At 35.1% G+C, this 64109-nt stretch overlaps 1 protein-coding gene and 3 long non-coding RNA genes across 29 annotated transcripts; 1 reads left to right on the plus strand and 3 right to left on the minus strand.

The window, feature by feature from the left end:
• Window positions 1–438: 438 nt before the first annotated feature.
• On the minus strand, window positions 439–1830 carry LOC110912144. Its single transcript, XR_002577736.2, has 2 exons — window positions 1216–1830; window positions 439–1024 (listed from the first exon to the last, which is right to left on the minus strand). It is a non-coding gene; the product is annotated as an uncharacterized LOC110912144 (long non-coding RNA).
• Window positions 1831–3985: 2155 nt separating this feature from the next.
• Window positions 3986–7846, minus strand: LOC110912145. 25 transcript variants are annotated; one of them, XR_004882487.1, is made up of 10 exons: window positions 7514–7843; window positions 7353–7400; window positions 6929–7229; window positions 6554–6722; window positions 5969–6082; window positions 5844–5892; window positions 5479–5729; window positions 5104–5322; window positions 4897–4975; window positions 3986–4723 (listed from the first exon to the last, which is right to left on the minus strand). It is a non-coding gene; the product is annotated as an uncharacterized LOC110912145 (long non-coding RNA). The 25 variants fall into 25 exon arrangements; XR_004882476.1 differs by having other exon boundaries at window positions 5969–6042; window positions 6955–7229; window positions 7514–7841; XR_004882478.1 differs by having other exon boundaries at window positions 5479–5703; window positions 5786–5892; window positions 5969–6042; window positions 6955–7229; window positions 7514–7841.
• Window positions 7847–15310: 7464 nt separating this feature from the next.
• Window positions 15311–23709, plus strand: LOC110912147. Its single transcript, XR_002577746.2, has 2 exons — window positions 15311–15504; window positions 23286–23709. It is a non-coding gene; the product is annotated as an uncharacterized LOC110912147 (long non-coding RNA).
• On the minus strand, window positions 21393–25178 carry LOC110912146 (NAC domain-containing protein 7). Of its 2 annotated transcripts, XM_022156817.2 has the most exons (4): window positions 24893–25178; window positions 23293–23475; window positions 22795–23069; window positions 21393–22359 (listed from the first exon to the last, which is right to left on the minus strand). In XM_022156817.2, the coding sequence occupies exons 2-4, from the start codon at window positions 23450–23452 to the stop codon at window positions 21781–21783; spliced, it is 1014 nt and encodes a 337-aa protein (XP_022012509.1). In that variant the 5' UTR covers window positions 23453–23475; window positions 24893–25178; the 3' UTR covers window positions 21393–21780. The 2 variants fall into 2 exon arrangements, with proteins under 2 accessions (XP_022012509.1, XP_022012508.1); XM_022156816.2 differs by lacking the exon at window positions 24893–25178 and having other exon boundaries at window positions 23293–23776.
• Window positions 25179–64109: the final 38931 nt, after the last annotated feature.

Raw genomic sequence — 64109 nt, forward strand, 5'->3', positions numbered from 1 at the left:
GTATACGGTTTACATTAAAAAGTTTACGGTTTACATTAAATTTTACGTTTTACGTTAAAATTGTTACGTTTTAATTTTTACGTTCTACAATTTGCGTAAGTTTTACGTTTTACGTAAAATTTTTAAGTTTTACGTTTTGCAATTTGAGTAAGTTTTACGTTTTACGTAAAATTTCTAAAGTTTTACGTTTTAATTTTTACGTTCCACAATTTGCGTAAGTTTTACGGGTTAAAATTTTTTTTACGGCAAAAACTTTTTTACGCCAAACATTATTTTACGGAAACATTTTTTTTACGCCAAACATTTTTTTACAGACCCGTTTAAAAACTTTTTTTACGCCAAACATTTTTTTACGTCCGGCCCCGATATGTGAAAAAACAATATCATAAACATTTTAACCTGCAGATCCAAAATTACTAACATCTCACAAATCACAAAAAAAAAAAAAACAGTTATCAAATTCAATTAAACAAACACCATCCCAAATGGGTTTCCAACAAAGATCAAAATTATATGAACTTGAAACCAAGTAATTTAGAAAACCCATAACAAACTTGGTCTAGTTCTTTTACATTCGAATCAAAAATTCAAAATATGTAAAAGATTAAAAGTTAAAAACCACCAAGAACACTAGCTTACCAATTGAACAATCCAAACTCTTAAGAGGCTTCAGAAGAACACCTTCACCAATTGACAAAACCAAATCCTTGAGTGACCACCCACTTGAAACCCATCACCAATTGAAAATCGACCACCACATGAAACCCATCAAAACTTAAACTTACACCCCATTCTTTTCTCCTAAATCAGTGACCACCCACTTGAAACCCATCACCACTTGAAAATTGACCACCACATGAAACCCATCACCACAGAGAACGAACAAAACCGCAACAAAACTTAAACTTCCTCTAATGCTTCAGCTTGATCAAAACTAATTTAAAGGTGACCATTGTTATGCCATGTTTTCCAGTATCATAATCTTGCTTGATTTCCAGTACCTAATTTGATCCCTCCAAAATGCCTAAGAATTAACAAATATATCAAAAAAATATATGTTAGTATATGCTAACATCATAGATCATACACTATCAAAATGAAATATAACCAAATGTAGCAGAAGAACAAGTCCACTGTTTTCTCAGTTAAAGTGACAAGCATATTATTTTTTATAAGGAAGATGATAGAAACGAACATGAGATAATTTTTACTAACCGAAACCTAAAGTCGTCGGACTCTACCAAACAACCACTGCCATCCACCACCCACCGTCGAACCAAGAACATAAAATTCTTTACCATTTTCAATCATAACTGAAAGGTTCTTCAAACACATAAAACCTCGCCATCAACTCTTGAGTCCACGGTTTTGTTCGTTTTTACACATGAAAATCGCCACCATCGCCGTCTCCGCCACCGTCAGATTTGGCTCCGGGTCCGTCGCCGAATTCGTATAATTCGGTTTTCTCCGTTTTGATGTCGTTAGGGTTTCAGATGAAGTGATTCGGTTAAATTTTCACCACCGCCGCTGACCAACTCCCACCAACCACCTCCCCACCACCGTCTTCCGTCGCCAACCAACCACCTTCCACCACCGTCCTCCGCTGCCGAGCAAGCACCTCCCACCACCGTCTGGTTATTTTTTTTTTGAAGATGATAGTTTGAGATCTGGTTATTTTTTTTTGAAGATGATAGTTTGAGATCTGGTTATTTTTTTGTTTTGAAGATTTTTTGTTTTGAAGATGTGAGTTTGAGAGAGAGAGAGAGAGAGAGAGAGAGAGAGAGAGAGAGAGAGAGAGAGAGAGAGAGAGAGAGGAGATAAGATTCAAAAGTGTGATGTGATAAAAAAAAGTCTGTAGACTTTAATGAGGCAGACAGAGTGACAGAGGTGACATTTTGAGTAAATGACGAAAATACCCTTAAATGTATAAAATAATAGTGCATAAGTGGCAAAGTCTGACTGGTGGAAAGTGGTTCTCGCGGTTCTTACAACTGGGAGTGGTTTTTATTTTAGCGGCTCCCTATATATATAGATATATATATATCTTTGGATTGTAAAGATTTAAGCCAGGTAAATACTCTTAACCTATTTTCCCTATATGGGCTTGGGATACGGAAAATTATTACCGCTTGGTCGGGTATGGGATCAATGACCTGTTATGTGTCCAAAATTTGAATAACCCGTTTTAATTCGTATTGTTTGATAACTTAAATATTGGAGGTTAATGCGACCGTGTCCTGGATATCCTCGGCTCATTAATTGCAAATGGCCACGGCCTAAGCACGAGGTGTAGGCATACACCCGACAGATGCTAATGCTATGATAAAATATTTTCTTACCCTTTTATGGGTTAAAGTGGGGTGTCGGTTAATCATGTCTCGGAGTTTAGTTCCGGGCCCCATGTGTATTGACAAGCATGTAATACTGATAACAAAAGATATAGTTTGTCCCAAGTTATGTATGAAAATTGATATACCAAATCTATATCTATACTATATAATAAAAGAAACCAAGGAGTGAACACATGTCATTCATTGAAGCCATCTATTTTTTAGTTTTTTCGTCTCTCTCCTAATTAATTATAGATAATTAATATTAATTAAAAGATAATTATAGTATTAAATTTAATATAAATTTAAACAATTCATATAGAAGATAATATAATATTTTGAAATATTTACTGGATTTGAAAATTATTTATCTTGAAATTAACAAAAGACGTACACAAAATATAAATTAATATAATGTAAATGATTTATTTATTTTAGTAGTCCCGCGAATTTCGCGGTGTTCAGAAATGATATGTTTTTTATTTTTTGAAAAACGTTTATATTAATCATCAAGAAACTGTACGAATGGACTTATTATGGAAATATGAAGTTGAAGATTAAAATACAACGAAGAATCGTACTATATATCTAAAATAACCGAAAAGATAAGTAAATGAAGGAAATACGTTTTTCTGTTTTGAAATATAAATTGAAAGCCCATTACTCTAATACTTCTAGTTGTTGGAGCTTCGTAACCAATAACCTCAAATTCGTTTTTGACCAATTGAAAAAACAATCATCGCCTAACGAAATATATTCGGCTTCAATTATATCATGCCATCCAATAACACTGTACCTATCGTAAACAAAATATATGAAAATTTTTTATTAGTAATATACTGAAATATATTGAAAAATAAAGTAAAATAAAAGTAATCAATGACATGAGTAATCAATTGACAAACCTTGTTTGACCATCAATAGAATATACGAAGATTCTTAACCCAAGTATTTTCTTCAACAACTTTAATCTTTATTTCGAAAAACTCATATAAACCACCTAAGTCAGTAATTAATTTGGAAGGATTTACATTTGATAACAACATTAACATTTGTAGATGAATGTAAAGAATTGCTACCCAATCTATAGGTAAGCGATTTTGCAAGTAGAAAGGTAGACTAAAAGAAAAAGAAAAACGGTTTTAAAGAAAACACTATAAAGTAGATGACTGTAAAGAATTGCTACCCCAATCTATAGGTAAGCGATTGCCATTTGGAATTGGAACGATCAAATTAGCGTAGGCTTTACACTTAAATAAGAAAACACCATTGTTATTAGTAGAGATTTCTATAATGCCATACTTTTTTTCCACATGCGCATCAGATCAAACTCCATCCCCTCATACGTGCTTTCTAAAATCAAGAATACATTATGGGTATCTTTAAAAAATGAGAAGAAATAAATAAAATAATCTTGTAACTAATAACATGAGTAGTACAACTTCAAGCCAGATTCATATTCCATTATTGTTTCTTCCAATTTCCAAATGACAGTGTATTAAACTACACTAAAAAGTGTTCTCAATTTTCAACAACCAAAGTATCAGAGAGAAACAATGTTTGTGCATACCATGGGGTAGAGCAAGCCATTTGTTTGCCCAAGGCTGAAGTGTCCAGAGACTATTCGAATTTCCTCCAATTTTTATATAAGCTACTTCAACTAAGGCATATCAATTATATAAGCATCAGGTTTCTCCAAATATACTTCAGGAAGTACAAAAAAGAAAAAAGAAACACCACCACTACTATTATAGACATTCCAAAGTAGAAAAAAAATTTGTTTTTTCTAGCAATAAATCATTAATAAAAACTACAGTTTGAGGCAGAGAAATTATTGATAACATTCGCTAGTCAAAGCTGCTTTTGCGCCACCTTTGATTCGAGTTTTAGAAACACACACTGTCACCATTCTTCTATGCATTGGATGACAAAGCCGCCTCACAGCCACCAGCGGTGGTGATAATAACATAGGAGAGATAGTCTAAGGGGTTGGATTCACATTGTAGATTGCAGACTTCGATGATCAGTCTACCGCTCCTGTGAAGCAAGCAACACCCCAGCTCCGCCTTTACTATTAGGTTCGCCAACTTGCAAGTCGATAAAAACTCCAATGTGTTGTATATCATAACAAATGATGCCTACATATTCTAGCAGATTACAGCCCAAAATGCCTACAACAATGATGTCTATATTTTTTTAGGGTTAATACCATAAAACTTGATATACCATCGTGTGTCACTGGATCTGAAATACAAAAAATAAGTAACTCTAAATAACCAAAACTCGCTCTTAGCACGAACTTCAAAGGTGGCCCAAAGGTTCATACAATAAATCTCTGGTTTCTTAGCTGACTCCGTAGGTACACCTCTACCAACAACCTGAAACTGATGGAACTGCACCAAATACAACAGGAGCACAACTAACATTTATCATTTTAGAAAAAAAAACCCTAACTTAAATAACCAATTTGGAAAAAATAAAAATATTCTATATTACTCGACCTATAAACCACAAATACATTAAATTTTCATAGAAGAATTTAAAGAACTGATCAAAGCATACAAACCTCATAGCTCTTTTTCCGGCGCGAACTCTCGATTTGTCTTCAACGGCGACAAAGGTGTGCTTGAGTCGCTAACGAAGTACTTTAGGGAATAAAGATTAGTATATAAATGGATACATACGTCAATACAATACGACATCATGAATGCCAGTTCATGAACCTCTTGGAAAATAATTGTTAACTAAGAAACACATTAATTAGTGGGTTTACCGCGACATACAATGGGCAGGAAGAGTGGGGATTGAACAAGCCAATTACACAACCCGGGTCCATTAGATCCTTCTGTGGCAGTTAAGTTTTAAAGATGATTATCTTCAGGGATGAATTCTTGTTCTCTCTCTTCATTTTCATCAAGATTTTGTTGCACGTGTGGATAGAGTCCAGGCCTTGACCACTATTTTCATCGGACTGTGATTCTCGTGGTGAGGCCTGAGATAATTCAATAACCAAATACTGATTTAGTGTTTCTAAAAAGTTCATTACTCGAACTGCATACATCAATGCGTTTGGCGAATCCGCCATTTGCAGCAAAGGTCAATCAAATTTATATATTTTAGTTAATTTTTACCACAGAAAAAAACAAACCTGAGTCATTTGGGGCGAAAACCATTGCAATATTGTGTGAATTCATCTTCTTGAGATGCTCGTGTTAGATAGCATCAGCGTTCAGATTGATGGCCCAATCGAGCAGGGCGGTTTTCGTTGGCGACTGAAGACGACAAAGGGCAATGCGGCCATCCTCTGGTTGACACTGAATTACTTGCTCAGGTGAAAGCGAATCCAACATCCCACTTAGCAGTTGGCCGTTCTCTAAACCATGGCTATATTATCATCAACTTAATCATAAAATTAAAAAATTAAATGCAATATTAATACAACAATCATCATACACCTTGATAACACTATCAATTGACATCATTGGCTGAAGTTAACATAAGAGGAAAAGAAACCCTATCAGCAGCCACTTGTAAAATGACATGATCTCCCCACTAACCTATTCTGTAAATGCAAGCATTCAGTAACAAAAACGCAAATGTTATAAGTTGTATATAGATGTGCAGCTCTTTGCTCTAACCTTTTTGTTGATATTTTATACATTCTTTGAATACTAATGTAATCGCTTCAACTAATCAGCACACTCGACCACATCTAACAGCAAACCAATCAACAACTGTGAAAACTAAATCCCCTATTTTTGGTTAAAGAATCAGCATCACCATCATTATTATATTATCACTGAAGAAATGGAAATTATTATAATTAAAAACCGAAGATAGACAGTATGGTACTCGGTTTTGAACTTATTTTAAATCACCTTTTTTTTTTAATTTTGTATGGTACTGGTTTGAGACTTTTAACGGTACCATTCCAAACCAGTACCAACTGAACATATACGATATGGTATTCATTTTTAGTTTTAACTAAATTTAACTATTGGTATTATACAATACGGTACCGTTTCGGTAGGTACAATTCATTCTGACCTAACACTTATAAATGAAAAAGCTTAGAAATAAGTAAAAGCATGAACAAAAAATGTACCACTCCGTGTTTTAGTAAAAATTGATGGCACAATTGAACACTTGATTGAGAATCAAACAACAATTACCTATAACTAATGGATCAAAACAAATAAAAATATGTAAAGACTACTTCTCACCAGATGAAGAAGACTTCCACTATTCCTTATTCTCAGTTACAGTGATTCAGTGATTCCTGTAGCATCTCCTTGCACTGTTCTCGTCCGCGACATTCATTTTCACTTACTGGTTCCCTCCTCCAATGCCATGTCAAAGCTCGAACTTTGTCATGTGATGATACTCTCATGGCTACATAAGATAAAAATACTTTTAAATAAAAAAAAACTGTTTGGTCTAGTAAAATAGCCTTTAACCCAAGCATGCCTATTCAACGTGGTTCTATAACTATTTAAGTCATCACAAAACCATGAATAAAAAAAAATAACTTTTGGTTAAAACCCCAAATTTGTATTAAGAACCCATATATTTTTGAACCTAAAGACATTACAACATACCTTATAATCAAAGTATAGCTAATAACCTGAGATTTTTCTACAGCTTTTGTGAGACAACTCTTCCAGTCGTGCTCCATGAATCAAAGTAAACCCTAGAAAAATTATCGACTTTCTCCACCGCCATCTGTATATCATTTTAGATGAAGACATGTAACCCTCAATGAATGCGTTGTCTTTCTCCACGGCAATTAATTCAGCTATGGTTGAAGTAAAATAGAGTCCAGCTGAGACGTCAAACCATCGGAAAATCGGAAAGTTCGCCCTGTTCAACACCATCTTCAAGCCAACCCTAATGGGTGAACTTTAGCAGCCGGAATCAAAATATTGAAGCAAAAACAATCAGATTTCGTCTAATACAACAAACCACAGTTCATAATTTCTTAAAGTAAACAAAACCCAATTCGAAATCAATCAAATAGAACACCTTTAGAGCCGGAGAAGAGAGAAAGATGTATGAATGGAAGACAGAAACCTTAGATGTGATGTGAATGAAAGTTGTATAGGAGATATACGAATCAAAAACAAAATTTCGTTATTAAATCTAACAAAATAAAAAAAACATTGGATTATTAGATGGAATCATACCTTGAAGAGGAAGATGAGAACCGATGGTCTAGCTGAAGGAGGCGGCTAGGGTTTCTCCAGAGAGAATGCGAATGAGGGAGTCGAAGATTGAAGATTGATGTGAAGTCGGATTTCAGATGAGATATACAAAACAAAAGAAATTATTAGTTATAAAATCTAAAATATCAAGAACGATACTTGATCCATTGACAAAATCTAACCTTTATGACGAAGATCAGAGTCGGATTCATAGAGGAACGAATGAGAGGCAGAGAACGATTCATCGATAACGCAGAAACCCTAAACGTGATTGATTGATGATGGAGGAAACAAACACTAATAATCTCAAATCTCAAAAGAGTATGAGAGAAGAATCCTTGCGTTATATATGATTGGAACAAAATTGACCCGAATTACTAATTCGGATCCCGCGTGGTTTCACATAGGGAAATGAAGGGATTAGAAAAATGGCGGGAAAATGAGGTTTGGAGGCCCTAGGAGGTGGACATGTGTCCCCTAATTAAGGCTTTTATTAGGTTGTATAGATTAAACTAAAGTAGTTAAGGGTAGAACCTATTTCGAAAAATGTTTATAAGGGGTAAACAAAAACATTAATCAATGTTTATTGGTTATATACTTTTATTTTCGTGTTCAACTCTCAACTCAAATACGATGTTCACTATGTTTACGTGACATTTATAAGAACCATCACGGCAATCACCTCATCCATCATATATCGTGTATATCCGTTAGTTTTTTTAAAGATATAATTTTTTATTAGATTCATTCAACCCGTGTAATAAACGAGGTTTTTTAAAGATATAATGTAATTATTATTTCCTATACAAAATTACAATTATGTAACTCGTGTAATACACCAGGTTTTTTAAAAAAATATAACTTTTTTATTATATGGTATATAAAATTAGATTTATTCAATCGTATAATACACAGGGTTTATAAAGATATAACAAGATATAACTTTTTATTGATTGGTATATCAAATTACATGTGCTCAACCCATATAATACATGAGGTTCTTAAAAATTTAACTTTTTCATTATTTAATATATAAAATTAAATTTACTTAATCCGTACAATACACGGGTTCTTAAAGATATATAACTTTTTATTATTTAATATATAAAATTACATTTATTAAACCCATGTAATAAACGAGTTTTTAAAGAAATATTTTTTATAATATTTGGTATATAAAATTACATTTATTCAACCCGTGCAATAAACGAGGTTTTTAAAGATATATTTTTTTATTATTTTGTATATAAAATTACATTTATTCAATCCGTGTATTACACGTGGTTCTAACCTAGTCTATACTATATAATAAAAGAAACCAACGGGATGACACATGTCATTCATTGAAGCCATTTATTTTTTATAGATAACTAATATCAATTAAAAGATAATTATAAAATTAAATTTAATATAAATTTAAACAATTTGTATAGGAGATAATATAACATTTTAAAATATTATGTAAATGATTTATTTATTTTATTAAACTAAAGTAGTTAAGGGTAGAATCTATTTCAAAAATGATTATAAGAGGTAAATAAAAATATTAATCAATGTTTATTGGTTCTATACTTTTATTTTCATATTCAACTCTCAACTAAAATACGGTAATCACTATGTTTACGTGACATTTATAAGAACCATCACCTCAATCACCCCATCCATCGTATATCGAGTATATCCGTTAGTTTTTTTTAAGATATAAATTTTTATTAGATTCATTCAACCCGTGTAATAAACGAGGTTTTTTTATAGATATAACATTTTTATTTTTTACTATACAAAATTACATTTGTTCAACTCGTGTAATACACTGCGTTTTTAAAAATATAACTTTTTTTATTATGTAATATATAAAATTAGATTTATTCAATCCATATAATACATAGGGTTTATAAAGATATAACTTTTTATTGTTTGGTATATAAAATTACATTTGCTCAATCCGTATAACACATGAGGTTCTTAAAAATGTATCTTTTTTCATTATTTAATATATAAAATTAAATTTACTTAACCCGTACAATATACGGGATTCTTAAAATTACAACTTTTTTATTATTTAATATATAAAATTACATTTATTCAACCCATGTAATAAACGAGATTTTTAAATATATATTATTTTATTATTTGGTATATAAAATTATATTTATTCAACCCGTCTAAAAAACGAAATTTTAAAGATATATATTTTATTATTTGATATATAAAATTATATTTATTCAACCCGTGTAATACACGGGGTTCTAACCTAGTGGTATATAAAACGATTTTGGAATATTTTCAAAATGTGTCGGTTAATTGTATTTACCAGTGAAAACTGACGTATCTTCAAAAGACTAAGCGCAGGTTGCAAAGTACGTAAATAGGCTGGAAGCTGCCCGGTAATTGCTTAGTGGAATTTGCAACTCCATGCAAGAAGCCTAATGGTCTTTTATGTAATCATTTGTTATCTGATCCGCCTGTGGATCTTTTATACACTTTGGTCTGTATATTATTTTGAACTTTCGGACAATTGTATTTTGTAATAATTATTTTATACTTCCAAGACTTTCGCTGTTTTATTGTGAATATCTATATCAATTTGTCACGTATAAACTCCAAGTCCGGGCCCACCGAGAAATCAGGGTGTGAAAGTTACCGTCGACTAATTAAGTGTACATGTGTGCTAACACTTAATTGTTGGGGTCCTAAACTCTGATGCGATTTACAGACGATGGGAGAAGTTAAGCTCTATCTGGTTCCCTGACGTGTTGAGGGAAGCACACGAGAAAGTGGTGACGGACCGAAGGAGGGGTCATTGGGCATCTAGACTTGGTATTCGAGATTATCCATCCATGCAATTTGGCATGGAACAGGGAGCACACATGCATTAATTTTAAATCTAGTTTGCATGGCCGGCCCGGGGGTGGACAGGGGGAGGATTACCGGCCAGGGTCCGATATTTTAAAGGGCACGTTATTTTATAAAAAAAACCCGATATGTATATGTTAAATATTTTTTTAATAAGGTATACCCATACAAACACTAACATAGGCCCACTTACAAAACTATTCTTATGGTTTATATTAGTTATTAGCCAATTGACATTAGGTTTAGACTTTTAATGAGCTCAATACCCAATTTCGTTAAGGCCTAAGGACACGTTTTTTCGAGCTCGAACAGGTTACAAGAATTCTTAGGGCCGGCCCTTACTAGTTTGATACTCGTTTTTTTACAACCTGTACACACTCGTTAGCAAACTCTGATAAATTATTGACGCATAATTACATAACGATAACCATCTCGAGCAATCTACTGATTCTAGTCTCACGGTATTATGTTACTTACTACCAAATGTATCATCGACAAATTTTATAATTGTAATTTCTTCTTTCCTTTATGTTTGTTTTCATCCATGGATGATCTTTCCATAATTCGTACTTCGTTTTTATTAGTGGATATAAAATTTAATTATATGCAAGGTAATCATAAGTTAGATATAAAATTTAATTACACGCAAGATAATCATAAGTTAGTTTCTTGATTTACAAAAATAGCGATATGATAAGCAGTAGACTACATGGTATGGTGATGGACCATCCTTGGAGGATGATCCGCTACGTAGGCGACACATCATAGTCCTCCCAAGGATGGATCATCCTCCAAAACTAGGGGGCATGGGAGGATGGTCCTAGTCATCATCCTCCACCACTTTTATATTTTTTTTATTTTTTTTAATCTTCAACTTTTTTTAAACATTTAACAAATAAAGTAATAAAATATTTTCATTAATATTAAAAAACATTACATAAACATAAAAAAAAAATTAAACTTTAAAAAAATAAACTAAAAAAAAACATAAACTTAAAAACCTAAAGTAAAAAAAAAAAACTTAAAAATATCCTAACATATTAAAATAAGCTACTAGTCGTCGTCTTCCATGTGGTGGGCGGGTTCGTTTTGAGCGTTGTTCCAAATATACTCCACCAAGTCCGCTTGTAGGTGTGATGTGTGTACTCGTTACGTAGAGCGAAGGCGTTCAAATCTTGTTGTTCCTCACTAACTGGAACAGAATTTCCAGTAGACGCGTTTTCGTCGTAACCGCATATCGCTCTCCCTTCGTCTTCAATGATCATGTTATGAAGGATGATACAAGCGTACATAATGTGTCGTAACCTCCTTGGTGTTTGCGAACGTGCTGGAATAGAAATGATGTGCCATTTTTTTTGTAGAACACCAAAAGCCCGTTCAATATCTTTTCTTGCGCCCTCTTGAAACTTTGCAAACTTTTTCCTTTTGTCGTCGGTCGGGTGCGGGACAGTTTTAACAATTGTCGAGTACGTTGGGTATATCCCATCGGCTAGGTAGTAACCTCGCCTGTACTCCATCCCTGAAACCGTAAAGCTAGTGTCTGGACCTGTACCCGCCACTACATCATCAAAAATCTGTGACTGGTATATGATGTTGAGGTCGTTGAGTGAACCAGGTAGACCAAAAAAAGCATGCCATATCCAGAGATCCTGTGACGCAACAGCCTCTAGAATGATAGTCGGATGTCCCTGATCTCCCCTAGTATACTAACCTTGCCATGCAACCGGGCAGTTCTGCCACTGCCAGTGCATGCAATCAATGCTCCCGAGCATTCCTGGGAAACCATGTCTCTGTTCGTGTGCTTGATATAATTTTTGAACGTCGTTTGCGTTCGGTTTCCGCAGGTATCGCTTGCTATACAATTTGACAACCCATTGGCAAAACTTGTACAAACATCGACGTGCGGTTCTTTCAGACATCCTAATGTACTCGTCTAATGCATCTGGTGCGTAACCGTACGCAAGTTGGCGAATGGCCGACGTACATTTTTGTAAATTACTGAAACCCCTTTGCCCCCTAGCATCGTTTCGCAATGTAAAAAACGGATCAGACTGGGCCATGTCGCCTGCAATACGTAAGAACAGTTGACGACTCATGCGGAAACGACGTCGAAAAATCTCGGCTGGGTACACGGGTTCGTCGGCAAAATAATCGGCTACTAGTTTATCGTGGCCGGCTATAAATTTAGAACAAAACATAAATGAAATTAATTAAAACATACATTTTAAAATCTACATAAAACATAAGGAAAAAAAAATTAAAATACCTTCTTGGTCTCGGTTATATTTTGCTCGTCTGGTTAGCGGTTGGGACGACCCTTCAGCGGCCGCCATGAACACCTGAGCCGCGTTCATAATCATGTTGTGCATAATAACATCCTCTTCCGAAGATGATGAATACCACTCGGACGAAGACGATGAAGACATAGAAGAAATTGAAGAAATGGAAGAAACGGGTGAAGCCATGATAATTTTTTAGCGAGAGATGGGGTGGTAGCGGGTAAAAAATGGTACAAAATATGATGATTTTTTTATAAAAAGGGAAGAGTGGTTTATAAAATGTGAGAGAGATGGGGTGGTAGTGGGTGAAAAGTTGTGAAAATTGGGGTTAAAGATGTGAGTATTTATAAAAATGGAAGTGAAATGAGTGTTTTTTTAAATTATAGCCGTTAGGATTTTTTTTTTATTAATTTCAAACGGTCAAATGTTGGGGGACCCACCATAAACGCATCGTCGCCAACGTCTAGATTCAGACGGAGAGGACGGGGACGGTAGGGGGCGGCACGGTGTTTGGACAGTCGCCGACCCGCGACGGGCCGGGGCCGACCCCCATACCGTGTAGCCGTATAAAACGTTTCTATCTTTTCCTTTTTTATGGTGGAATAAAGCGTGAAGAAAGGATCCACGATGATAAGAAACCACATGGGATTTTGTGACCAAATGATGGTAACTTATTCCACACACAAGCACATTCATAAGAATCTCATCATTCGGTTTTCATTATCTTTCACTCATGTCCATCAATATATATATATATATATATATATATATATATATATATATATATATATATATATTTTTTGAACGAAAAACATAATCAATCCCGAGCACTCTCGGGGTACCCACTGGACAAACGAAAAAACTCCGAGAGTAACCTGAGTCCACCATCAATTCCGGGGAAAACCCGGCAACCCACCCGTCCGTAGGCACGACGTTGAAAATACCGGTAAAACTCGTTTGGCTCAAGGATCCAACTCAAGTTTTCCTGGATCTCGTATCATTGCCCACCAATGCCCCACTCTGCACCAAGTGAGAGTTGAACTTGCATCTCAACAGAAATACAAGCCTTCCACCACTTGATCTAGAGATAATTGGCTCTCTATCAATATATATATCCAAGCATTCACTCCCTTCAATTCATTGTATAATAATTATGCAATTCTAATTTCTCGTTAAATATATATTGTGCTTAATTTCGTAAACCATTTATACTATTTGATTTTACACAAAAGGTCTCAAACGTTTCTTCACAAAGACAAAAAAAAAGTTAGACCAATTATAATGAAACTTAAATTCACCAAAGTAAACCTAATGTTAAGATTTATTTACTTCAGCGAACAATGAGTAAAATTAAAATTAGTTGTGCGAATTTCTCACACAACACAAAACTAAAATAAAATATACGAGTTTTGGTATAATCTAAACAAGTTCAGGTTAGTTTCTGGTCAAACTCATGAGCGCGTTTAGCTAAACATGTCATATTCATGTCAACCGATGGGTTGGTCTATTGACCTATTTAGTTCATTTACGTTTTATTTTCTTTTTTCAAAATGTGTTTATGACATAAATTAATATGGTTACGTACTTCACACTTTAATCAATAACTTGAAAAAGAAATTGACATAAGATTTTATGATTTAGAAGATTATTGTTTTATATACATTTGTATTTTTTTTGTTGTAAAATTGTGATTTTACAAATATTAATTTGCACAAATAATTTAAAAATAATAAATCGGGTTAAACGGGTGTTTTTTTTGTCAACCCACAAATACTCATGTCATTTTTGGGTTTATATATTTTATACGATTTTTGTGATTCGTGTCATGTAAAAAAATATCGGGTTCTTGTCAGGTTGGACTACAAACATAAGTTGTTTAACCCCTTATTATATGTTGTGAAAGTTGTGCAACTTAACAATCTTATCCATGCAATTTACATTAGAGATTATGCTTTAACAAATATTAATATACACTATCAAAGACTGTCAATATGATACTCTTGCTCCATAGGTTAGTCTTTTAGTCTAACAAACCTAGAATTTTAGTCTTTCTTATCTATTTGTATCTTATTGTATTTTATTATATGATACACTCAAAAAAAAAAAAAAAAAAAAAAATTGAAACCTTTACTCTTGCATCTTTTATTCCTCTGAATTGCAATCTTGTGACAAAATCTCTCTTTCCCTTGTTTATTTATTTATTTACTTTTTGTCTGGCTCCGTTTTATAGACCAAACATTAACAACTATATGAAATTACATTATTACTTTCTCTTAAACATGTCAAGAGAAATACAGTGAGATGTTATTGCTCTTCGATGCGGTTGTCAGGAGCCCATTTGAATGATTCGTTGGCCGTTAAAAAAAAATTTTTGGTTGATAGTTTTTTTATTATTTTCATTATGATCACTTGACACTTGCTAGTTGCTATTATTCCTTTTCTTTTTTTTTTTCTCTGCTTCTTTCTTAAGTTTATTATTATTATTGGAATACTTTATACTACTTTTATCCTAGGATCCCTCCCTCTAGTCAACCTGCATCTTTGTGCCCCCCCAAAGACTGCATGAGTGTCCTTGAATTCACAAGACAACTTCAATGAGTACACATGTTGCTTGTTTATATTCAAACTTGGATTTTGAATCCCCCACCATATTTTGACTTCTTCACTTTGACTTCTATACATGCATATATGTCCACTAGTTCTAAATCCACTTTGACTTCCAAATCTTCACAACTAGCTACCAGTCACAAAAGTTCTCTTTCACTCTCTAATTGGCCTAATGGGCTCCAACTCTTGTTCTCTACCTTCGCTGCATTGTTCGCTCGCCATTTAGAGTATGTACGTACTTTCTGTTATATTTCTATTATATTCTCGGTTATTTATTATCCTTTTAAGTTTCTATAGTCATGTTTTCTTGAAGGTTTTAGTTAATCTGTTACGTTTAAGCATAAATAATGTACAAGACTATAGCAAGTTGAGTGCTTGAGTTTGATTACCGAAAACAATAGTAGAGAGCTGATCTATATATGCATGTTTGTGTTCATATTTCTTGAAAACTGCTAACTTGCTAGCCAACATTAATTCCAAGGCTAAATGTTTTATGTTTAAGCTTTTATGATCGATTTGGTACTCAACGTAGATCACCTATGGCTCCACGGGCGGATCCAGGGGGTTTTTGTGGGTTCCCAAAAACTCCATCGGTTTGGAAAAAATAATGGAAACGTTGTATGATTTTAAAAAAATAGTAAGTACATGCATATATATCTACCAAAAGAAATACTCTAGAAAAAAAATTCCTAGATCGACCACTATAGTGATCTGTGATACATGCATATATTAAAGTGCTACACTAGACTCCTTAAAATGATTAAAATGCCTCGTGGCTGTGCGCTCACTCATGTGGGAGAGTATGGTTACTTGAAAGTGATGCCATCTAGCACACTAAGTTTTGCTTGTAGTGTTTGCAGTTTTAAAAAAAAAAACTGATGCTTGTTGTAACCACTATTGTCACTCGATTAGTTATTACCACTCATGTTAGACCGATGTTTGAGCATATGCGCCTACATAAACGCTACAAGTGACCCCAATTACTATCACCAAATATATACCCTTACAAGTCTTGCGAGTCACTAGAGGTGTGTATGCTTCACTACGTACAAGGAAATATTTAGAAGTGCCGGTGAATGTATACCTCTTAGGGTTTACTAACACTTCTACAAGAACGTGTGTCACAAAAGTGTCTATTCCTACTAGGGGGGGCTCAACATTTTTGAAGGATTAAAATGAAATTGGGTCCTTAACCCTCCTCGCTCCTTTAACACTTAACCCGATAATGTTCCATAACGTTTGACACTTAATAGTAAAAAACATCAGCCATTACATGTAAGACCATACAGTGTGGGCGTGGATATCTGGGGTGGAGGCCAGTCCACGCCACAAAACCACCCCGTGCTTGGCGTTTTCCACGGCGTTGTGTGTGGGGCGGGGGATTCTTCACCGGCATGGAGGGCAATTTGGTTGGTGACATGGGGCGAGTTGGATTGACGGTTGGAGGTTTGTGATTGGTTAGTTTTTTTTAAAACACTAGGTGGGGCCATTTTCACGCCCAACACCACCCCGCGCTTTTTTTACCACGCCCTCTTGATTACGTGGCTGACACATGTTTGTTTAACGTTCTCTCTTCATACCAATCCACACCAAATGGTCTAAGACAACCAAAGAGAGGAATACCAAAGAGAGTAATCAATAAAAACAAATTAACAGAACAATCAACAACAATTAACAAATTGCAACAGAACAATCAACAACAATTAACAAATTGCAGAAATTAATCAAGTAATGGCATTAAAATAGTTGATTAATGTGTGGTGGAATTTATGTAATGATACCCATACTATATATATACATGATATCACTTCATTTCTAAATGCAAATCATACCAATACATTTGTTCCTAAAACTGGTCCCACTTTTTACATTAATATTTCATATCAAAATTTCCCTTTTCAATAAACTATATGTATTTTCAATATAGTGTGTGTGTATATATATATATATAATTTTTTATATAACTCAAATTAATTGATTTAATAAATGTTTTTTATCATATATTCCACACAATATGTAAATTAAAGTTTGATAAAATCGATAATTAAACATCACATAAATATATATAAAAAGAGTAAAATTATTTTAATGATATATAAAATTGAAAATACCAATTTGTATATTTTATAAAGAATTCATAGAGTGGAAATTAAATTGAATACAGTTTCTTTAGTTTCAGACTAAAATTTATAGAATTAGTATTACATAAAGCCACAAATTCTTTTAAACCTTAAAATACATTAGGGATTTTGCCTGTGGAGCTTTACAGAGGGCCTTCAAACGGGTTTTAAGGGTATCCGGGGCGTAAGCGGTGAGTGAAATCGGTGACCCCATTCACCTAAGGGGAACACCGCCGCCATCCCTTAGGTGAGGCAATTAGGGGAGTGAAATCGTGGGTTGTTCACCGATGAAGATTGAAGAGAGAGGGTGTGGGGTCCATTTTTTCCACCAATCAATGCTTTTCTTCTTTTTTTTTTTTTTTTAAAAAAAAAACCAATTCACCTAAGAGGGGAGTGCCGCCATCAAAAAGGGGTATTAGGGGAGTGTTAGAGGGGAGTTGACGTGGCATTTTATGGTTGGTTATGTGTAAGAGGGGGGACTCACCTAAGAGGTGAGCACCCCTTACACCCTAAGTGGGAAAAGTGCTTCTATGTGTCCCCACGAATGCGACACATCGACACTTTTTTTATTATTATTATTATCTCCATTGGGCTTTAGAGGCTGTTGTGGGGCTTTATTGAGGTTACATGTGAAATGTGGTATTTTGGCTGCGATGACTAGATATTAAAAAAAACTTCAAAAGTGCCTCACACGTACCCTAAGACCCAGCCGAGCCCCTTGCCCCGCGCCTTTTCAAGCCCAATTGTTATATAGTGTTCGAGCTCATTTTCCACGCCCCTTGATCTACTTGTCCATGAGCGTTGTGGGCTTAAAGCCTCACAACACATGGTCTAAGGTATGATTGGCTCAATCGTTGTAAAAATAAAAATATAGGAATCCGAGAAATAAGGTTGATAATGTAGATGGAAAAGAGAGGAGAATAGATCTGTAAGGAAGGGTGGTGAAGTGTAGAGGGAAAAGATTTCCATCTAAGACTTGAGAAATAGCAACTCATATTAATTCTTTTTCGCCACAAAAACATTCGAGAATTGTGATGGGCATTTTTCCGGTGTTATAAACTCTACTCCTTATTCTTGCTTGAGACCGATCATATGAATTCTAACTCAAAATACAAACACGTTTTGGATCAAACAGACCAATTTAAGTCCAAACAGATGCTATGAATTTATAACATATGATGTGTTATAATTTTTTTTTATTTTGCAAAAACTTTGATCATGTATTAAAACATATAATGGGCGCGCTACAAATTTAAGAAGCGCGACAAATCAGTATCAAGTTCAACTTTGAATTGTAAGGTTTGAGACTTGTTTGACCTCCGAAATCAAAATGATATATATGTAAGCATGAACACTAGTGAAAAAAAAAAAAGAAAAAAAAACCCCTTAAAGCAAACCCAATCCAAAGTAAATCAAATGAATCAAAGAAACCGGCCCTAGAAGAATAGTCCATAATATGATTGTTTGTCTGACAACGGCAAACCAATAATATAAATGAAACATTTTCACTAAGATGAATAGAAATTAGAATTAAGAATTGATTATAATGTGAAGGTAATTTTAAAAATCAAATATTTTATGTCGTTTAATGGCATTGCAACATGGGAAGGGATTAGAGAATCATGAGTTGTAATACGATCTCTTATCTTCTTCATGGAAACAACCTTCTCTAGCATATATTACTCAAACACTCAACGATTGCACGTCTTCAGGGGCGTAGCTCAGTTGATACCCGGGGGTGCACCCGCCCCTCAATGTTTTGGTTAGAAGTGTAAATTTCTGATTTTTCGTCGAAAATTTTAAAATTATAAGGAATCCCCCCCTACACACACATAATTATGTTGCCTAAATATTTATATAATATATGTTACTTCTACCACAATCATTCATTTCTTCGTAGCTCTGTCTATGCCAAATGTAGATTAATTAATTTGGTTTTGTATTAGCTTTGACAAAAATAAAGTCCACCTTTTAGATAGAAATAATTAACATGTGGAGGGTTCAGGTGAGAACAATTTTTTTGTAAGAATAAAAAAGAACAAATTTCAACCAATAAGAATCCTTTATTTTACTTATTTAATTTTTGTATTTAATATTAGTGTAAAGGTATATTGGTAAACTTAGATAGATCATTAATTGTTAGTCTTCCTTTTTAATAGTTAGTAAATTAAATTTGTAACTTATTTTCAAAAAATATTTTTTTTTCAAAGAAGAAAAACAATTAATTTAAAGTGTAGGATAAATTACGATGTGTGTAGGATGAATTACGAGTTGTGTAGAATAAATTTCAATATATTTAGGATAAATTCTCAAAGCGTGTATGATAAATTTTGATGTGTGTAGGCAAAAAAATTAGTGTGAAGGACAATAGTCTTTATAACTAATTAATTAGTCAAAGACAATAATAAATGATATGTAAAAAATACTATTTAATGTTTTACAATTGTACTCTTTGTTTTTTTCTTCTCAATTTAATTTTTCTTCTCAAATGAACCTCCCCTAAGTAACATTTCATTGTTATTATTTTAGTAGATCACTTTTGGGAGACGGCAAGGTCAAATTCGTTTAAAGTATCTTTATAATTTCGTTATATATATCCCTTCAAAGGAAAGGTGTGTTGATAAAAATGTTTGCATATATAATCATCACGCACTATCTCTCTCACACACACAAACCCAACCCTATCTATCTGTGTGTAGGGAAACTTTAGTTATAAGTGTACTATATTTCCTTTTGTATGATGGTAAATATAAATCTAGAAACATAGCACCATATCTATAGTATGAAAAAATGTTAAACTAGTAGTTTTTAGAAAAGGACTTGTAAAATTAGTAAATATTCTTCTGTTTGGTAAAAGTTGTGAGTTCACTATTGGCAACACCGAATTCAAACTTATCAAACCTTCAAGAAATAGTGTTATTTTTTTGAATGACACCAAATAAATCCTAATCTATTCGTTGCTTGAGAATAAACCCAAGATATCCCACTAAATGACAAAAGTCTCTATCATTTGAGCTACTTAAATTTGCCATTCCACAGTTTGTATGGTGAATTCACTTTTTTCAAAAAACACACCTACACTTTTGAAATTTACACCTACACTCCCTATTCTTTAAGCAAGTTAACTACACATTAGCTTCTAAATTTTGTTAATTGACAACTTTGACACTCTAAACTTTTCTACTTAATAACTTGACACTTCATTTTGTTAAATTACTTTTACGACTTTACACCGCAACATGCAACACATTATTATATTTTTTTTATCTATGCTAAACCACATTAATGCTTAAATTACTTTTACGATTTTACACCGCAATGACCAACACATATTCTTTTTTTTTATCTATGTCTAATGACATTAATGTCATGAACGTAACGTGTGTAACGAAGTATAAAAAACATACAATGTCATGTACGGGCATCACACGTTAATGCCATCATCGTACACTGTAATTGCAATGCTTTTATAGGTTACACTGAGTTAGATCGGATACGTTAAAACACACATTTTCATATAATTAACACATCATATAACGTGCTGCCAGCTATAAACAACTAAGACGTCACGCCACAACGCACGGTCTATGACAACAATCTAGTTCTAACACAATATGGCATTAGACAAGGCATGCTCATCCGTTTTAACGGCCTAAAGCTTATTCAGAAATAAGGCCCCTCTTCGTAATTGTTTTTTAGAATCCTAACATGTGAGAATATGCATTCACACATTTTTTGTATAGGAATTTTGGAAAGCATAAAATGCCAATTCCAACAGAGTGAAATTGAGAGATAAGTGAGTTGTGATAAAGAGGAAGATGAATCTAAGTAGTCAAGCCCGGCCAAAAAAAATAAAAAATAAAATAAAATAAAATAAATAATTGAGGGCCTTATATGGATGCTTCAAGTTCCATCTTGTTTCTGTATCAGATATTCTAAAAAGTAAACGAAATTCTCATAAAGTTCAGTAGAATAATTACCAACCAACAGTAGAAGAAAAACATAAACAGCGCATGCATATGGCTGTCTGATTATAGGCAACATAATAAATTCCATTACACAAATATCACATGATGCAGTGATCTCAAGTAATAGTAAGACACATAAAAAATCCCATGCCTACAATACTATTAACTAAACAATCCCTTGATTGTTTTAGTTATGACATACATACACCCCATTTATCATTTACTTAAATGACACTAATTAAGGGCATATCTTCTAACCAGATGTAAACGTACGTTAATAAGGTTACATGAATATATAGCACTTTAGATCTTTATTATGTACAATAACAATTGGAAGTTGAGTCTATACTTTCAATAATAGCTTCGAAAACAAGGTTTTCCTTCTTCAAGCACCCTCACATTTCGTATTCTTGCGTGTTCTAGTGTGTAATGAGCTCAGAATTTGATCCTTCGTGATCATCATGTGGGCGTAATTGGGAATCTTGCATATTCGTGCAATGATTTTCTTTAGTTGGAACATGACCTTGGCTAAGTAGTTGTGATGCAACAAATTGGTCAAGAACTCGCCAATCCGTCACTTGATTGTTTACATTTTGATCTTGATTTTGATGAATATTGTTGCTTTGGTCTTGTGTGAGTGAAGTTGGCTGATAGTTGATACTTTCATTTTGGTTTATGTTAATACCATATATGGGCATGAAAGAGTTGCATGAAGGGAGCAGTTTTGGACTCTCTAAAAGAGGAAGTTGTAGGAAGTGATCAGAGGTAGTGTGGTAATTTTGTAGATGGTCTATTTCTTTCTTGCAAGTCCCATAAAGGTATTGGTAATTATTAGGGTTCACCAAGTGAGATAAAGAATTGTTTTGGTTTGGTGAACTAATCTCTGGCATGAATGACACTTGATGATCTTCATACCAAATTGGTGATTCATGCTCACTTGCTCTCCTCATTGTGGGTAATCTCTTTTTGAACACCCTACATACCACCCACCCTTCTTCCTGTTTTCAAGGCAAAACGAAATTAGTTAAATCTGATAATGTGTGTACATGTATATATTTGGTGATGATCATTACAGAACACTAAGTTACTGTGAGAACTTAAATAACAAACCTAAGTCGTTTAACTGACACATGTGATTACAGGAAAGGCGAACAAATGTTACATTTTTATTATTTTCTTTTATTTATATAAAGATAAATTGAAAAAAAATGTATGTTTTGAATTTGTTCTGTGTATTCTTGTAATATTTAGTGTTTAGAATAAATCTTTTCCATGTATATAACATGATAACTACAAGAATATCATATTAGCACTGAATAGGGAAATAACTGATATAACATAAGGCAGACTATTATGGTGGGCTGTTCATTAAAAGCCTAGCTAACCCAAACAAGAATATATTATATTGGCTGTCAAGATTAACATCTACTTACCTGAGTAGTTGTTGCATTTTCATCTGATTCAAGGCGATACTCGTGCATTATCCAATCTGACTTTTGTCCATTCGGAGCACGACCTTTATAGAAAACCAATGTCTTTCTCATCCCAACCAATTCGTGCTTCGAGTAAATCGCCTTGTCCCTTCCCGTAGCCTTCCAAAATCCGGCTGCTGTAGCCCTATTAGTACGCGTCCCAGTTGGGTATTTTTTATCTTTATGACTAAAGAAATACCATTCGTCTTGCTCTTCTGTACCCAGTCTACATAGCTCTATTTAAACATAAATATAAATTAGTGTGAACATCTAGCTAGCTAGCAAGACAATGCACTAGAATATTAATCTCTTTTAATGCTACATAAAGTTGTACACTATTATAGTTCTTCTAAAGACTGGTTGTCATAAAGTTAAAAAAAATATCTCAAACCCTAGAAAACCAAAAGTTTTAAGTGTGTTAATTGCATAAATGTGGTTCACATTGATTTCAGGCGGTACCTTGAAGATCCCATGGCTCGATTTTGTAAAGATCGACATCTCTGATGACATCGAGGTCAATCCTTCTTGAATTTATCTTTTTCCTAAGGTAGTAATCTACAAGTTCTTCATCAGTGGGATGGAACCGAAAGCCAGGAGGTACATGCGAAAAAGTGTTCATATCTCCTTTCACAGAAACTGAACCTGCAATCCATTTTGGTTTGATAGATAAATTTAGTTTTGGAAGCAAATTTACTATGCACAAAGGCATGTATTTAGTCAGACAACCATGTAAATTTCAGGCTCATGCATCTATGTATCAAGTAGATTAGCTGAAAATGATTATTATTTATCTTTCTTCTATCAATTGTAATGTTGACAAGATGTAGTGAGTATTCTCATTTTGCAATTGAATAAAACTTTGTACATGTAATTAAAGGCAGAGGGTAGAACTATAACTAATAAGTGTGTTCTAAAACTGTTGATGGGGTATGAGCTAACAGTATGCTGAATTGATCAAGGACTTGTGTTGGAATGAATGACAAGTTCAAGATCACTAATATACATGCAATTTTAAGGCTAGATATATAATCATGAGCTCAAGAATACATAAGCGTATGAAAATTCAAGATTGCATGCTATAAAGTGAAAGGTCTTGCATTTGAAATTATCAATCTTGCAAGTAATAAAGATACAATTTTTATCTCCCTAAATACATTTTTTTTTTGAATGGTGATGAAATATTATTATAGCATGCTAGCAAGAAACTAGTAGCATAATGAAGGAGAGTATATGAACAAAACATATACATAAAGAAGTGTGAAAGAGGAATTATATTTGTAAAATGAGAACATATGATATAGATGAATGAATAGCTATACACAATGTCACTTGTATAGTCTTGTGTAATCGATTATTCGATTGCACCACTTATATACGGCAAGACACCTGCATTCGAAGTCGAATCTAAATGAAGCAAGAATACCTTCTAAAGTAGTTCCTCAAATGAAGGAGAAGAAAAACTTTGCCAAATAAATATGTACACTACTAGAAAACTGTCACATTTCAGACAAAACTATTAATTTGGTTCAATTGTGTCTGATATTTACGAGTTATTATTCACAAAAACATAAGCTTAGGTTAGATGAACGGAAACATATGATTCAAAAGGAAAAGAAAAAAGATTTGAGATATAAATCATACTGTGATAGCTAAAATGTACCCATCTAAACTTGTATATATATGTTCAGTTACTGATGAATATATATTATGAATTCTTTTATGATCACAGACATGCATACAGGAAAGCAGATCATTGATCTTTGATGATAAAAAGAAAGAAAATAAAGGAGGAAATAGATGAAGCATGCGATCATAATGGTAGCATGTAATATGGGATGTAATAATTAAAAAAAAAAATCATAATTCTAGTAGACACACACACAAAGGTGGCACTAATTTCTATTTGTATGCTTTTTCTCACACTAGTAATATATATGGATCAATGGATACATAACTATATGTATTATCTTGTTCAAATACACTGCAATGAGCATGTTGTAACATCAACAATTGTGCTATGAACATGAAGAAAGAAACCTATAATGAAGTGAGTTCATACCAAATGGTTTGTTCTTGAATATATAGTAAGTAGTTAAGAACCTCCTTTAGTACAAAAAGGAAGGCTTCTTATAAAGATCTGATCTTGATGAAGAAATGGCTAGGTTTTGGTTTTGATGACGTGGAGTGTGCTAGTTTCTTGGGAATGATAAAAGACAAAAGACAAGAAGAAGATTGAGGTTGTCTGATCTTGGGAATTGAAGCCGATGTGAAGCATTGGATTTAATGGAAGAAGCTAAAAAGGGGAAGATGAAAAAGGACCAATGGGAGACTGGCATGGAATTAGGGTTAAATAGGACAAAACAACAAGAACACCAAGAATGAAGAGAGAGAACCCTAATGATGGGAGATGATGGCTAGGTGTCAACTAAAGGCTAGAGAGAGGAGAAAGGGAGAGAGAGAGAGAGAAAGATAACACACTATAAAAATCATTATAATTTAATTTATATCATACAAGATTTTTTTTTTTCTATTCTTGTATATGGCAAATATGTTTTTGAAAGAAAAAGAATAGAAAATTTATTAAGACATTATAGAAAGAGTAAATTGCCAAAAACGTTTCTGAGGTTTGGACATTTTTGTCAGTTTCATCCAAAACAATTTTTTTGTACCATATTACCCTTCACCTTTGAAATTTTTTGTCATTTTCATCCAAATGTCTAATTTAGATTACCCTTTTTAGTAGATTTATGAATGAAAATGGCAAGAAATCCCCAACCCCAGGGACGATGTTGATAAAAAAGTTACACATTCGGATGAAAATGTCAAATTAGCCAAAAAATGAAGGGCAATATGATACAAAAAAGTTGTTTGAAATGAAACTGACAAATGTGCCTAAACCTCATGGACGATTTTGACAATTTACTCTTATAGAAAAATATGTTTTTCATATACACGATTATGAAAAGGTGAAAACACCAATTATTTTCTTAATAATTGTAAAACAAGGTTTCCAAGGCCGAATACTCCCCGAGTAGTCGCTACAAGGTAAGTTGCCGAGACGACTTTCTTCAACTCCGCCTAATTACTCGGAATCGATCAAACGCGATCAACCTCAGCCAAAATCGGATCTAGTAGGTCAACTTGAGGCGTGTTTGACTTATAAAATAATAAAACATAATTTCTATACCTATCAAATTAAAGAACTAATATAATTTTCACGTATTTTGTATAAATATTTGTAAATTTATTTTATTTGACATATATTTAAATTCTGAAAACTAATTTCTTTATAATTTAACATGTCCGAGTACTCCCCGAGTACTCTCTGCCTAGGGCGAGTACTCTCAACTCTCCGATCAACCGACTAGGGAGCGCCTAGCGACTTTTGCAACCATACTTAATATTACATAATTTAAGACATATTTCCCAACTATATACTTTAAAATATGACGAACTAGAAACTTGTTTGCATTTAATTGATTTCTTCACATTTTAAAATCCTAAAAATAAAAACATGAGAGGAATTTTGTTTTCTAAGGGAAGTTCATCCCTTTACACACTTTTAAACATGTGAAGGAAAAATACATGTAGTTCACACGGTGAAAGGGAGAGGGTGTTGTTTAGTTAATTATTAGTATGATAAAGTATAACTTGCCTTTGTCTTTCATTGTATGCTAAATTAGTGGAGAAGGTTTTTGGCGGTAAACTTATATGATATTGACACCCACCCGCCACTGACTAAGACGCTAACTATGCCTTTCTGCTTCTTTTTCCTTCTTTTATTCACTTTTTATTTATATTATTTTTGTCACAATAAATGACTAATATTCCATTCGTCAATTTCACTTACTTTTGGATTTTATTTAGCTTTGATTTAACAACTTTTGATTATGGTGCACAAAGTTGTTTGTGAGATCTACGAGATAGACTCGATCACTACAAGAATACTGAAGTTTGATTGACAGAATTAGTTCGTCGGAAAATGCCACCGGTAAGTATTTGACGGATCACCGCGTTAAAACCCATTTTAATAAAAAAAAAATAATATTTAACACACCCGTGTGAGATAGAAAAACAATAATATCCTGGTCAGCTTTATTGGTTTAATTCCTGATCACCAGAAATTGGGTTCGCGACCAATCATATATCATTTGCCTTGTCCTTGACACTTTGGCGGCATTTGTAAAATATTTTTATGATTAAAATCAAGGGTTGAGTTATAATACAAAATATTTAAAAATAAGAAGGGTACGAAGCTACCAGAGAGTGACAAGTGTCCTAGGATAAATTAAATGAAAAGGGTGTCATAAAATCGAGCATTTTTTTATCTTTAATATGAGTACCATATTGTTATATTTTTCAGAAAAAAAAAATTCAAAAACCCAGTTGTATATTACACAATGGACATGATGCAAAACACAATGTAAAGTAGATCAAAACCACAATCAATGACAATAGATAAAGACACAATGGACAATACTAAAACACAATGACCATAACGTATAACACAATGGCATAACATATAACACAATAAGTATCAGACTAAATAAAAACACAATTGATGACAACAGATAAAAGACACAACTAATGATAGCAGATAAAAGACACAATGGAGAGCAGACGAAGACACAATGGAAAACAAACTAAAAACACAATACACAACAAACTAAAACACAACGAACAAAGATAATAAAAAAATTGAACAAATTATTAAAACACAATGGACAACATATTAAAACACAATAAATAACATATTAAACACAATGACCTGAACTAATAACACAATTTATAGAAAACCCAGATATAACACCATCTTCATTGTGTCATATATTGTTTTTAGGTTCTTATAAAAATGCAATGGATAGAACCCAAATTAACATTGTGTTATAGGTTTTGATAATAACACAATGGACATGATGTAAAATACAATGTAAAGTAGATCAAAAACACAATCAATGACAACAGATAAAGACACAATGGACAACATACTAAAACACAATGACCATAACGTATAACACAATGGCGATAACATATAACACAATAAGTATCAGACTAAATAAAAACATAATGATGACAACAGATAAAAGACACAATTAATGACAACAGATAAAAGACACAATGGAGAGCAGATGAAGACACAATGGAAAACAAGCTAAAAACACAATACACAACAAACTAAAACACAATGGATAAAGATAATAAAAAAATTGAACAAATTATTAAAACACAATGAATAACATATTAAACACAATGACCTGAACTAATAACACAATTTATAGAAAACCCAGATATAACACCATCTTCATTGTGTCATTTATTGTGTTATAGGTTCTTATAAAAACGCAATGGATAGAACCCAAATTAACATTGTGTTATAGGTTCTGATAATAACACAATGTATAGAAACTCTACTGACCAAAACCCAGTTAAAAAACACAATGACCTGAACCTTTAACATAATGCAAAAAACCCAGTAAAAATGGAATTTTTTATTTTATTTTTATATGATAATATGGTACTCATATTAAAGATAAAAAACGCTGGTTATTATGGTGATTTTTTTAAAAAAAATGTCGTAAGAAAAAGTTATGGACGTTTTAAATCGATGGGGGAATTGGCATGTGCTTTGCATGTGGAGAGAGAAAATCCATAAATATAGGATTCCCTTTATGCCTTTCTATTATCTTTTTTACCCTACAACTAATCTCAACCCTCCAAATCTAAGATCAATGGACTGGAATACTTCTTACCCTTCTTATTTATTTTATCCTTTGTATTTGATCCTAACCCTTAAAATCAATAACTATATATATAAAGATAAGAGTAGTCTTAGGTTAAGTCTAGACTCAGAGTTTCCTAAGGAATCTATGATTGTGATATTCGAGTTTAGACACAAAATGCTAGTGTTTAAATCCCTTAAATTAATGCTCTGATATCAACCTGTCACACCCTAGTTTCTCGGTGAGCCCGGAACTTGGGGTATATGTGTGACGATCAGATAGCAGTTATCACAATGCACAACGGAAGTATAGAGATATCCCAAAGGTAGGATCCAATAAAATGGACTTTAGACCATCTTGAGTCTTTTCATGGAGTCGCAAATTCCATTGTTTAAGACAAGCAATATCCAGCCTATTTCGTTATTCGCCACCTGTAGATTAATATTTAAAAATATGTCAGATTTCGCGGGTAAATACAATTAACCAACACATTTTGAAAATCTTTTCAGAAGTGTTTGGATACCATTTGGTATATCATTTTAAAAATAACTTGGGACACAGTGATATCTCTTGTTACCAGTTTTACATGCTTATCCATACATATGGGGCCCGGAACAAATTTTCAATATATGATTAACCGACACGCCACATTAATCCCTATTGGATATAAATATATATAATGACATGATAACATTAGCGCCTGTCAGGTGCATGCCTACACCCCGCGCTAGTCGTGGCCACTTGCAATTAAGTGAGCCAAGGATATCCAGGACACGGTCGCATTAACCACCAATTGTTTAAGATATCAAGCAAAACGAATCAAAACGGGTTATTTAAATTTTAAACATCATTCGCCCATGATTTAATACCCGACCAAGCGACAAATTTTTCCGTATCCCAAGCTCGTATAGGGAAAATAGGCTAAGAGTATTTACCTGTGCTGGCTGCATTTTCACATTGTATTTGGTTCTCGTAGCACAACCGTATTCAAAGTTTATTAATTCAGGAGCGATTTACTGGAGGCTTCTATAGTCTAGAATGGAATGAAATATTATTCTATAGAATGTTCACGGGTCATTATATATCCTTTGAACTTTGACCGACTACTTAGAATTATACTTGATTTTGCTAAATTAAGCATTGACCGAATAGAATGTGGTTTATACCCAGGGGCGGATGTACCTTATGATAAGGGGTACCCTCCGGCGGTAGTGCAAATTTTGGAAAAATTTGACTTTTTTTCGATTTCGTTACCCCTTTCTTTTAAAATGTTACCCCTATAAAGGTTTTCTAGATCCGCCACTGTTTATACCCGTCCGAGTGCACGGCCTTGTTGGATACGGGTTGTTTAACCAAGCATTCTGATTTACAATGGTTTTGAAATCATTTGACCCGATTTGACTAGTGTATATATTTTATATTACTTAAACTAGTCGTACGCGCATAAACGGTATCGGTTGGTTGAATAGGTCTATGACAAGTCCATTATGCCAAAACATATTTATAATGTTATAACATCAGTTCCATAATCATATTACATGCTCATTTGGTTTTAAAACCATCTTTTGTGCCATAAGGGCATTTTGGGCATTTTTATGGCATAATATGTGGACTTTTCAACAGACCCAACAAATGATATGATCAAATGGTATAACCTCAGAGGGTTACTCCATACAATAATATGATCAAATAACGACCTTAATTCAGGCTCTAAACTCGACTAAACGGGTCAGAGTCGAAGGTCAAAGCAAAAGTCAATTGTTGGAGTTTCGACTAGAAATGAGCTCTAAACAAGAAATGACGAGTTGGACATAATTAAACATGTCCTAATATGTTATATAAACTGATATGATGTCAAAATTTAAGGTTTTGATACTTAGAAGTTCATTTAGCGTAATTTGAAAAGTTTACGTTTTTTGACTTTTTATTTAATATAAATTTGACTCGTCATTTCTTGTCACACCCCGTTCTCCACGTGTCACCGGTGGGCACGGTGTGGGGTACAGTAACGTAGTTGGCATCGTCATAGACAAACAACACAATATAATAATGCACAGCGGAAGTAGAAATAGATACATTTCAACTTTAAAAAAAATGCAATAATAAATATCACAAGTAGTTGAAACGGATCCACAGGCGGATCAAATAAAATAAGATAAATTGTTCAACAGTTTATTGTCGTCCGAGCTTGCGAGACTATTGTGGACGCTCTTTAGGAAACAGCCAACCTAGTACGTATAGTACCTGCACTTAACCTTTTGGGAAAAATACGTCAGTTTACACTGGTAAATACAAATTAACTGACTCATTTTGAAAATGATTGAAAATTGATTTAAATGCACATGGCATAAATATTTTTATAACTTGGGATAATTATGCAAGATAAACTTGTAATGGATTTATATGTTACTCCGCGTTCAGTAGCCCGGGATCTTCTGTCCGGGTTAAAGATTAATAGACACACCACAATATAGAGTTATATACGACGGATGTACGCCTACACCCCGTGCTCTGGTCGTGGCCATCTCGTAAGATAATGCCAAGGATATCCGGGACATGGTCATTAACCCCCCAAAGGCTTCAAGTAATAAAACACATTCAAAACAGGGTCATCTCAATGGATTTAACCACTATACGATTAAATGATTCGATGCCGGACCAAGCGGTATTTTATATACCTTACCCCAAGCCCGTATAGGGAAAATAAGTCAAAATGTATTTACCTGAGTAAGTATGAATCACAATTGGTAAGTGTAGGTAGCTTTTACTGGGCCTCCTATTCTGGAACAAAGGTTTATAATAACCTATTAGATTCCTAACGGGTCTTTATTTAAGCTTTAGCTTAGACCGGTTAGTTTTAAGGACGATACGGTACAAGCGCACGATTAAGCGAAAGACCGGATAGAATGTGATTTAGACCCGACAAGTTTGAATACTTGTATAATATGGGTATACTAAATACATTCTGGATTTTGAGATAAAAATGATAACGTTTGACCCGTTTCGGTCAATTTATGCAAACTAGTTGCATAAACCGAACCGAACGCTAAAAGGGCGTTACGGGTAGCCAAATGAGTCATATGCAAGTTCCCTGAGATAATATGCTTTAAATATGATATAATATCAGCAAGTTATGTCCTATTATGCCCCGAATAATTTTAAACTCAATTTATGCCTTAGAAGGGCATTTTGGTCATTTAAAATGTTATAAAAGAGTTAAATTGGAAATCTGGGTTTCGGGTCTGATTTATACAGTAAATATACTTAGTTTGACATGTTATAACAGTAGGGTATGACCCGTATACAAAACTTATCATTTAAAATCAAACTATGCACCATAGGGGTATTTTAGTAATTTAACAAGGGCTAAAAATGCCAAAACTGGAAATCTGAGTGCAGACATTTATACTTACTGTTATTTTATAAAAATACACCAAATACATCAGTAGGTATAATTCTTATATGTTTAAAATGAGTATAACGCTTACTATGCGCTAAAAACGCTAAAAATGCGATTTAGAGCTGTTTCCGGGTTTTCAAAAGAAAGCAGAGATTTTTATATTTCCAGAACACTTAAAATACTTTATCTAACAAATAAAATCAGTAGAAAAAGGTTTGGGGTCAAAAGGATGTATAAAACTCATTTTATGGCTTAAACGGTCAAAACCGGCATTAACCGAATCGACTTAGCGATCTATGATACGTTCAGCCAAAAATTAAATAAAAATCATCAAAAATCCCAAAATAATATATAACATCAGTGGGTAAAAAGTTTTATATCGAAAAGTGGCCTTAAATAGGTTATACGCTAAATGCGCCGTTTATTTAACATAAAGATATAGTTTTACGCTATCGGCCATAACTCAAAATCTGGACCACCAACTGACCTCAAATTTTCGGTGCAAGTTTATAAATTAATAATAAAGATTTCTACTCTTTCACTTTTCCAAAAATCACGTTTTATATCAATAAGGGCAAAATAGTCAACTTTTAAGCATAATCGGAAACATGCATATGAATCGGTTAAGCATAGACTCAAGTAGTAAAAATTCCAGAGAGTTACACTTAAATAAAAATGGTCAAAAATATACTCTAACACAGATCTCAAACATGCATGCATGGATCCGAATCGAGAGTCAACGAAAAAGTCGTTTTATAAGACTTTCGGTTCCAATCCGGGTTTATACTAAAGATTGTCGAGTTGATCCTGGTAAAACATATTCTTACATTCATTATAAAGCTATTTTTGATGATCAAACTGATTGCATGTCATCTATATTACCATTTATGCTATATTTCACAAAAACAATTTCTGTTGACTTTTTAAGAACATCTTTGACTCGACAAATAGCATGCTTAGAGTGGGAATCAGAGAATACCCTTTTGAGGGTTTGTTTCCCACATAAATACCAACTTATAAGTGGTTTCAATTTGAGAAATGACAGAGCCAAACTCGTTTAATCGAAAAGTCAAACTATATGAACAACGGTTTGACTTTTAACTAACAATCTATGATAGAACGGATTATAGAATGATATAAAGGCTTACAAAGGTCCTAATGAAGCTTAGTTAGCACTAGGAGGTGGTCTTGCCGATCAGAATTGCTCCAGAAGTTGCCTTGAGGGTTCTTGCAAGTTTGCTTGTTCTTGTTACAATACAAGTGCTCAATAAAATGAAGGAATGATCTGATTTATGGGGGAATTCAGATGATATAGAGAGCTCACAGTAGTCCTAGGCATGCAAGGCCTTTAATTGGTGCAAAAGGGAGGTGATCCCAGCTGTTTAACACTCAAAATTCGGGCCAAAACAGTCTAATTCGCGAGTTCTGCATCTGGGCACAGGGTCGCGGCCCGCTTAGGCCTGTCCAGGCGGGTCGCCTGGCCTGCTGATCAGCCAAACATCTTTCAAACTTGGCAGCTTTGGTCCCTGTCCTTGCACGCGATGTTTCGGCTACTTATTTTGACTCGTGAACCCTCAAACTTGGTTTTTAAGAGCCTTGGGACATTTACCAACATGGTAATGTCCTCGGATAACTTTGCGCTCAACCGAAAAGCCATGAAATTCGACGTTGACGCTTTTAACCCCTCAAGTACGGTTTTGGCCATAACTTTCTCATACGATAACGAAACTTCATGAAATTTTTACCACATATTCTAGTGAGTATATTTTAGCATTACAAAGCTTCGGGTCTGCCAAAAGTTCACTCAGAGGTATAAATTCAACATGTTGACACTTTTAGCCCCTATAGTTTGTAATTCCTCACTTTTGTGCAAATTTCCGCTTCGTATGATCCATGATCCATCTGTTTAAGGTTATAAACATTATGTAGGGTTATTATAGAGTCTATTTATCCCTTGTTGACGCTTTGGACCCTTACGTTCCATAGTTTTCACCGTTTGTCAACTTTAGTCCCTCTAAAGTTTGTTTTCACATACCGGAACCTTATGACACGTGTCAATACATTATTGGACGAAATTTTTTCGAGGTGTTACATTTCTCGTACTTAACGTGATCTTTAGAGGGTGCCATCACAAGGGATTAACTCCTTCATTATTACGACCACATTTCCATGTTCGATTCAAACTTTGGCTTGACCGAAATGGTCATAACCGAAAGTCAAAGTAAAAGTCAATTTACTCGACTTTCGGCTATCAACTAGCCTAGGAATGAAAAAGAACTGAAAGAGAGCACTTACTTGTGTTCAAAAGAAGTTTACAACTTCAAAGAGGAGGCCTCTATGAAGAGAAGCAGCTCCAAAGTGATAAAGAGATAAAGAAAAGAATGGTGCAAGTTCAAATGGTGAACTTGATAAGTTATTTATAATCTTCAAGCTCTCAAATCATGACAAGTGTTGCCATGAGTTATTAGAAGCTGATTAGTGTCAGGACACATGTCCTAAGGAGGTTCAACGTGGCAAGAAGATGCAGCAAGGTTGCTGCCAGCTATAAAACTGTTGTCAGCGCACCCCTTGCGGACCGTAAGGGTGATGCCTTGCGTTCCGTAAGGACCTTCAGCGCCCAAATCCTTTTTTTAAATGCCTTACGAAGCGTAAGGGTGATGCCTTGCGGCCCGTAAGGGACCTTTAGAAGCCAAAGTATGGCATTTTATCATATTTAACCCCTCAACTTTGAATATATATTATTTTTATGATTTTTAATCCTTCCTTTCAACATTGTGAATTTTGTGGAAGGTTTCTAGACACGTGTCATGCTAGGATTCGATCTAAAATATTAAGGTGTTACACTATGCCAAAAATACAGTCTTTCATTAACAATAAACTTGGTGGAATTGACTTAAAAAAATTCGTTCATATTTCCGACAAACATTACGCATACGGGAACGTAGCGCCACATCAACTCGAGGTCATGCCACATAATCCTCTGGCTGCCAATGCACTATTCGAGGTGCACATGATGGTTTTGAACAACTCTAGATCTATGATGATCTTTTCACCCAATGACGAATGCGTTGTTAGATTATCTCCTGAGGTTCATCGCCGTGAATGTTTGAAGACTCGTCATCTGTGCGTCGGGAAAATGATCAGCCACTGTTTTAGTTTCAGTGCACCACATGACACATTTCCTTGGACAATGATTTTTCCTCCTTTTTCATCACTAGCCAACCCACGTACCCACCATTGATTTTTCTTAAATCAGTCAAAAGATCTTCTAGTGCAATCATGTGAAGAGAACATCCATTATCAACATACCATCGGCTGTCGATCGGCCTCCTGGAAGTGTTCTATTATAATGAAAATATATTATTTAGAATAAAAACAATATGTAAATTGATTTAATAACTCTTTTTATTTCCAAAAACATAGATTTGTTGTATAAAATCAACTTGTTTACAAATTTTAACCACATTCAACCCACATCTAAAACAATGAGTATGTCTAGAATATGATTATTTCTTGTTGGAGTGGTTCGAGATGATGAGGGTTGCGATGATGGCTTTTTTTGACCTTCACTTGTAGCTTTGATCTTTAAGGTATTTTTTTCTTTTTGATCTTTAAGCCAATTCAACTTTTGTCAGCATCAGCGTCTGTATATTCAAAGGAACTGCTACTTGATTCAACTGAAAAGTCTTATTATGAGTCGCTTTGATTTTCACTATCCTTAGATGAACGGTCATCTAATTGTAGTGATCTTCTCCACTTGTTGAAGGTTATTCTCCTTTTTCAAAGACAGTTGGAATATTTTCTATCAAAAGCAAAAACTTACCAACCTATTTCTATCTAATAATGGTTCAAATACATGTGAACTAGAAACAAAGTTTTTATTCGAATTAAAACTAAAGAGTGCATCATTACAACTACTATTATATGAATATATATACAAGAGTTTGTCCTTTTAGAATCATAAAATATTGTATTAAATGAAACATAACTGGAGCTAGCATATCCTAAACCAAACAATGCTTCTAAATCACAATCATCACTCCCCACGTCATTTCCAATCTTCTCCTCTCTTAGACCTACATTTTCTCTGTATGAACAATTAGTTTTATCATAGGTATCAACAAGATCATATTCATTAGGTGAGGCACGAGTATAGGTGAGTAATCATCATTAAGTGGTGGTTGGAAAAAAATTCTTTCAAATCCAAAACTATCCTTATACCTTATTCAGATTTGATAAAACCAGGTTTCCGACTATCGACAATGTCATTTAGAACCCTTTTGCTTAGATTCCATTTGTCTACTATGATTTGTAGTTTAAAAATTTCATTTTTAGCCTTTATCAAATTTTCAATCAAATCTTGTATAAAAGCATCTTTCCCATGACCTAACCTTTTATGAGCCTGTTTCTCACCCTAAGATGCATCTAATTTAGTTTGACTGGTAATTGCATTCTTTATCATCTCCTCATTGATTTTTAGAGTTCTATCTTCTACATGGAGGAGATGTAGATTATGATTGTAGTAACGAAATACTTATCTAACACATTCAAGAGAACATAGATTAGCAAGTACCTCACTAGGAATGCCAGAAGCAGTAACATTGTTCTACTCGTTGCATACACATGCTACTTCACTGAGGGCTTCCTAAATCTCTCTTGCATCTATCTTCACACTTGCTCCAGCTTCATTCAATTCTATAAGCTTCCAGCACTGCATCATTTCTTGACACCAATATCAGCTACTCCATTTGACTTGACATCCAAACCAACTTTGCTTAACCCATCAATTGCAATTTCCTTCAAACCCCCTCCACCAACGCATTATCAGAAACCTTCTTGTCATCCCCACCACAAATATCACTTGCACCTTTTACCATAAGAGCATGTCTTGAACCACTACCAATAATAGATATTGAATCATTCTCAACAACTTACTTGATTTACCATGTGAACTTGAAGAAATTTTAGTAGTTCAAGCTTTACATCACTCATCTTGAGTTGTTTGAACTTCTGTAGTCAACTCAATGTCCTTCATAACCAAGGCTTTCTTGTTTTGAATGTTCACTAACTCAATAATACTTGGACCTTCATTTATAGCCATGATAGGTGGTGGGCGTTCATTATTCATAATGGGTTGGGGTCACTTTTTTTCTTAAAATTACCTAACTGTTTGCAAATGAAACATTTGAATTTTGACTTATTAAACCCAAAAATTTGACAACCGATCCTTCTCTTTCCAGTTATATCTATGAATTTCTTTGCTGTAAAAGTTAGCATAATCATTTGCTAATGGAGATCTATCTCCTCCATGTCATCTGGATAAACTTGAAGCATATCTTCTATGGTAAGACCTCTTCCCTTCAGATCTCCAGCCATCAATGTTTCATAGCTATGGACAAGCATGCCAAACACTGCCATGGGTTCTGCTGGCATTTTGGAAGCTATGTTACATGAGGGTTGAGAAATACTTGGGGAAGACGGAATAGATCTTGAAGAAGATCCAATAGATATCACGCGAGAGTAGGAACCCATAGGTATTGTTCCATTGAAAGATAGATTCGATCGAAATACTTGAATCTTTTAAGATCACTGAAACGACAAATGTTGCATTTGGTAGACTCATGCCTGAAGTGCTCTTACCATAGCTATGTTTCTTCATTTCACTTCTTTTTATCTATTTCAAACGCCAAGGTGTTGATGAGATCTGTTATATTTAAGGCTGCATTCATGTAATCATTCTTTATCATCATACATTGCAAGCTCCACTCTTATGGAAGTGAGTCAAGCAGTTTCTTGATTTGGTCCCTGTTAATTAAAGTTGCCATTTCTTTCTTCAACCTGTCGGTCATATCCTTGAACCTAGTGATGTGGTTTGTTAAACTCTCACCCTTATACTTCTAAAAGTGTCATATTCTTTTTGCATAAAATCTTTTTTCCTTTCTTTCAGATCTCCAGTGCCTTCAAATTATTCACTCAGAGCATCCCACTAAGACTGAGCATCAAGACAATCTTCAAACATGTTGTTGATTTCTGTGATAAGTGCCATCATAAGTGCACCATGTGCCTTGTAATCTTTTAGTACTAAGGCCTTGTCTTTTGGGGTGTATGAGCTACGATCAATTTTGGGTATTTGACCATCTGGGCCATCCAACATTGGACAATGTGGACCATTTGTGATTGAGTGCCATTGTGTAACATCAGTGAAATAGAAGAATGCTTTGATTCTATTCTTCCAATTTATGAATTATGTGTTGATTTCAACTATGGTAGTCGGGATGTTGTTTCAGTTTCAAGTTCGGAGTGAGTTATTTCACTTATCGCCATTTTGGAAATCGCTAAATGTTGCTTGGAAACAAGAGAACATCACCAGAAAAAAAAAGAGTGTCACTTGAAAACCACAAGACTATCGCTAACAAGATTCCCCAAAGCACTTGGCTCGAACTTTAAGTGTCGCCGAAAAGTGTCATTAGCGAGTATCTTTAGAATACTTTGGCTAGCTAGCAAAGTCGCTAACTTGCATTAGCTAGGAAGTGTTGCTGGAAGAGAGTTGACAATACTCTAAAATGTCGCTAGAGTAATTGTCTAGTAAAACTAAAAGCAAGTAGAAAAAGAAGTACATGTCATCATCGTTTTCACAAAGTGTCGCCAAACCTAAGTGTCACCAAAAGTTCAAGATCAGTGTCACCAAAACATGTTGTGCTAACCCCTGTTTTACTATTCAAACCAAAAATCATCCAAATCAGTTTACGAACACTACCAATTCTTCAATTGAATTCATAGGAAGCTTCCAAATCGATTTCCTAAGAGATTTTCACCAAAAACAATACATAATCAATCCATTTCAGATTTGATTTAAATTTGATAAAAAAAGAAGAGTAAACTGCTATGTCCCTGAGGTTTGGACACTTTTGCCACTTTAGTCCAAAACTCAAATCTTTTGCATCTGAGTCCCTGTGGTTTCAGTTTTATTGCCATTTTGGTCCAAAAATGAAATCATGTCATATTTATCTTATAAAATCCTGCAAGTTTTGTCCTTTTCCTCAGGAGCAAATCAGGTCATATTTGTCTTATAAAATCTGGTATTTATTTATAAAAAAAGAAATAACTATTTTGCCCCTGCGAAAAAGGACAAAATAGCAGGATTTTATAAGATAAATATGACATGATTTCATTTTTGGACCAAAATGGCAATAAAACTGAAACCACAGGGACCTAGATGCAAAATGTTTGAGTTTTGGACTAAAGTGGTAAAAGTGACCAACCCACAGGGACCAAAATGGCAGTTTACTAAAAATGAGTTATTATAACTTTGTCAAAAAAATCAAGAGTTTCACAAAATCAAGAGCACCAAGGCTTTGATACCAATTGTTAGTCCCATAAACCCGGATTTACGATGCTAGTTGACGTACTCGAAGTGTTCCATTAAAAACTAACTAATTTTAACCTAAACTAGACACACTAAGTTTTAAATTTATAAAACTAAGACTCTCTAAGACCTAAACCACACAACCGACAAGTGTACTGATCAATGCAGTATAGCTAAAGTAAGTCTGAGTATCGAACCCATATGACTCTCTTGATTACACTAACTAGACTTGACTACTAATTACTAGACTGACACGACTTAATTTTAGAAGTAGGTAGAAATTTGATAGATATACAAACTTATGATAATTTTGCTTTGTTGTTTTTTATGAGAATCACTTCATACCGCTACAAAAGAACAAGTTTTTAAGGTGATTTTGAAAGCGCTTCTAAAAATTATTATTTGGGGCAGGTGTGGTAAATCGCTTCAAAGAGTATCTTTTTTTGGGTGGTTACCATTGTTTATAAGCGGTTTATGGATGATGAATTTATAAATCAATTTTTAGATTGGCTTAGCACAATTTCGGACCAGTGCCATCACCACTTGAACCATCCCATTTCCGCCTCTCAACCCATCACCACCACACACACACTACAACAGACGAAGCTTCATTCCTTAGTGGCTCCATACTACCACCAAGTAGATTAAAGGTTGTCTATTTTTATTAAAGAAGCACTTTGTAAATAACACTTCGCTTTGGTTGATCACGTATGATTACACCATAATTATATCACCATGTGTTGGTTAATCTACGTATCTGGCCATTTCTGGCTAGTCTTCTTGTATTACTTTGGTATAAATGAACCTTGTAAATTGATTTATAAGATTTGAATTTGTTAGTGCACTATGTCTATTGACTTCGTCTTGAATCGAGTCGTGTAGTGAGATAGGATAGGATAACCAGTGCACGAGGTTCTAGAAACTCATTTTCACCTAATTGTTGGTGATTCCGCTTGAAATGAACAAGGACCATTTCAAGCGAAATCAGAAACAATAGATTCCGCTTGAAACTGCCTTGTCCATTTCAAGCGAAATCTCACTACTATATATAGGTGCACTTGGTTTTTCATTTGTAACTTTCGGATCTGAGTAGCGAAGCTCTGCCGAATTGTCTCCAGGTGCTGTAAACAATATTATATCAATATAGAGACATTGTAATTACATTGAGCGTCCGTTTCACTGATTCCGCCTTTGATTCGGATAAACAACTCTTCTGATCGACTCATTTGGGTCATACAACGATCCTACAAGTGGTATCAGAGCTCAGGAAGAAGAGTTCAGCTCGTTTGCATCAGTTTTCTATCTTCTACACCTTTTTTTCAATCTGAACAAGATTTCATGGTCAAAATGGAATGAATTTTTCACCGAACATGCAAAACAGTATAATAACAAAGCCTTGAGAGTTTGAGACCAAAATACAGATTAAAAATGACAAAAATTGGACAAAAGGTTGATTCCGCTTGAACGAACAAACAGGGTTCGCTTGAAAAATTCAGCTTATTTCGCTTCAAATGGTGATTCCGCTCGAAAATCGCACTTGATTCCGCTTCAAACCTGCTATTTCGCTTGAAAATCAATCAGATTCCGCTTCAAATGTATTCTGCTTGAAATCAATATCTGGTTTCTCTTGAGTCCTATATTCCGCTTGAAGAATAGATCTGATTCCGCTCGAAGTGCTATTCAAGTGATTCCGCTTGAAAGTTGGATTTTGTTTGAGTTTTTATTTCGCTTCAAAAGTTGATTTCGCTTGAAGGATCAACTTGTTATTTTGCTTGAAATCCTTATTTCGCTTGAAAAGAGGATTTTTGTGTCGAGATCATTTCACGTCAACCGAGTGTCAGTCTGTTTCAGGATATTTGATATTGTTTGTACTGATTTTGTTTGTTTGATTGTTTGTCTACAGGAGTACATCATGGTTGAAGAATTCTACAATACGTTTTTCAACGCGTTCACATCTGAATCTTCCGAGATTATAACTGTTACACCAAAAACCATTACAAAAGCGATCAATGAGAACATCAAGCATGATAATTTCTACGGTACACATTCAAAGCCACCAACTCTGGAAAGCATTGAGGATTATACTTGGTGGAAAGAACGGTTTCTCAACTGGGCAAAGGCGTATGCACATGAGAGCTGGTTTTGTTTAGAGTTTGGATACGAACGACCAAAAGATGATAAAGGCGAAGAGCTTCCATTCAAGAAATTAACCAAAGAAGATAAATCTGAGTTTGCTGCCGAACAGAGAATGATTGCTTTGATCTAGTCGGCAATTAGAAATGACATTTTTGCATTACTTAACCATGATGGGTCATCAAAATCTGTTTGGGAAGCTTTACAAGTTAAAGCTGAGGGGGGTAAACAGATTAAAAAGAACAAAATTGCTTTATTAAAGAAAGAATTCGATCTATTTGATAGTTTAAAAGGAGAGACTGTGAGGCAAATGATTGAGAGATTTTGCCATTTAAAAATTGAACTTGAGAGATTTGAGATAGTGAAAACAAGAGAGGAAATTATAGACAAAGTGATTGAAGCGTTACCACGAGCTGATAAGTGGCAAACGTTTGTTTTTATTCTAAAAAATGATGCTTTGTATGAAACAATTTCTCTTGATACATTGTTTGAAAAGATTGAAACTCATGAGCTTGAATTGCAGAAACAGAACAAGATGAGCAGTTCTTCACATCAACAGAATGTTGGTCTGTACTACAAAGGAAGTTTACCTTCAGAGAAAGTTGTCAGTTCACCAAAGACAGCATTCAGTAGTGAGAGGACACAAGAGTCCCAGAAGAGCTCATCAAGTTATGATCCGGGTTATCATTCATCGGCTTCAAAAGCTAGTTTTGAACATGCAGAGTAGATATTGTGCAACATTGCTCTTAAGTTAAAAAATTCTCCTGCAATGAGTATCAATGCTGCTAAGCAGCAAATGAGCTTTTCAGCATCTGTTCTGGAATCGTATGAAGGTCTTGTAGCTGGAAAAATTGGAAACTCAGAGTTAACCAAAGAAGACTACTACCAGATTGATCCGGAAGAGATGGAGCTCATTGACATTCGTTGGTGTTTAGCTAGTTGCATTCGCAGAGCTCAGAGATATATGGAAATTACTGGGAAACAATATCTTGGAGGTGCATCAACAAAGCTTGGATTCGACAAGTCTAAAGTGACCTGCTTCAAATGTAAGCAGAAAGGTCATTTCAAGAGAGAATGCACTAATTCTGCAGTTGGTGGAAATGAACATCCGTTCAATGATGATTACTACCGAAAGGCGATCTACCACCGTAGCAGAGAAGAGCCAAAGATGATTGAAGATAAACCCAGAGAAAAATCAAGAGCTTGTTTTGTGATTCAAGATGATGAAGGTTTTGACTGGAGCGAAATTTGTCCAGAAGAAGATTGTTTGGAAAATGTTCGAAAAACAGCTCATGGCAGAGCTATGCCAGAGAAAAGACAGTTTGTTTTGGTTGCTGAAATTAAAGAGGAAAACAAAGAAGAAAAAGACACGGCTGAGACCAAAGAGAAAACTCAAGAAGAGATTTTGAGTGAGAAAACTTATCGAGAAAGAAACATTGCTTTGAACAGAATGGATGAGATGCAAGAAGAATATGAGAGTGCTGTCAGCAACAAGAGATGGGATAAGAAGAGAGAATGTTACTTCAACAGAGAAGGTGAACCAGTTGTTCCAAAGAAAGAAATAATCTTTGAAGATGTTCTTCTCATAATTCTTTTAAGAGTTGAATATTATAGAAATGTGTTGAAAGATGACACATATGCAAAAAGACATGAAAAGGAAATCAGATATGCCATGACATCGTGCCTGAGAAAAAAGGATGAAGAGAGAATGAGGAAGAATGTTGAAGAAATGGTGAACAATCTAAAGAAAGTTGCTGAAGAGGTTAAGGCTGAGGATGTTGAAGTTGAGGCTGTGAAAGAAATCAAAGTTGTGAATGTTGAAGAAGTGAAAGAAAAAGTTGAGGTGAATGAAGAAGTGGAGAAAGCTGTTACTGAAGAACAACAAGTTGGAGAAGATGAGAAGAAAACTGAAAGTTTGACAGAAGTAAAGAATGAGAATTTGGAAGCTGGTGATGAAGTTAGTGTTGAAGAAAAGCAGAATGTTGCTGAGATGAAGCAGACAGAGGCAGCTGAAAACACCGAGGTGCCAATCACTGAGGTAAATTCTGATTCTGAAATCTTAAAATCGATTGAACAATGCAAGAAATGTATGGAAACATGCAGAGCTTGTACTGAAAAAGATGAGAAGTTCAGAACAAGAGATCTTGAATTTACAAAAATTGAAAACATTTTCAAAGAAAAATGCAAAGAGATGCTAGAAAAAGAAAAAGTTTTAAAGGAAAATGATGAAAAACTTTCAGAAAAATGTAAAAAGATAAAAAAAGAAAATGAAGTTTTGAAAGAAAATGTTTTGTAAAAGACAGAAGAATGTGATTAAAAAGAAAATGTTTGTCAAGAAATGAAAAAAAGAATATGACTCAATGAAACTGGCATATCACATTACAAAAGAGTCATATGAAAAAGTGAAAGATGAAATGAAATTTGCTCAATCAAGAATGAATTATCTTTCTAAAACAACTATAGAGCTTAAACGGATGTATGAAATAAAACAAGGTGTTGTTAATTCCTATATTGAGGATGTTGCTAAGCTAAAGCGACAGATTGCTGATTTAGAACAGGATAACAACAAATTAAAAAGTTATCACGTGTCGTCATATGTGCTTGAAAGAATTTTCAATATAAAACCGGGAGATGGTGAGTCTGAGCAAAACAAGAAAGGCATTGGCTCAGAGTTTCATCAAGTTCCACCACCGGAAAAGTTTGCATTTTATGATGAAGAAAAGGTCGAAAAAGCTTTCAACATGGTAGATCAATTGCCAGATAACATTGACGTAACCTATTCCAAATCTGATGATTCTAGTGATTCAGAGGTGGTAGGTGAAGTCGTTGAAAGTGTGTTGAAAGAAGAGTCAGTAGATACAGGTAAATCTGAATCACAGGATAAAAATGAAGGTAATTTTCATGATGGATATCTGAAAAACACAAAATCCGAGAAAAATTTGAATGATGATTCAAAAGGATTGGTTTATACCATGATTGGATCAGACAAATTATTCTTAGATGTTGTATTCCCAATTCAGAATGTGATTTCAGAAAAGATTGATAAAGTTTTCAAAATGGTTAAGATTGAAAAATCTGAGATTCCAAAGTTTGCTGGTAAAGGTCACAAAACTTTTTATAACAAACCAGGTTTCAAGAAGAAAAACATGAAGGCTGGGTTGGGTTATAAGAAGAAACAAAGTTGGAAAAGAAATGAAGTTCCTAGTTCTCAAACAAAGATGAATTTTGTTCATGGAACAACATCAGAAGAAGAGAAAGAACTAAAATCTAGACGACAGTCTAATGACGAGTTCTTAGCTCAAAAGAAAAAGCAACAACCACAGGTCAAAGATGTGTCCAAGAGAACATGTTTCAAATGTGATCAAATAGGACATCTTGCATGAAAGTGTCCAGATCTGAAACCTGTTGATGTTGAGATGAAAAAGTCCGATGGTGTTCAAAAACAAAAATCTGAGAATGTGAGACAAAGGTCAACCAGATTTGATTCGAAACAAACTTGGATGTACAATACAAACAAGTTTGCTCCAAATCTAAATTGGAAATAAAAACCGAACAGGTTTGATTCGAGAAAGACCTGGAATTCTCACACACCCAGATTCAGAACAACACAAAGTTGGAAAATTTCAGTTGATATGACAAAACCCCAAGAGTTTTGGAAACCAAAAGTTGTTGTTCAAAATCAAAAGATTCAAAAAGAGACACATTTTTATAAAAGAGGTACACCGAAAGGTCAAACATGGTCTGTTAAGAAACAAGTGACTTCGGTAAAAGATGAGAAAGTTGAAATTAAAGATGAAAAAGTCTTTGTTCAAAATGACAAAGATTTTCCGAGATTGAATGAAAATTATTGTGTTGAAATGCCTAAGGTCCAACAGACCTGGGCTAAATTGTTCAAGTAATTAAGTTAGTTGAATGTGCAGGTGCTCAAGAAAAATGAAGATTGTGAAAATGAAAACTGGAGCAGCCTGGCACATGGAAAGGAGGAAGCGGCTGCTGGACCCTGGTTTGGTTGAACAGGGAGTTTAGCATTTTCTGTATATATATAAACAATACTTCAAAAACCCTAAAAAATTGAAAAATTAAAAACCAAAAAAAATTATGTTTTTAGCTTGTTAAAAACTTGAAAAACAAAAAATATGTTTGTTTTTAATTTTTGTCAAAAATAGAAAATTAAAAAAATATATGTGTTGACTGAATAGGCCGAAACCCTCATGGCGGAACAAACATGATTACTTTCACAAGATTGAAAAACGGTTTTCAAATTGTCGAAAATCATTGGGTTGCAAATCATGGGGGTAATTGTTACTTTATATTAGATTTTTTTTTCTAAAACAGCGCACAGTTAGCAGAAAATGGATGGCGAGACAAAGCTATCAGTATTGGGTTGTCAAATTTTTTTAATGATTTTGCATTTTAGGGGGAGAAAAATTGTCAGAAAATACAAAAACATTAGAAAATTTAAAAAAAAAATCAAAAACATTAGAAAATTTGAAAAAGCCAAAAACATGATAAAATTCGAAAATTTGAGTTTCCTGAAAAAAGAGGAAATGATATTACATCAGTAGACAGTTACAGTATGCTAAAGAAATGTAATGATTATATAGCATTAAACAGTCTCACTGATGATATGCCGATAGGTTTTTATACATTTAGTAAACTTTTTCGGGATATAAACCTAAGCAAGTTTGAATTTTACTTATTTCGTGGGGAACACTACTTGGATATATAGGTAACCCCTGAAATCTTGTCTGAAAGGTCCCTCTTTCTGAGATACTAGGTCTTTATGCTTAGTGATATCTGGGGTATTATTCCGGGACTTCTGCTGAATGGAAGTTCTGACCTAGTCCCGGAATAATACTTTTCGCATTGCTTGAAATATAGCATCGCCCTCAGCATAAAAAATGATGAAACATTGAAAAATGCTAATCATGTGCTGTTGAAAAAAAGATCCTCTAAAGGGGACACACCTAAAGTCGAACCATCATCTATTTGCTGAACGGAAGTTCTGACCTGAGCTCTCATGGTTTCGCACCTAACCCCTTACAGATATCATCTAGGTATATTCACCTGTGAGACTGAATATTGGGATCTGGATACGGGAGTATATTCAAGAGATGGGACACATGAATGAGTTTAAGTTCTTAAAACACCAAATTCGTATCCTGAATCAGTTGAAATTTGTGTGAAAATTAAAGTGGATCAGTATATCGACAATCTAAGTGAATTTTTTAATTCTTAATGTGTAACTAAGCTCAACGGTACTTGTGACTTGTCAAAAACTGATATGATCCTCTGACGCATACTCAAACAAAAATATTGTCTGTAAATATGTTTGTAAATATTTCTTTATTGTTTTATATTTTCAGAAATATACAAAAAGATTTTTTGATTCTATTTTATTTTCGACAACCGATGTCTGAAATGCCGAGTATCAAAATCTAAGTAAGCTGATTGTGTTTCTGAAAATAAAACAAGTTCATTAATTTGAAACTTGAATTAAAAATCAAAAACAGTTTGTGATATCTCCAAGGTCATTAGTTTGGACTTGGATGATTAACTGTGGGGGATTTGGATGTTTATATTGTTATAGAGCCAGTTTACGATTCTGTTTGCTGAAACTGCCAAATCTGTAAAGATTGTTGATAGGGGAAGTGATTTAGTTTGATAGAGCCAGATTACAATTTCTAGAAGTTTAAAATGTTGTTACTTATAAATGTATGAGTGTTGCAGATATTGTACCAGACTACGATCCTGAAAGCATAGTCTAAGGGGGAGTCTGAAAACGAGCTCAAAGCAAGGGGGAGCTTGTAACCGGAAAGCTAGGTGTCGAACCCTAAAGCACGGAAGCTTGACGAAAGGGGGAGCCTGAAGAAGTTGATAAAGATAGAGCCAGGATAAGATCCTGTGAAGAAAAGAAAGAGATTGATAGCTGCTTACAGTGTTAGACAATTTGGAAAGAGAATGAAGACTGATCAAGACTGAAGATGTGTCATGATAAAGATTGGACACTGAAGACTTCGTCAATATCCAAGGGGGAGTCTGTTAGTGCACTATGTCTATTGACTTCATCTTGAATCGAGTCGTGTAATGAGATAGGATAGGATAACCAGTGCACGAGGTTCTAGAAACTGATTTTCACCTAATTGTTGGTGATTCCGCTTGAAATGAACAAGGACCATTTCAAGCAAAATCAGAAACAATAGATTCCGCTTGAAACTGCCTTGTCCATTTCAAGCGAAATCTCACTACTATATATAGGTGCACTTGGTTTTTCATTTGTAACTTTCGGATCTGAGTAGCGAAGCTCTGCCGAATTGTCTCCAGGTGCTGTAAACAATATTATATCAATATAGAGACATTGTAATTACATTGAGCGTCCGTTTCACTGATTCCGCCTTTGATTCGGATAAACAACTCTTCTGATTGACTCATTCGGGTCATACAACGATCCTACAGAATTTTGTTTAAATGGTGTGTTTATATTGTAGAATTTTTAGCTATGCTTATTCTTTATGAATATGAACAATTAGTCTTGATTAGCTTGAGTTTTGAACTGATGCATGTGTATGTTTGTCCGATGTGATCTTTGCATGCATTTCGGGTTGTATAGTCTATATACAAAAACCTGGTTGTCGCACTAGAGTTAGTTGATAGAATTTCCAAAACTTAAAGTTATCCTGATTAATGTGTTATTTTGATGTTATAAAAGTCATAGTAATCGTGGAATTATTTTTTATGTCTTTGATTGGTAACTTATAATTTCCATTAATTCCGAGCTTATAGCATTCATTGCAAGTCATAGGGTATTCTAAGCCATGTATTAGAAATTTACACTTAAAGATAGTCATGATTAAAATGTTTTTACTCTAACTTATGTCGGTGCTAAGTTGTCTTATCTCGCCTAGTTTTACAAGTAAGTTATCGAAAATGTTTGCCCGATGTGGTCTTTGTATTTTATGCAAGAGTATAAAGAGTATTGGAAGCATTTGCCCGATGTGAACTTTTCATATAATCATGAAAACCCTAAATTACCACATCATTAATTAATCATTCTCAAAGTATTATATTTACATTAAGGGGATTCAAAGTCAAAGTGATACCTATTTTATATTGATTCCGTTTTGCTCCCTATGGTTTGGTCATTTTAATGGTTTTGCTCCAATAGTTTAAAAATAGCCATTTTCCTCCCTGATTTTTCTAACTTATCTTCATTTTGCTCCCAGCCGCTAACTCCATCAGGTAGGAAACTGGCGACAAACTCGAAAGATTAGGGAGCAAACTGGCGACAAACTCGAAAGACCAGGGAGGAAAATGGCTATTTTTAAACTATTGGAGCAAAACCGTTAAAATGACCAAACCACAGGGAGCAAAACGGAAATTTACTCTATTTTGTTTTTATGTTTATGCTTTTATATATCTTTGTTGAATTTAGTTTTACTTGCATCAACCATCTCTAATACGATTGTCTAAACAACAAAAAAGGTCTACTTATGAGAGCTACTATATCCGTGGATTAATACTTGGTTCTTACCTAAACTATACTATGTCATAATAGATATATTTGTCTTATTGTGTGTAGGTATGTTTCCATATTGTCTGTTGGTGCAGTCATCTGTCGACTACGTCTAATGTCGAGTCTCGGTCTTGTTGCGGATCTGGTCAGCCATGACATCACATGTGAGATCATCTTGATGACATCGCATGTGATGTCATCACATGTCTATACATTCAAAGTAACAATCGACAAAGGATTAAATATGTCAAAGTTCATGGTGGCTATTTGTTTGATTGGACCAAAAAAAGGTCCTATGAGAATCCACCTAACAAAAGACCAATCATATGCTTGCATTTGAAGATCAAGTCAACATGAGGTTCATAATATTCACCATGTACGGCTCGCTTATACAAACAGTTGGAATCGCTTATTTGGATGATGTTGGAATCGCTTTTATCAACATGTGTGAACCGCTTTTATGGCATGTATTACGAGCGACCCTAGCATAGTATAAATAGGTAGTTTGTCATTTCATTTGTAACAGATTTTCAGAATTGATACCGAGGTATTGCCGGTTTTCCTTGTGAATGTAAACATTGTAAAATCAATATACAAGAGGATTAAAGTGTGAATCTAGCTGTGTACGCATCTGTTTCTTTGTTTCCGCCTCTGAAACGGAGTTGAGCTCTTCCGAACGACTCGTTTAGGTCGGAGATCGATCCTACAATTGGTATCAGAGCCAAGGAGGAGGAGATCTCGCATATACAGCTCGTTGTTCATCATTTTTCTGCTTCTACACCTTTCTTTTTCGAAAAACGCAACTTTTTACGGTCAAAATCGCTCCAAATTCTCACAACATGTGCGGAATCATGATTTAACAAAACCTGGAAATTTTCAGAACTTAATTCGGCTTAAAATTGATTAAAATTGAATTTTCGCTCAAAAGCGGTTCGTGTTTGCTGACATCACTTCGTGAACCGCTCGAAAATACATGTTAGGATCGCTCTTTTGGTAAAACATCCAGGATCGCTCCAAACTTTCATCCAGGATCGCTCAAAATTGTACTGCATGGCTCGCTCATAATGACATATTTGAACCGCTTTTTGTGACGTTTCTGAACCGCTCGTAGGAACATCTTGAACCGCTCATAGATACTATTGTGGACCGCTTATTAGACAATCTCTGAATCGCTCATATGTCATGGCTCGCTCATAATGACATGATATGAACCGCTTATAGGTCACATCATCGGTTCGCTTTTAGTGCACTTTATGAGATTCGCTTACAACAGTCATTGATCTATCAAGAGTAATCTGCTCATGCAAACTTGTCTGCCATGATAGTTGTGTAAAAAGTTAAACGGTTGATATAATCGAGTTACTGTGAAGTTGCCTGCTTATTGCATGTGATTAGTTCTGAACATTGTCGGCTATTCTCAAAATTGCAGTTAGTAGTAATATCTGGCCAATCAACCGAATTTGTACATCCCATAAAAACAAAGGACACCGCCCAAACAGCCCAATCCTAAGTGTTTGTTCCACCGCCCCCATTATCTAGATAAAGCCCAAAGTTTGTGCCGCCCAATTTAAAAAAGTTGCCGCCCACCTCCACTAAAGAATTATAATTGTTGTTTACTAGATAACCGCCCACTTGAAGTCAATCCCACCTAACATCTGTTGTGCCGTCAATTTACCCAATCCAAGTCCACCGCCCCACTACCTTATAAGCGGCCCAATCCTCTTCTATTAATTCTCAGCCCACCGCCCCATTAAACCTTTGTGGCCCAATCATCCAGTTCGTTTAAAGAATTCTGTTTGCTTGGAAGTGAGGTTCAAGTTCGTACGGTTTGGAGTTCACAGTTCTCAAAGGCTCAGTTCATTTGAAAGTTCGTCAGTTTGTGCGAAAAAGTGTCAAGTCAACTGTATTTGATCCGAGTCATTGCTGTCCGCTCTGTGTGTCAACCCTCAATCCGCACAGAATTGATCATCAGTTCGAGTACCAGTTCGTTTCCATTATTTGATAAGTCTTTACACTGATTGTGTTTTTGTTTGTGTGTTGTTCAGGTATTGCTCGAAGTATTATCTGATTCTTGAAGCATGGATTCTGATTTTTACAACGCGTTTGCTACACCGAGCACTCCAGCCGCGATTGCTCAAGCCATGAATCTTGAAAATGAGACGGGAACAACCCAGAAACCCCCTAAACTGATGAGTATTGAAGAATACTACGGGTGGAAGGATCGTTTTGAAAACTGGGTTCAAGCAAATCATCTTAGATCATGGGAATGTATCTTGAAGAAGTATGTGTTACCAAGAACAGAGGTGAATGTTATCAAGCAGATATCTGAATTTACAGATCAAGAACGTGCAATGTACAGAGCAGAAAAAATGATGATCAGTTTGTTACAGCAGGCGATTAAAGAAGATATATTCATTCTGTTAGAACATGACAAAACTGCTAAGTCAATATGGGAAGCTCTTAAAATCAAATTCGAGGGAAGTACGAGTATGGTGAAAAGCAAAAAGGCATTGCTTAAGAAAGAGTTTGATCTTTTCAGTAGTTTACCAGGAGAGGATACTAAGACGCTGATTGAAAGATACTGTCACTTAGTGAGATCATTAACAATGATTGGTGTTGATAAACAACGTGAAGAGTATGTGGATAAATTGGCTGACGCGTTACCTCAGAAAAAGTGGGGAACGTATTTGATGATATTGAAAAACACGGGTGTTTATGACGGACTGACAATTGGGCAATTTATTGAAAAATTAGAGGCTCAGAATCTTGAACAGCAAAAGATCGCTAGAATGAACAGTCCTAGTGGTCAACAGGATGTTAAAATGTACTATAAAGGTAGTGTTCCAGTTTCTGAAGCTGAAAGAAGTCCAAAGATTCAAACCGCCTTCAGTGCTGGAGATTCATCAGAAAAGGCTGATCAGAGTTCAAACAAGATTAGCAGCGGGTTTTCATCGTTTCCGAGTGTGAATCCGAAAGAGACTAACACAAGCTTTCAGTCTCAGAGTACGAAAACCGGAAATGGATACATAATTCAGTGCAACATAGCTCTCAACCTTCCAGAAGGTCAAAGCTTCTCTGAAGACACTGCTAAAGACCACATGGCACTACTGGGTTCAGTTCTGTTATCTTATGAAGGTCTAGTTGCTGGTCGGATCGGAAATCCTATGCTCACTAAAGAGGATTACGACCAAATAGACGCCGAGGAAATGGAACTTATGGATATCAAATGGTGTCTAGCGAGTGTTCTTCGTCGGGCTGAGAAATTCAAAACCATTACCGGGAGAAATGACTTTCTTGATGCACATGTTTCTACTTTAGGTTTTGATAAATCTAAAGTTACTTGTTTTCGATGCAGGGAGAAGGGCCATTTCAAGCGGGAGTGCAAAGGAAGAGAAGCTAGCGGAGCACAGAATCCATTCGGGAAAGATGACTATTACCGCAAAGCTATCTATCAGCAAGTTGGTCAATCCCAGGAACCTCAGACAGCTCACGGAAGAAAAATTGAAGATTCCAAAAGAGCATGTGCTGTAGATTTCAGCTGGAGTGATTTCATATCATCTGAAGCCACAGCCGCACGCATTGTTGATCAAGATGATGAGAAACTACCAGAAGGTTTTAGTTGGGATATGTTTGTTGATGAGAATGGAGATTATAAAGCTTTCATTGCAAAGATCGTCCGAGAGCCAAATTTGTTTGCTACTTGGATGAGATTTATTGGAGAGAATGTATCAAGTGGAGAGGAAAAATCCGTGTCATCTGTTGAAAGTTCAGATGGTGTTGATGATAAAATTTCTGAAAGATCTGGAGAAATTTCAACAGATTCAGATGAAAATGTTGAATATGCAGTTAGTTCTGATGAGAGTGTTCAGAATGAGATTGGTTCAGAAAAGGCTGTTGTTTTTGATAAATCACCAACTGTTTCTGATTTATCTGATAATGAGTCTGAAAAATCTGTTCACTTTGATCAATCACCAGTTCACAACAGCAGTGATGATGAGGGAGAAAAACTTATAAATGTTGCTAAAACTCATCTTTCTCCTAAAAGTTTTCATGTTTATTTTGCAGATTGCATGGAGAAACTGAAGGGAAAACGAGCTGCTAAAGAACAACAAACTGAATCTGAAGGCGATGTTCAAAATGCTGAGAATGTTGTTGAGAAGATTACTGAGGTTGTTATTGAAGTAGAGAAGGTGGTTGAAGTGGAAAAGGTGATTGAAGTTGTTAAAACAATCGAAGTTGAGAAGATTATTGAAGTCATCAAGCCGTGCGAGAAGTGCTTGGAAGATTGCAAGAACTGTGCAGCTAAAGACGACATCATATCTGAGTATGAAAAGAAGAAGGAGCAGTTATTGTTCAACCTCAATTATGTGAAGGAATCGTACGACGTGTTGAACAGAACAGTAACTGGTCTTCAAACAACAAACTCAGAGAGAGAACAAGCGCTTACCATGATGAATGCTACTTTGATGTCGAAACAAAAGGCAATAAATTTTTACATTGAAGAGAGTGCCAAATGGAAGCAGGAGTTGGAAATCGAAAGATAGAGAATGAGAGAATTAGGAGGTTGTTGTTAAGCTACACTACTTCTGATTATCTTATTGATCGTGTTTATCCAACTGTTGCAGGTTTAGAAGCTTTTCAAGATGAGAAGCAAAAGAAGAAGAATGACTGTGGTAAGAAAACGACTGTTAGCTATAACAAGTGTCCACCTCCAATTTGGGATGGGTATTCTCCTAGGAAACCAAATGAGGAGCAATTGGAGAAAGCAGTCAATATTCAGTTAAAAACCGACACAACTGACGTTTTACCAGACAATATTGATGTCACGTTTACCTCGTCTGATACTGATCATGAGTCTGAGTTAATTAAAAAGGTGGTCGATCAGGTGTTGGATACTGATGAGGAGTCCGAGTCGAAATCTGAGTCTGAAGGGTCAAAGTCGTCAGTCAAAAGTTCAAATTCGTCGGTTAAACGGTCTTATAGTTTAGAATTTTTGCTTTCACAGTCAAATTTGAATGATGAATCATTCGAAGTTGTTTATACTTTGAAAGGTTCGGACAAATTATATTACAATAAAGAGATCCCTATAATGAGTATTAAAACGGAACTAATAAACAAAACTTTCAAACTAACAGAAATCAATATTTCAGAATTAAAAGGTTTGAAAAGTTTTGAAAAACCTAAAAAATATACTTCTAGAGTTCAGCAGCGTTTAAATAAGAAAAAGGGCAACAATTCTGGTTCTGGTTTTCAAAAGAAACCTAACCAAAATCGTAGCTACAAAAAGAAAGGTCTTGGTTTTATTCCACCAGAAAACCATAAAAATGATAAAAATTCTAAAACAAAAACTGAATTTGTGTCAGGTGGAAGTTCGGATGAAGAACAGAAGAAACCGTTCTGGAAACAGTCAAACCAGGAGTTTCTTGCTGAAAGAGAGAGAAATGGAACTGAAGTGTTTTATCAAAGAGAGACTCGTACCTGTTACAGATGCAATGAAATCGGTCACATTGCATGGAACTGTACACGGAATGCTAAAGCAAAACAGGGAGTGTCTCAGAAGTTGAAAGAGAAAGTTGTTGATGTTGAACCACCGACTGAAAAACTTAGAATGTTTGAGAATTCAAAATTCGAGGTTGGTGAATGTTCACAAAAGAACAAGTATGAGAAGAAAGGAAAAGACAACCAGGTGTGGGTTGCGAAGAAAGATGATGTGATCATTGGCGATGAATCTGGTTCCACAAAGCCAGAAGAGCCACAGGTTGAGAAAAAGATTTTAGTGAATGATGAGGAGTTTCCATCATTGAAGTTTGAGGAAGTAAAGAAGAAAGTGGGAAAAACTGAGATTTCGAATCAGTTCTACAAAGAAAAGAATGATTTTGATGTCGAAAAAACATTCAATGGGAACGTTAAAAAGATATTTGGAAAAATGTTGAGTGGAAGAGCAAAGGGGGTCAAAGATTTTTACGCCACGAAAAAGGCTACATATAACCCGACTGCTCAGGAGTTGAAATCCATCAAGTCTGAGAAGACTTGGATGGATGTTTGTTTTCCATGATAGTCTAAAGGACTACGCCGGAGATCCCAAGTTTATATCGTGGATCATGAATCGGCATCTTTCTTGTATTTGAGAAGTTTGAATATGTGTGTTTAATGTTTGAATGTTTTGTTTGCAGGATGAAGGACTATGCCGGAGCTTCCAAGATGGTTAGTGTGAAGCAGGAATCGGCATTCTGGTTGAAAATGGTAATGTAGAGGTCACATTCCTACAAGTGGTAACCATTGTATCTACAAGTGGTAATCTTGATCCCACAATTGGTAATTGTGGTTAAATTTTGAGATGTTTGGATACTTTGAAGTGTTTACATTTACAAGTGATACAGAAGGTTCTTAGAGGCAAATGGTAAATCAGGGACATTAAATTGTACTTGATTTACTATTCATGACAAAAGATAGACAAGATGATGAACCACATCCCCGTTTTAAAATTGATAAACCTACAAGTGGTTGATATCAACACAAATTTATTTTCCGGAAAAATCATTTTGATTGAAACAAACTTAAGTGTTTTGAAATCTAAATGAGAAAATGATTTGTGATAGGGGGAGTTCAGATTGTTTATGCCTAGTGAATGGCGATTTGATGTGATTCAGTGTCAGTTGTCAAGTTTCTGTATAGTTTGTTTTACTTTTTATGTTTCTAGTAGGTAAAAATTTAGAAGTTTTCAAATTTTCTTTAAAATGTGTTTGCATTTTAGGGGGAGTAGGGAAATTTCAGAAAATCCAAAAACATTTGAAAATTTGAAAAAGCCAAAAACATGATAAAATTCAAAAATGAGTTTTGTTGCGAAAAAGAGGAAATGATAGTACATCAGTGGACTATCACGGCACGCTAAAGAAATGAAAAGTTAAAAAGTGTTAAACAATCTTACTGCGGATGTGTCAGTAGATTTTCACACATTTAGTAAATTGAAACGAGATATAAACCTAAATCAAACTTGCTTAATTCGTGGGTAACTATTCTTGAATATATGGGTAACCCCCGAAATCTTGTTTGAAAGGTCCCGTATTCTGAGATACTAGGTCTTTATACTCAGTGATATCTGGGGTATTATCCCGGGACTTCTGCTGTATGGAAGTACTGACCTAGTCCCCGGATAATACTTTCTGCTAAAGCTTTGAAACATAAGCTTCGCCCTCAGCATGCTGATGAAACAATAAAATTGATAGTCGCTGCTGTTGAAATGCAAAAAGATCCTCTAAAGGGGACCCACCAAAAGTCGAGCCGTCATCTCTCTGCTGAACGGAAGTTCTGACCTGAGCTCTCACGGTTTCGCATTTAACCCCTTTACAGATATCATCTGTGGTATACTCACCTGTAAGACTGAATATTTGGGATCTGGATACGGGAGTATATTCAAGTGGAGTGATACACAATTAAGTTTAAGTCTTTAAAACATTAATATCGTATCTCGAATCAATTGAAATTTGTGTGAAAATTTAAGTGGACAAACATACTGACAATCTAGGTAAATTGTTTAAAACTGAGAATGTTTGAAGCTTAACGCTGTTGGTGATTTGTCTCAAAACTGATATGATCCTCTTGCACGAGCTCACAAAAAATATTGTTTGTAAATAGTTTATTTCTGCATTTTAGTTTCTTTATTTCAAAATACAAAAAGATTTTAAGTGTGTTTTAGCATAAATTTTGAAAAAGTCAAAAAGATTTTCGACAACTGATGTTGTATAGCTGATTTTCAAAATTCCGAGCGCTAAACATGATGAGCAATTCTTGAGGGGGAGTGTTTGTATGAAATTAATTGTTTTCATAATCTAACCTTTTCAAGTGGTTCATCAAAATCTGTGTTTGTTTTGAATGAGAATCTGGATTGGTGCAAGTTCATATGTTTGATAAATATATGTGAAAGAAATTTACTCTGAGGTAGAGTTTATGCAGGAAAGCCAGACGTCGATCCTGAAGATGTTACTGAAGAACAAAGGAATGCCAGTAAATCGAGAGGGGGAGTCTGAAGATAGAGAGAAAGGAAGCCCAAAGACTGTGAGAAAGACTGAAGTTATTGAAGACTCGACACTTAAGACTCGTCAACATCTGAGGGGGAGTCTGTTGGTGCAGTCATCTGTCGACTACGTCTAATGTCGAGTCTCGGTCTTGTTGCGGATCTGGTCAGCCATGACATCGCATGTGACATCATCTTGATGACATCACATGTGATGTCATCACATGTCTATACATTCAAAGTAACAATCGACAAAGGATTAAATATGTCAAAGTTCATGGTGGCTATTTGTTTGATTGGACCAAAAAAGGGTCCTATGAGAATCCACCTAACAAAAGACCAATCATATGCTTGCATTTGAAGATCAAGTCAACATGAGGTTCATAATATTCACCATGTACGGCTCGCTTATACAAACAGTTGGAATCGCTTATTTGGATGATGTTGGAATCGCTTTTATCAACATGTGTGAACCGCTTTTATGGCATGTATTACGAGCGACCCTAGCATAGTATAAATAGGTAGTTTGTCATTTCATTTGTAACAGATTTTCAGAATTGATACCGAGGTATTGCCGGTTTTCCTTGTGAATGTAAACATTGTAAAATCAATATACAAGAGGATTAAAGTGTGAATCTAGCTGTGTACGCATCTGTTTCTTTGTTTCCGCCTCTGAAACGGAGTTGAGCTCTTCCGAACGACTCGTTTAGGTCGGAGATCGATCCTACATTGTCATTTCTATAAAATTAAAGCAACAATTTGTATTATAAAAACCTTTCAAAAATATATACACTAACACACACATCAATTGTCTATCGGTAAGCACTCGCTGTAGTGTAAACCTTTGGCCAGAGAGGATCCATAAATAATTTGTCAAAAAAAGTGCGGTGAATCGTCAGAAAGAGCATCACCTATGGCCAATACACCGACGGAGCTTCACCAACGAAATCCAACCAGTGATGTCTTTCACCAATGACTGTCCGCTGGTGAAAATCTTGTTTTCTAGTAGTTAATAAAAGACTTAATCAAGTATATCTTAAATCATCTCGTGTCAAACCGACGACTGTCCGTTGGTGAACATCTTTTTTTCTAGTAGTTATTAAAAGATATACTCAAGTATATCTTAAACGATCTCGTGTCAAAGCCTTATGTATCGGTTCTGATTGGACTCATGTTGTTAAACAGATCAACAACTTATATCAGTATTAGAACTTTTAGTTAATATACATATGATTTTAAAGTAACAATGAACAATAATGATTATTATTTAGGTGTTTGTTTTAATTGTTTAATAATGTATTTTTCATTGATACATGTGACTTTGAAGTGATTATATATCATTATCTAATTTGATTAGTGATTTTAATTTTTTTAGGTATTTGTTTTAACTTGCGCACGTTAAATTTTTTAAAGAATTTAACTCTATAACTATGTTTATTTTTTTTTTCAACATTGTGCTATAAATTATATTGAAAATGGATAGTGTCATTATCATTCCAAACTAAATCTGAACCGATTCCAACCGAACAACATTAGTATCGGAATCTGTTATCATTGTTTTCGATCGATATAAAGCGTGTCGAAATCTTTTTGAAAAATGCAAGGAAGTTATTTTTTATTTTATTTTTTTCTCCTTCGGTCGCTATAGCGAGTGCCAGCATTGTAATGCACGGAACTGATACCAATCGAATTCCCACCACATAGTGTGGAGGAATTTCACTTTACAAAATAAATGTTAGTTAAGATACATAGAATATCTATACTTTCTATAAAAGGAGAAATCCCAATGACATAAGAAAAGCTGATGTGGCAGCCAGAGAGACTGTCCAACAATGGTTTTCTTATGTCATTACTGCATCATAAAACCCAATATATAAAATCATTTTAAAATTCAATCAAACCTCTGCCAAATAACATCTATACTTCATTCACAATTAAAACATCTGCTCTTCACTTTACATTCAAACCTTTGCTCATCATAAACAAAGTAAACCTCTGACCAGATTCAAAATTCGGGCTCTAGATTCAAAATTCAAAATTCAAACCATATATTCGAACCCTATAAATAAGATATATGAATCTGGATCCACATTCAAATTTCAACTCTATCTCTCTCGCTCATATCTGCGAGCGTATCTCTCTCTCAAATGCATAGCTCTCATGATTCAGACGGCTAATCTCCGATTACACTTCTTTGTTAGAACATTTGTTGATTCTATTTACACATCATCGTTCCAATATCATGTGTTTGAACTTCTGTTTACATATTATCATTCCAGTATCATTGTTCCAACATCGTCGTTTCAATGAAGCTTCCCTTCACACATCAACCTTTGAACATCGGTGTTGCAATATCATTGTTGCAACATCGTGAAAAGTTGCATGTGCTACCTTCTTTGATGGGAGAGTTGCATTGTTCACACATCGTTAAATCAAAACTCAGCTTTTCTTATGTCAGTGAGATTTTCTTCTTTTATACAAAGTGTAGATTGGTGCAATATATAACAACCCTAAACCGACACCCTCGTCATATTTTCCGACACCCTGAAAATATTTAAAATATCCTAATATGTCCCTAAAAACACCCCATACGTGAAAACGGACCCCGAATACCTTAAATATTATTAAAAATAATTAAAAATTAATTTTTAGGGTTTGTCGCGGGCCGCGTAGACCCCTTAGGGATCTTACGCGGGCCGATAGAGATCGAAAGGGTGGCAAAACCCGGTGCTGACACGTGTCCGACTCGTGTTGAACCTACTAGGTGACCCGGATCACCTACGCCGTTGACCATATTTGACGCGGGCCGCATAGCCCCTTGGCTACCCTTACGCGGGCCGCGAGAATGTCCACATCAGGCCCTATATAAAGGAGGCCTCGGATCTTCAGTCGACTCGCTCATTTCTTTTCTTTCTAATCAAATTCCGAAGTAGTAGAAGCTATACTCGGGTCTAATACCCCCTAAATAACGAGGTTCTGCTCCGTTGTAAGTATCATAACCCCTGGAGACGTATTAGATACTCTGCCCGATTGATCTAGGGTTCCGTAACGGCTGTCGTGGTTCTGCCCGACGTAGTCGTTGGAATGCCGTCTTGGGGAGGGTATTACTAATGTTAAAATGGGTTATTATACTAACACGTGTGCATTTGTGTCAATTATAGATTATTCACAGGAAGTCCTTACTGAAAACCTAAGACAGCAATGTGAGTAATATTCTTTTTGCAAATTGTTTTTACAAAACCTCACACGATTAGTTATATATTAAACAGTTATTGAGTATTTGTAAGGATACAATTATCGTATGTATGTTGGGGTTTTGTATACAAAATTTGTTACTGCCTTGCGAGGAGTAACATGACCATAAGTCGGAACGACAGTACCGTGGGTGGTAATTGATATGACTTGGAAACAAATGTAATTGCGCGGCCGCCCTCAATACTGTACAATGGTTTTTATCCAAACTTGATTGAATTGGGATTCACTCACCAGTATTTCCCACTGACAAAATGTTTTTAAACGCGTTTCAGGTAACAAAATGTGAAAGCCAATTAGAAGCCAGCTGGACAGCACTGAAGGCTTGGAAAAGTGGCAATAAAGTTACTTAAAAGAAATAGATGTTTTTACTAAATAAAAATAGGATTTATTCCTATGAAAGTGTGTATACTGAAAACTTGGGTTTTATCCCATGTGTTTGATATTATGAAAGTGTGGTATTTTACTCTGATAAAATATTTCCTAACTACGGTCCTGATGAAAATTCCGCTGCCAAATTAGACAAAAACAAGATACCACCAAAACTGGCTGCGGCCCCCCGTTCCCAGGTTTGTAATAGGGGGACGAGGGGGGGGGGGTTGCGACAGAAGGTGGTATCAGAGCTAAGCCACTGATTCAGCCACAGAAGTGTTCTGCTGACACCAAAATTCAAAGTGTTAGGAAGTAAATTACGAGAATACGTGCATAATTGTATTTTCTTGTTATGTGTTATTTGACTATTTGTTAGTTTACAATATGAGCGACCAAGGACCATCTGACGCGTACCGTCAATTGTCTGGTTCGCCTAGAAGCGAAGGTGCCTCTTCTCAGCCTGCCCTCTCGGGGAACTCTGCTGATACGGAAGAAGGAAGATTCGTGTTTAAGGCTCAATCTGAAGAGCCATTTCCTCAGAAAAAGAGGGGATGGTTCAGTAGGGGAGAACACGAGCGTAGAAAGCGTATGAAAAAGTTACAATACAAGAGAGCACTAGCCACAGCTAAAAGAGAAACCGATGCTTATGCCCAGGATATGCTTAATAGGGGTATAGCTATTATTCACATCTTAGCAACCACTGCAACTGACCGAAACCTGGAGCAAATGTTAGCACCCCAACCACAACCACCAATTCCTGACCAACCAATGGAGATAGAAAACCCTGAAAATCAAATAGAAATGCATGACTTCAACCCGGAGGAAATACCTAGGGTACCCGCACCAAATCCCCTAGACCCAAATTATGACCCATGGTGGGACGACAATAGAGACTATGTGCAACGTTACCCGATACACGAAGACATGCCCATGCCGAACCTATGAGCCTACCCAGGGTTAGATCCTCTACATCCCTATTACGATAATGATGTATTCATTAGAGAGATTCTGGAAAATCCTTACCCATACCAGGCCCCTACACCTCCATACCAGGAACCCGCACCCCAAATTCCGAACCCAGTCCTAGAACCTACACCCCCAATGAGTGCAGAAAACGTACAAGAACTTAGGACATTTGGTGAGGAAATTTTAGAAAATAGTTAAAGGATGAGACAAGTGGGAGAGCGACTCGTGTGGAAGTACGACGAGCGCAATATGGATTTCTGGATGAATCCATATCCGTAGGAGTGATGGTGGAGAAGGTTATAATAATAATAATAATAATAATAATAATAATAATAATAATAATAATAATAATAATAATAATAATAATAATAATAATAATAATAATAATAATAATAATAATAATATAATATATGTGTGTATGTGTATGAAAAAAAAACTAGGGATGCCTATTACTAGTGGTGTAACTTTAAATTTCAGTCGGTATTGTAATTTTAATTTCAGTACTGATGTGTAATAGATGCATATTATATGAACAAGAGTAAAGTCGCAATGATCGACGCTTTTGACCAATGTGCGTGACATGTGATTGGCTGTATTCAAATATTATTTTGTGATATTAATTCGTGGTAAGTGTTTAAAATTCAGATGGACAACGAAGTGAACCAGGAAAATCTGAACAACGAAAACCAGAATGATAACCACCCGAATAACGATAATTTGAATAATGAGAATCCAAACAACAATAACAACGGAAACCAAGTGGATAATAGTGCCATCCAACACATAGTGGCATAAGGAATCATAGATGCAATGCCATTTATTATCCAAACTGTTAAGGAAGCAGAAAATAAAAGTAAGCATAGCAGTAAGCGACCAACTGAACCTGAACACAACGTAAGCAATGGACCCGTACTTCAAGTGCCCATTCCCAAAAGAAGAAGAACTATGCCTTATGGTTGTTCTTATAAAGAATTCTGGTCCTGCAAACCAATAGAATTCTCAAGCAATGAAGGACCCATTGCAGCTCTACGCTGGATAGAAAAAACTGAGGCTGTTTTAAAAATAAGCAAATGTGCTGAAGAAGACAAGATAATGTTTGCTTCCAACCTGTTTAAGAACTCAGCATTAGAGTGGTGGAACACTATCCTCCAGTCAAGAGGAAGTGATATGATATATAACATGGAATGGGAGGAATTTAAAAATATGGTAGAAAGGAAATTCTTGCCTCCCAATGAAAAGGAACAGATAGCAAATAAATTTTTGAACCTTAGGATGATCGGGGTAGATAGTAAGGATTATACTACCACATTCTTTGAATATGCTAGAATAGTACCAACCCTTGCATTACCTGAACCAAGATTAATCTCCCGATACATCTGGGGATTAATTGGAGAGATTAGACATGTAGTCAAGGCAGCTAGACCCCAAACTATAGAAGAAGCTGTAGAACTAGCAAATACCTTGACAGATGAATTAATCCGTACTAGAGAAGAACAGAGGAGAAACCTAACCCAAAGGCTTACTCAAGAATTCCGTTCTGGAAATTCCAACCGTAGGAACATAGGTTCTACTTCTGCACCATACTGCAAGGCCTGCAAAAAGAAGCATTCGGGAAGATGCTCCACTTACTTCAATTTCTGAAAAGTACCAGGACACAAGGAAGAAACCTACAGAAAGAAACCTACTAATGGACTATTCTTCAATTGTGGGGAAAAAGGTCACGATGCGTATGTGCATTGACTACCGTGAATTGAACAAGGTCACGATTAAGAATCGGTACCCATTACTAAGAGTTGATGATCTGTTCGATCAACTTCAAGGAGCTCAATTTTTCTCTAAAATCGATTTAAGATCAGGATATCATCAACTAAAGGTATAGGAAGAGGACATTCCTAAAAACGCATTTAGAACAAGGTATGGCCATTATGAATTTACTGTCATGCCATTTGGTTTAACCAATGCCCCAGCTGCATTTATGGACATGATGAACCGAATATGTAAGCCATATTTGGATAAATTCATAATTGTTTTTATTGATGATATTCTCATTTACTCTAAGAGTAAAGAGGAACATGCAAGGCATTTGCACGCACTTTTAAGTCTATTAAGAAAGGAAAAGCTTTATGCTAAGTTTTCAAAGTGCGAGTTTTGGTTAGAACAGGTACAGTTTCTTGGACACTTAGTTAACCATGAAGGAATTCATGTGGATCCAACAAAGATCGAGGCGATTACCAAATGGAAAACCCCTGAATCACCAACCGAGGTTAGAAGTTTCTTAGGATTGGCCGGTTATTATAGACAATTTATTCGAAATTTTTCTAGAATAGCCATTCCCTTAACCAAGCTAACCTGTAAATCTGTTAAGTTTGAATAGGGACCAAAACAAGAAGAAGCCTTTAGAATCCTTAAGCAAAGACTAACCCATGCACCCATACTAGTGTTACCAGAAGGAACTGAGGACTTTGTAGTCTATTGTGACGCTTCTACGTTAGGTTGTGGATGTGTATTAATGCAACACCAAAAGGTTATAGCTTACGCAT

Source organism: Helianthus annuus, chromosome 15 (genome assembly GCF_002127325.2).
Source record: "Helianthus annuus cultivar XRQ/B chromosome 15, HanXRQr2.0-SUNRISE, whole genome shotgun sequence".
Classification (NCBI taxonomy): Eukaryota; Viridiplantae; Streptophyta; class Magnoliopsida; order Asterales; family Asteraceae; genus Helianthus; species Helianthus annuus.

What these genes read in the sequence shown, in the direction of transcription:
- LOC110912146 (XM_022156816.2), bottom strand. Translation starts at nt 23,542, where the DNA reads ATGCCTTTGTGCATAGTAAATTTGCTTCCAAAACTAAATTTATCTATC. An exon ending in CGAGCCATGGGATCTTCAAG is followed by an intron (nt 23,070 to 23,292) that starts GTACCGCCTGAA and finishes ATGTTTAAATAG; the next exon opens with AGCTATGTAGACTGGGTACA. An exon ending in AAAATGCAACAACTACTCAG is followed by an intron (nt 22,360 to 22,794) that starts GTAAGTAGATGT and finishes CCTTGAAAACAG; the next exon opens with GAAGAAGGGTGGGTGGTATG.